The sequence below is a fragment of the Triticum urartu genome, chromosome 6, assembly GCF_003073215.2.
Source record: "Triticum urartu cultivar G1812 chromosome 6, Tu2.1, whole genome shotgun sequence".
Classification (NCBI taxonomy): domain Eukaryota; kingdom Viridiplantae; phylum Streptophyta; class Magnoliopsida; order Poales; family Poaceae; genus Triticum; species Triticum urartu.
In genome coordinates, this window is record NC_053027.1 from 287939330 (window position 1) to 288011418 (window position 72089).

The window sequence follows — 72089 nt, forward strand, 5'->3', positions numbered from 1 at the left end:
CGGAAGCAGCAAATGAAGGAGTCTGGATAAAGGATTACATATCCGATCTAGGTGTCATACCTAGTGCATCAGATCCAATGAAAAATCTTTTGTGACAATACTGGTGCAATTGCCTTGGCAAAGGAATCCAAATTTCACAAGAGAACCAAACACATCAAGAGACGGTTCAATTCGATGCGCGATCAAGTCCAGGTGGGAGACATAGAGATTTGCAAGATACATACGGATCTGAATTTTGTAGACCCGTTGACTAAGCCTCTCTCACGAGCAAAACATGATCATCACCAAGGCTCTATGGGTGTTAGAATCATTACTGTGTAATCTAGATTATTGACTCTAGTGCAAGTGGGAGAGTGAAGGAATTATGCCCTAGAGGCAATAATAAAGTTATTAATTATTTCCTTATTTCAGGATAAATGTTTATTATTCATGCTAGAATTGTATTAATCGGAAACATAATATATGTGTGAATACATAGACAAAGAGAGTGTCACTAGTATGCCTCTACTTGACTAGCTCATTGATCAAAGATGGTTATGTTTCCTAACCATAGACATTAGTTGTCATTTGATAAACGGGATCACATCATTAGGAGAATGATGTGATTGACTTGACCCATTCTGTTAGCCTAGCACTTGATCATTTTAGTTTACTGCTATTGCTTTCTTCATGACTTATACATGTTCCTATGACTATGAGATTATGCAACTCCCGATTACCGGAGGAACACTTTGTGTGCTACCAAACGTCACAACGTAACTAGGTGATTATAAAGGTGCTCTACAGGTGTCTCCGATGGTACTTGTTGAGTTGGCATAGATCGAGATTAGGATTTGTCACTCTGATTGTTGGAGAGGTATCTCTGGGCCCTCTCGGCAATGCACATCACTATAAGCCTTGCAAGCAATGCAACTAATGAGTTAGTTGCGGGATGATGCATTACGGAAATGAGTAAAGAGACTTGCCAGTAATGAGATTGAACTAGGTATTGAGATACCGACGATCGAATCTCGGGCAAGTAACATACCGATGACAAAGGGAACAACGTATGCTGTTATGTGGTTTGACCGATAAAGATCTTCGTAGAATATGTAGGAGCCAATATGAATATCCAGGTTCCGCTATTGGTTATTGACCGGAGACGTGTCTCGGTCATGTCTACATAGTTCTCGAACCCGTAGGGTCCGCACGCTTAATGTTTGATGATGATCGGTATTATGAGTTTATGTGATTTGATGTACCGAAGGCAGTTCAGAGTCCCGGATGAGATCGGGGACATGACGAGGAGTCTCGAAATGGTCGAGACGTAAAGATCTATATATTTAACGACTATATTCGGACATCAGAAAGGTTCCGAGTGATTCGGGTATTTTTCGGAGTACCGGGGAGTTACGGGAATACGAGGAAGAAGTATTGGGCCCCATGGGCCAAGTGGTGCAAGTGAGGAGGCAGGGCAGGCAGCCCCCCTAGCCCAAACCGAATTGGACTAGGGGGCTGGGCCCCTCACCTCCTTTCCTCCCTCTCCTTCCTTCTCCCTCTCCTCCTTCCTTTCCTCCTCCTAGTAGTAGTAGGAAAGGGGAGTCCTACTCCTACTAGGAGGAGGACTCCTCCTCCTGGCGTGCCCTGCAAGGGCCGGCCATCCTTCCCCCTTGCTCCTTTATATACGGGGGCAGGGGGGCACCCTAGAACACACATGTTGATTGTTCCAAGCCGTGTGCAGTGCCCCCTCCACTATAATCCACCTCGATCATATCATAGCGGTGCTTAAGTGAAGCCCTGCGTCGGTAGCAACATCATCACCGTCGTCACACCGTCGTGCTAACGGAACTCTCCCGTGAAGCTCTGCTGGATCGGAGTTTGTGGTACGTCATCGAGCTAAATGTGTGCTAAACTTGGAGGTGCTGTGCGTTCGGTACTTGGACCGGTCGGATCGTGAAGATGTTTGACTACATCAACCGCGTTCTCATAACGCTTCCGCTTATGGTCTACGAGGCTACATGGACGATACTCTCCCCTCTTGTTGCTATGCATCACCATGATCTTGCATGTGCGTAGGAAAATTTTGAAATTATTGCGTTCCCCAACAGCACCTTGCCTCCTCCTCCCATCCTCTTTGGCTTCTCCTCTCTCTAATCCCTCTCTCTCCCAGATACTCCGTCGCCATGGATGACCACCGCTGCTTCATCCTGGAATGGATCCTCGTCGACCCGAGCCCGCGCATGCTGTCGAGCCCCACCGCCGTCGGGAACGGGCTCCCCGCGCCCTGGATCTGGTCGATCCGAGCTTCCCCATGCCCAGGACCTCGCCGCCCATTCGCCCCGCTCGCCGGAGCTTTGCTCCCGGTCACCGGCGCCCTGCTCGCCTCCTCTGCTTCGCCGCTGCGCAAGGAGGACGACCCCAGCGCCAAGTCCTGCTTCGCCGTTGACTGCACCCCCTTCCACCTCCTCGTCCGATTCAGCCAGGGCCAGCGCGCCAGCCTCCCTTGCAATCTCACCGACTTGGGCCTCAGCCCATGGTGAGCAACCCAGCCAATCCAAATTTTGGCCCTATACATGTTTTTCCCACAGGGCGAATTATCCATTTATCCGGAGAATTACTGATTTACATAAAAACCCTGCAAGTTCATGCATATCATATCTCACAAACCGTGCATCGGATTAAAATGATTTAAACATGTAAAATGCTTAGAATTTCATGTACTTTCATATTCTCCAACTTTCATCCATGTTTAAAATGTTTAAATTGTTGTTTGATTAAATTTTCTCATATGACATGTTAAAATGATTTATTTCATAGCTAATTAATCGTAGCTCCGAATTAAATAAAATTTATATGTAAATGAGGTAGAAAAATGCATAGATTATCTTGGTGCACTTTGTTTTACTGTTTAACAACATTAAAATATGTTTTAGGGAAGAACGGTAGCAATTCCAAAATATGCATATGAGGATTTTCTAGAATTGTTGTTTGTTGTTTTTGGCCTCATTTAAACTTGCCTAAATAGTTTGTTTACTTATGTTTCACCTCTTGCCATGGTTAAAAACATTTAATATTGTTGGGTACATAAACAGGACAAAACTAAATAAACGAATGTGGTGTTTCATCAATCTGCAACTCGTTTCATATTGAGCTCCACTTAATTTGTAGAATTGTTTGTTGCACTTTGCCATGCCATGACTTATTAAACCGGACATGCATCATACTTGATTGTGCATCATGTAATGTTTATTTGATGGTTGTTTACTTTGTTGTTTGCTTCTTTCCGGTTGTGCTCCTTCTCAATAGTTCCGGTTACGTTGCGATTGTGAGCATCCATTCAACTATGTTGGTTCATCTTCTTCTTCATGGATTCAGGCTTCTTCCTAGAGGGATTTTAGGCAAGTTGACCGTCACCTTGGATATCACTACTATCTTTGCCATGTTAGTTGTCTCGATGTTATCGCTATGTTGCGCTACCTTCCACTTGTTTATCAAGCCTCCCAAATTGCCATGATAGCCTCTAACCTTTTCCACCATCCCAGCAAACCGTTGTTTGGCTATGTTACCGCTTTGCTCAGCCCCTCTTATAGCATTGCTACTTGCAGGTGCAGTTGCAGGTTGTTCCATGTTGGGACATGGGTTTCGTGGATATCGTGGGATATCACAATATCTCTTATTTAATTAATGCACATATATACTTGGCAATGGGTGGAAGACTCGGCTTTTTGCCTGGTATTTTGTTCCACTCATGCCGCCCTAGTTTCCGTCATACCGGTGTTATGTTCCTTGATTTTGCATTCCTAACACGGTTGGGGTTTATGGGCCCCCCTCGATAGTTCGCTTTGAATAAAACTCTTCCAGCAAGGCCCAACATTGGTTTTAACATTTTCCCCACATAATAAACCTAATAATTAATTAACTAGCATAGGGGGTCGCATCCCAGAGGATTCTTTTAAAACAATACAGGGGGCCAGTGCTGATGGTGTTGGTCCCAAACGGGTAGACTATGGGGCCACCACGAGGCAACCAGAGGATCGGGTTTTACTCGTAGGATGTCCCATCCGGTTGTGTCCTGAGACGAGATACGCGCGGCTACTATCAGGGTGTCGGCACGCCGGGAGGTCTTGCTGGACTTGTTTTACCATTGCCGAAATGTCTTGTAAACCGGGATTCCAAGTTTGATCGGGTTGTTCTGGGAGGAGGATTTTCCTCCGTTGATCGTGAGAGCTTGTCATGGGCTAAGTTGGGACACCCCTTCAGGGTTTAAACTTTCGAGAGCCTTGCCCACGGTTATGTGGCAGATGGGAATTTTTAATGTTCGGTTGTAGAGAACTTGACACCAGATTTGAATTAAAATACACCAACCGCGTGCGTAACCGTGACCGTCTCTTTTCAAGTGAGTTCGAGAAGAGAACACGGTGGGGTTATCTTTGACTCGTAAGCAGTTCAGGATCACCTTTTGATCATTATTAGTTTGCGACCGTTGTGTAGTTTCTCATCTTATTCTTGTACTCGTAAGTTAGACAACATACAAATGCTTAGTACTTGTTGCAACCTCACCACTATCCATTCCATACCCATTAAGCTTTGCTAGTCTTGATACCCATGGTAATGGGATCGCTGAGTCCTCGTGGCTCACAGATTACTACAAGAACATTTGCAGGTACAGGTAATGCGATGATCTTACGTGAGAGTGATGCTTGATTGCTTTTGGAGTTCTTATTCTTCGGTCAAGCAATAGGTTCCGGGTCGGGGAGCCTCGGACTAGCAGGGTGGATGTCGTTCTTCTTTCTCATTTGATTTCATCCATAGTCGGATCCTACTTTTCTGTATGATGATTGCTATGTATTGATAAATTGTTGTATTCATGATGTAGATTATGGCGAGTGTAAGCCTTTATCTTGTATTCTCATCTATTCAGTACATGGTCTATTGTAATGATATCAAACTTGCTATGCACTCGAAATGCGGTAGTGCCCCAATCATGAATTCATCACGTGATTGGGATAGAATCGCATCTTGGGCGCTACAGCGCGAGACTCCCCCAACTGGGAGGTCTCACTACTTCAGGATGCTGCTAACGCGACACTACGTTCAGAGACACTTCGACGAAACTGTTTGTGATGCAATAATCGCAAACGATGGTGTAAAAGAACCGTCAAAAAAGGTGCAAAAGTTTGCGATGGCGGAGCCATCAAACACGGTTCAGATTTAAGTTGTGTGTGTGATCCTAGGCATATGGTTCAGTGCAATGAACTATTTGCGATGAGGCAAAACAAAAGAAATGTGCAACCCGTTGAAGGCGTGTGCGATATAGAGCATACGGTTCACTCGGATGAACTATTTGCGATTAGGAAACACAAAAGAAACGGTCAGCCAGATCAAGGTGTGTGTGTGATTGAGGGCATACGCTTCAGAAGGATTAATTGTTTGTGATTAGGCAACAGAACAGAAACGGGTCAGCCAAATCAAAGTGTCTGCGATTGATGGCATATACTTCACATGGATGAACTATTTGCGATTAGCCACAACAAACTGAAACCGTTAGATAGATCAACGTGTGTGCGCTAGACGGGCACACACATTCTAATTAAAAGAAGCGTGCGCGATGGTAATAACGAGCGCACACGGTTGTTGGAACAACATGTGTGCTGACATTGCCTATTGTGGTGCACCGTATGGTGCACACGCCACGTACGCGGCCGAGAAGGCGTACGTGCCCATGTTACGCCTTCCGGGAATAGTGCTGCACTTATAACCACCTGCAAATTTTGAGCATGCGTCCCGTCACATTCCAAATTGCAAACCTGTTCACACCGATCAAAACCTAAATGGTTTCCCAGTTAGGACTGTATTACTACTCGGTTATAAATACTACTACTCCAAGATGACTGCACATTCCTCCTCAACTCCTCATCCACAAAAAGAAACAAGTCATTCATCATCGTTCCCTTGCGTCTGCCATGGCCAGCGTGAGTTCTGGGTCGAGAGATTGCCACCAGGGAGAGGCGAGCCTATAAGCGGAAGCACGAGAGATGTCCCGCCTCGCCGCGAAAGCAGCCAACATGTCCCGTCGCACGGTCGTAGCGGCAGAGAGGTCCTGCCGCGCCGCCGAAGCAGCACGGAGGTCCCGCCGCACCGTCGATGCAGCAGACTGGTCCGGCCACGCCACGGAAGCAGAAGAGATGTCCCGCCGTGCCGCGAATGCAGCAGAGATGTCCTCCCGTGCCGCGGCGGCCTGGGAAAATGTCTCGCGGGCAGGCGAGGACTCTTACAGGCACATTCATGCCCTTGTCCTTAGGCAGATGGATCAGATCTCTGGGTGGGAGAGGTTGCAGGATGACCTGAAAGCCTCCTTTGAATAGTCTACCGACTTCATCTGGCAACTAAATGAGAGCAATGCGAAGCTCCGGGCCGAGCGCGACCTGCTGAGGGCGAAGATCGTCGGAAGTGCGGAGCAGCAGGAGCAGACCACTGCCTTGTTGAAGAGGATCGGCGTCATCGTCGAGAAACTTATGGACAAGAATGCCATGCTACGCATCGAGCGCAGAAAGCTGGTGGTGGAATCCGTGGATGCTCTCAAGCAGCATCTTGAGGACAAGAAAGAGCTCATCGCTGCTCGCCGCGGAGACTAGTTCCCGCGGCCTGCAGCAACGCATCAACAAAGTAGAGATCATCGAGACAGATCATTGTCTTCCTTCTTCTTTTGCCCTTGTGTATTTCGGGCATTGCCGCATGTGGCTTATTCTAATTATGTTCCTAAATATGTAAGACAATTATTATCCACTGTCATTGTCCATATATTCATCATGCTTGCTATAATTCGCAGTCGGTGCTATATAGGTCCGTCAGATAATACATCAAGATCCGAAAACTTTCTTTTCAGATTTTCATTTTCCTCTTTTAAATCTCAGTCCAGTGAGACATATAGCCATGTCGTAGAATAGGTGCTCGGGCGCCATTAATGGGGACGTTGGGAGGGAGGTGCGCGATGGGTAGCGGTCAAAGGGTGCTCCTCTCGATGAGCACGCGCAAGGGTCTGATTGCACGCCTCCCGTACTCAAATAGCTACCCCGCACGGCACCTCCTAGCCAATAAAAAAGGGGACGGGTGGCATCACGTAATTGGTAAGTAGAACGCCCACGGTTTCAATAATACTTGTGTTTCCGATTTGTAATGTGACAACACTTGTTCCGAAATGACTTTGTTGATTGTTAATGTGTGCGCCTTGGCAAATTGGATAGAAAAATTACCACAACATGTTGGTGCCATGTCATGACACCATGCCAAGTTGCTCCTTTATATACGGGGGCAGGGGGCACCCTAGAACACACAAGTTGATTGTACCAAGTCGTGTGCGGTGCCCCCCTCCACTATAATCCACCTCGATCATATCATAGCGGTGCTTAGGCGAAGCCCTGCGTCGGTAGAAACATCATCACCGTCATCATGCCGTCGTGCTGACGGAACTCTCCCGTGAAGCTCTGCTGGATCGGAGTTCGTGGGACGTCATCGAGCTGAATGTGTGTTGAACTCAGAGGTGTTGTGCGTTCGGTACTTGGATTGGTCGGATCGTGAAGACGTTCGACTACATCAACCGCGTTCTCATAACGCTTCCGCTTACGGTCTACGAGGCTACATAGACGATACTCTCCCCTCTTGTTGCTATGCATCACCATGATCTTGCGTGTGCGTAGGAAAATTTTGAAATCACTGCGTTCCCCAACAGTACCTTGCCTCCTCCTCCCATCCTCTTCGGCTTCTCCTCTCTCTAATCCCTCTCTCTCTCCCAGATACTCCGTCGCCATGGATGCCCGCCGCTGCTTCGTCCTGGAATGGATCCTCATCGCCCCGAGCCCGCGCAAGCTGCCGAGCCCCACCGCCGCTGGGAACGGGCTCCCCGCGCCCTGGATCCGGTCGATCCGAGCTTCCCCATGCCCAAGACCCCGCCGCCCATTCGCCCTGCTCGCCGAAGCTCTGCTCCCGGTCACCGGCGCCCTGCTCGCCTCCTCTGCGTCACCGCTGCGCGAGGAGGACGACCCCAGCGCCAAGTCCCGCTTCGCCGTTGACTGCACCCCCTTCCACCTCCTCGTTCGATTCAGCCAGGCCCAGCGCGGCAGCCTCCCCTGCAATCTCACCAACCTGGGCCTCAGCCCGTGGTGAGCAACCCAGTCAATCCAAATTTTGGCCCATACTTGTTTTTCCCATAGGACGAATTATCCATTTATCCAGAGAATTACTGTTTTACATAAAAACCCTGCAAGTTCATGCATATCATATCTCACAAACCGTGCATCAGTTTAAAATGATTTAAACATGTAAAATGCTTAGAATTTAATGTACTTTCATATTCTGCAACTTTCATCCATGTTTAAAATGTTTAACTTGTTGTTTGATTAAATTTTCTGATATGACATGTTAAAATAATTTATTTCATAGCTAATTAACTGTAGCTCCTAATTAAATAAAATTTATATGTAAATGGGGTAGAAAAATGCATAGATTAGCTTGGTGCACTTTGTTTTACTGTTTAACAACATTAAAATATGTTTTATTGCAGAACAGTACCAATTCCAAAATATGCATATGAGGATTTTCCAGAATTGTTGTTTGTTGTTTCCGGCCTCATTTAAACTTGCCTAAATAGTTAGTTTACTTATGTTTCACCTCTTGCCATGGTTAAGAACATTTAATATTGTTGGGTACATAAACAGGACAAAACTAAATAAATGAATGTGGTGTTTCATCAATGTGCAACTCGTTTCATATTGAGCTCCACTTAATTTGTAGAATTGTTTGCTGCACTTTGCCATGCCATGACTTATTAAACCGGAAATGCATCATACTTGATTGTGCATCATGCAATGTTTATGTGATGGTTGTTTACGTTGTTGTTTGCTTCTTTCCGGTTGTGCTCCTTCTCGATAGTTTCGGTTACGATGCGATTGTGAGGATCCGTTCGACTATGTTGGTTCATCTTCTTGTTCATGGATACACTCTTCTTCCTAGCGGGGTTTCAGGCAAGATGACCGTCACCTTGGATCTCACTACTATCTTTGCCATGTTAGTTGTCTCGATGCTATCGCTATGTCGCGCTACCTTCCACTTGTTTATCAAGCCTCCCAAATTGCCATGATAGCCTCTAACCTTTTCCACCATCCCAGCAAACCGTTGTTTGGCTATGTTACCACTTTGCTCAGCCCCTCTTATAGCGTTGCTAGTTGCAGGTTGTTCCATGTTGGGACATGGGTTTCATGGATATCGTGGGATATCATAATATCTCTTATTTAATTAATGCATATATATACTTGGCAATGGGTGAAAGGCTCGTCCTTTTGCCTGGTGTTTTGTTCCACTCATGCCACCCTAGTTTCCATCATACCGGTGTTATGTTCCTTGATTTTGCATTCCTAACATGGTTGGGGTTTATGGCCCCCCCTCGACAGTTCGCTTTGAATAAAACTCTTCCAGCAAGGCCCAACATTGGTTTTAATATTTCCCCAACATAATAAACCTGATAATTAATTAACTGGCATAGGGGGTCGCATCCCTGAGGATTCTTTTAAAATAATACAGGGGGCCAGTGCTGATGGTGTTGGTCCCAAACGGGTAGACTGCGGGGCCACCACGGGGCAACCCGAGGATCTGGTTTTACTCGTAGGATGTCCCATCCGGTTGTGGCCTAAGATGAGATATGCGCGGCTACTATGAGGGTGTTGGCACGCCGGGAGGTCTTGCTGGACTTGTTTTACCATTGTCGAAATGTCTTGTGAACTGGGATTCCAAGTTTGATCAGGTTGTTCCGGGAGGAGGATTTTCCTCCGTTGATCGTGGGTGCTTGTCATGCGCTAAGTTGGGACACCCCTGCAGGGTTTAAACTTTCGAGAGCCATGCCCATGGTTATGTGGCAGATGGGAATTTTTAATGTCCGGTTGTAGAAAACTTGACACCAGATTCTAATTAAAATACACCAACCGCATGCGTAACCGTGACCGTGTCTTTTCAAGTGAGTTTGAGAAGAGAACATGGTGGGGTTTTGACTCATAAGTAGTTCAGGATCACTTTTTGATCATTATTAGTTTGCGACCGTTGCGTAGTTTCTCATCTTATTCTTGTACTCGTAAGTTAGACACCATACAAATGCTTAGTACTTGCTGCAACCTCACCACTATCCATTCCATACCCATTAAGCTTTGCTAGACTTGATACCCATGGTAATGGGATTGCTGAGTCCTCGTGGCTCATAGATTACTACAACAACATTTGTAGGTACATGTAATGCGATGATCTTATGTGAGAGCGATGCTTGATTGCTTTTGGAGTTCTTCTTATTCCTCGATCAAGGGATAGGTTCCGGGGCGGGGAGCCTGGGATTAGTAGGGTGGATGTCGTTCTTCTTTCTCACTTGATTTCATCCGTAGTCGGATCCTGCTTTTCTGTATGATGATTTCTATGTATTGATAAATTGTTGTATTCATGATGTAGATTATGGCGAGTGTAAGCCTTTATCCTGTATTCTCATCTATTCAGTACATGGTATGTTGTAATGATACCAAACTTGCGATGCGCTCGAAATGCGGTTGTGCCCCAATCATGAATTCATCATGTGATTGGGATAGAATCGCATCTTGGGAGCTACAACGCGATACTCCCCCAACTGGGAGGTCTCACTACTGCAGGATGCTGCTAACGCGACACTACGATCAGAGACCCTTTGACGAAACTGTGTGCAATGCAATAATCGCAAACGATGGTGTAAAAGAACCGTCAAAAAAGGTGCAAAACGTTTGCAATGGCGGAGCCATCAAACATGGTTCAGATTTAAGTTGTGTGTGTGATCCAGGGCATATGTTTCAGTCCAATGAACTATTTACGATGAGGCGAAACAAAAGAAATGGGCAGCCAAATGAAGGCGTGTGTGATATAGAGCATACGGTTCACTCGGATGAACTGTTTGTGATTAGGCAACACAAAAGGAACGGTCAGCCAGATCAGGGTGTGTGTGATTGAGGGCATACACTTCAGAAGGATTAATTGTTTGCGATTAGGCAACAGAACAGAAACGGGTCAGCCAGATCAAAGTGTCTGCGATTGATGGCATACACTTGACATGGATGAACTATTTGCGATTAGCCACAACAAACTGAAACAGTTAGATAGATCAACGTGTGTGTGCTAGACAGGCACACACATTCTAATTAAAAGAAGCTTGTGCGATGGTAATAACGAGCGCGCACGGTTATTGGAACAAGACGTGTGCTGACATTGCCTCTTGCGGTGCACCGTATGGTGCACACGCCACGTACGCGGCCGAGAAGGCGTACGTGCCCACGTTACGCCTTCCAGGAATAGTGCCGCACTTATAATCGTCAGTAAATTTTGAGCATGCATCCCGTCACATTCCAAATTGCAAACCTGTTCACACCGATCAAAACCTAAACGGTTTCCCACTTAGAAGCGTATTACTACTCGGTTATAAATACTACTACTCGAAGATGACTGCACATTCCTCCTCAACTCCTCATCCACAAAAACAAACAAGTCATTCATCATCGTTCCCTTGCGTCCGCCATGGCCAGCGTGAGTTCTGGGTCGAGAGATTGCCACCAGGGAGTTGCGAGCTTAGAAGCGGAAGCACGAGAGATGTCCCGCCTCGCCGCGAAAGCAACCAACATGTCCCGCTGCACAGTCGTAGCAGCAGAGAGGTCCCGCCGCGCTGCCGAAGCGGCATGGAGGTCCCGCAGCACCGCCGATGTAGCAGACTGGTCCGGCCGTGCCACGAAAGCAGAAGAGATGTCCCGCCGCGCCGAGAATGCAACACAGATGTCCTCCCGCACTGCGGCGGCCTAGGAAAATGTCTTGTGGGCAGGCAAGGACTCTTACAGGCACATGCGTGCCCTTGTCCTTAGGCAGATGGATCAGATCTCCAGGTGGGCGAGGTTGCAGGATGACCTCAAAGCCTCGTTTGAATAGTCTACCGACGTCATCTGGAAACTAAATGAGAGCAATGCGAAGCTCCGGGCCGAGCGCGACCTGCTAAGGGCGAAGATCTTCGGAAGTGCGGAGCAGCAGGAGCAGACCACAGCCTTGTTGAAAAGGACCGACGTCATCATCGAGAAACTTATGGACAAGAATGCCATGCTGCACATCGAGCGCAGAAAGCTGGTGGTGGAATTAGTGGATGTTCTCAAGCAGCATCTTGAGGACAAGAAAGAGCTCATCGCTTCTCGCCGCAGAGACTAGTTCCCACGGCCTGCAGCAACGCATCAACAAAGTAGAGATCAACGAGCCAAATCGTTGTCTTCCTTCATCTCTTGCCCTTGTGTATTTCGGGCGTTGCCGCATGTGGCTTATTTTAATTATGTTCCTAAATATGTAAGACAATTATTATCCATTGTCATCTTCCATATATTCATCATGCTTGCTATAAGTCGTAGTCAATGCTATATAGGTTCGACGGATATTACATCAAGATCCGTGCAAAACTTTCTTTTCAGATTTTCATTTTTCTCTCTTAAATCTCAGTCTAGTGAGACATATAGCCATGCCGTAGAACAGGTTCTCAGGCGCCATTAATGGGGACGTTGGGAGGGAGGTGCGCGGCGGGTAGCAGTTAAAGGGCCTCCTCCCAATGAGCACGCGCAGGGGTCTGATCGCATGCCTCCCGTACTCAAATAGCTACCCCGCACGGCACCTCCTAGCCAATAAAAAAGGGGACGGGTGGCAGCACGTAATTGGTAAGTAGAACGACCACGGTTTCAATAATTCTTGTGTTTCCGATTTGTAATGTAACAACACTTGTTCCAAAATGACTTTGTTGATTGTTAATGTGTGCGCCTGGCAAATCAGACAGAAAAATTACCACATCATGTTGGTGCCATGTCATGACAACATGCCAGAAAAAATAAAAAACCAAGTTTCTCAACCTTTCCAGCCGAGCCACGACGCCTAGTGTTTGAATTTCATTCCCATCTCTTGCATAGGACCTAGAAATTCACCCAAGGACACATGTGGTTTTTCAAACAACTTTGGTGTACTGGAGCCTGTGCTTGTAGTTCAAATTTGAATTATGCACATTAAATGTGCAGAAACTCAATTAATGTATAAAAAGGCCAAATGAACCCGAAATAATTCCAAAATTTAGCATGCCACTTCTATTTGGTCTAATCTGCCTGTGTAAAAAAATTAAGGTGGGAGAAAGCAGTGTACGTATGTTGTTTCGCACACAGAGGTGGTATGTTCCCTCTCGGAACCACGAGCCTTCTTGACGGAAGCTCCGGTTTGCAAGAAGCTTACACCAAAGCTTGTCCCAATTCGGCCAAAAAAATTACCGCAGCATGTTGGTGCCATGTCATGACACCATGCCAAGTTTCATGATTTTCAGGCGTGTTTTGGATTTACAGGAATGAAAAGACCAAGTTTTCCGACCGAGCCATGACGCCCAGATGTAGGGATGGAAAAAAAGCTCGAAGCTCGTGAGCTAAACGAGTAGGTCGTGACTCTGCTCGAATCGACTCAAACTTGAAGAATAATGAGTCGAGCCGGGCTTTAGTTTAAGATCGTTTATAGACCAAGTTAAATGAGCCAATCTCACGAGTACTCGTGTAACTCGTTAGGCTCGGTACAAAAGATCAGCCACTCCCAATATAAAAAAGATCAGCCACTCAGCACCCTATGCCGCAGGCGCACAACACAAGGCCTAGCCGTTGAAGGCCCAACCTCCTAGGAGACTCATGCGTTACAAGGAAATTACTATTGTTTAGTGATATATATGTTTGATATATACATAATAATTTTTATAATGTTTGAGGGTTTTATGTTTATATCTTTAACGAGCTTAACAAGCTAAACGAGCCAGCTCGCGAGTTATACGAGTCGACCAATCTTGGATTTGAGCTCGTTAATAATAACGAGTTGAATCGAGCTAACTCATTAACGAAACAAGCTCTAGCGAGTTGAGCCGAGCTGGCTCGACTCGGCTCGAATTCCAGCCCTACCCAGATGTTTGAATTTCATTCCCATCTCTTCCATAGGACCTAGAAATTCACCCAAGGACACACATGTGGTTTTTCAAACAACTTTGGTGCACCGGAGCATGTGCTTGTAGTTCAAATTTGAATTATGCACATTAAATGCGCAGAAACTCAATTAATGTATAAAAAAGGCCAAAAGAACCCAGAATAATTCCAAAATTTAGCACGATACTTCTACTTCATCTAATCTGCCTATGTAAAAAATAAGGCGGGAGATGGCGGCGTACGTATGTCGTTTCGCACACGGAGGTGGCGCGTTCCCTCTCGGAACCACGAGCCTTCTTGACGGAAGCTCCTGCTTGCAAGAAGCTTACACCAAAGGTTGTCCCAATTCGGCCAAGAAATTTACCGCAGCATGTTGGTGCCATGTCATGACACCATGCCAAGTTTCATGATTTCACGCGTGTTTTGGATTTACATGAATTAAAAAACCAAGTTTCTCAATCTTTCTGGCCGAGCCATGACGCCCGGATGTTTGAATTTCATTCCCATCTCTTGCATGGGACCTAGAAATTCACCCAAGGACACACATGTGGTTTTTGAAACAACTTTGGTGCACTGGAGCCTGTGCTTGTAGTTCAAATTTGAATTATGCACATTAAATGCGCAGAAACGCAATAATGTATAAAAAAGGCCAAATGAAACCGGAATAATTCCTAAATTTAGCACGATACTTCTATTTGGTCTAATCTACCTGTGTAAAAAATTAAGGCGGGAGAAGACAATGTACATATGTTGTTTCGCACACGGAGGTGGCACGTTCCCTCTTGGAACCACAATCCTTCTTGACGGAAGCTCCGGTTTGCAAGAAGCTTATACCAAAGCTTGTGTCGGCCAAAAAAATACGGGAGCATGTTGGTGCCATGTCATGACACTATGCCAAGTTTCATGATTTTCAGGCGTGTTTTGGATTTACAGGAATTAAAAAACCAAGCTTCTCAATCTTTTCGGGCGAGCCACGACGCCCAGATGTTTGAATTTCATTCTCATCTCTTGCATGGGACCTATAAATTCACCCAAGGACACACATGTGATTTTTCAAACAACTTTGGCACTGGAGCATGTTCTTGTAGTTCAAATTTGAATTATGCAAATTAAATGCCCAGAAACTCAATTAATGCATAAAAATGCCAAACGAACCCGGAATAATTCCAAAATTTAGCACGATACTTCTATTTGGTCTAATCTTCCTGTGTAAAAAAATTAAGGCGGGAAAAGGCAGTATATGTATCTTGTTTCACACACGGAGGTGACACGTTCCCTCTCGGAACCACGAGCCTTCTTGAGGGAAGCTCCGGTTTGCAAGAAGCTTACGCTAAAGCTTGTCCCAATTCGGCCAAAAAAATTACCGCAACATGTTGGTGCCATGTCATGACACCATGCCAAGTTTCATGATTTTCAGGCGTGTTTTGGATTTACAGGAATTTAAAACCAAGTTTCTCAATCTTTTCGGCCGAGCCACGACGCCCAGATGTTTGAATTTCATTCTCATTTCTTGCATGGGACCTATAAATTCATCCAAAGACACACATGTGATTTTTCAACCAACTTTGGTGCACTGGAGCATGTGCTTGTAGTTCAAATTTGAATTATGCACATTAAATGCCTAGAAACTCAATTAATGTATAAAAAAGGCCAAACAAACCCGGAATAATTCCAAAATCTAGCACAATACTTCTATTTCGTCTAATCTGCCTGTGTAAAAAAATTAAGGCGGGTGAAGGCAGTGTACGTATGTTGTTTCGCACACGGAGGTGACATGTTCCCTCTCGGAACCAAGAGCCTTCTTGAGGGAAGCTCTAGTTTGCAAGAAGCTTACACCAAAGCTTGTCCCAATTCGGCCAAAAAATTTACTCAAACATGTTGGTGCGATGTCATGACACCATGCCAAGTTTCATGATTTTCAGCCATCTTTTGGATTTACAGGAATTAAAAAACCAAGTCTCTCAATCATTCCGGCCGAGCCACGACGCCCAGATGTTTGAATTTCATTCCCATTTCTTGCATGAGACCTATAAATTCACCTAAAGACACACATGTGATTTTTCAACAAACTTTGGTGCATTGGAGCATGTGCTTGTAGTTCAAATTTGAATTATGCACATTGAATGCCAGGAACTCAATTAATGCATAAAAATGCCAAACGAACCTAGAATAATTCCAAATTTAAACACGACACTCATGTACTAGTTGCATGTTCACTGTTCGTAAATGTTCTAGCAATTCAAACACCATCCTTTCCCTCCGTAACACCATTTTGTCTTTCAAAACATAATGAAAAAAATCAGGTATACCACAAAAAGATTGCTAGAAAGAATCGTGTGGGATGCGATATAAAATATCTTGGCGCACCATCTTGTCTGGCTTACGCAGGAAGCTTCGTCGTCTACAATCCACCGCCCCCGCTTGTACCACACTTGCGCGCCATTTTCTCATGGTACCGAGCGAATTTTTTTGCCACCGTGGAAATATCTATCTCCCCACCCCCTTCTTCCTACCAAAAGCCACATTTCCACTGTTCCTCCTTGCTTTCCAAGTTCAAACCTTCACTACTCCTTACTGGCAGATCAGCCTCCTCGCTGGCGACCCTTCTTATTAAAGCACCGCCTGCTCGCCAGCTACCCTTCTTCTTGCGGCGCCGCCTCCTCGCCGGCGACCCTTCTTCTTGCGGCGCCGCCTCCTCGTCGGCGACCCTTCTTCTTGCTGTGCGGCCTCCTTGTCGCTGACCTGTCTTCTTGCTGCGCGGCCTCGTCGATATGGTCAGGTAATCCACACCCCACCCACACCATACTCATCATTTCCCGTCCCACATGCTCCGACCGACGGAGCGACACCTTCCACCGAAATCACTGCCCACCTCCTCCAATTAAGCGCCACCCACAACCATTTTGCACACAGTATAACATGGAGCTTAGTAGCATGCAGCCGCACGTGCAAACGAGGTTGCTAGGGCTGCCATGCGTGTCGACCGCCAGATCTTGGAGGAGCACCTCGTCTTCGAGGCCACCGTCGACACCGCCACGCGGTTGTCAACTTTAAAATACAGTTTGTGATGTTTTCTCGAGGCCACCGCCAGTGCCTTCTAGTGATTTGTCCTCTGTAATGTTAATATGCAATATGATGTTTAGTTAACAGTTTGGTCCTCTGAAATGTAATGTTCAGTTAACACTTTGGTCCAACAATTGCTACATTTCGTAGTACTGTTCTCAAGCATTCTTTGTTTTGTTAACTGTCTTATGTTCTAGTACATGTTTCTACTCTGCAATGTCATGCTCAGTTAACTATTTTGGTTCATTTGGTCTGCTGTCCATTTAACTGTTTGGTTCAGTTCTGCAATTTGATTTTCATTTGCCGTGGGTACAATTTTGTATTATTATGCATGTGACACCAATCGAATTTGTTTGTACTCAATACATATTCTACTGATAGTATGGCAACTCTCAGTTAACCTGATCAAGATCTTCCTTATGTGTGTTGCAGGGAAACAATGGGAGACACTGCGGTTTATCATTGAGGTTTGTTCAAGCAGGGTCCTTTGGCTAATAGCACATTATTGTGCAGTTGCAGGAATCATTCTAATATTTAGGTTTCTTACAATTTGGTCTTGAACATGTAGGTCCTGCTGTCAGAGGGTTAGACCCATTATTCGACCCATTTTGCATATGGGGAAATGAGATGTCCATGAATATCAGTCAAGTCAAGAAACTCAGAAAGAATTTTAGGATGAAGAAACTTGCGACGGATAACAACAAGATATTTGTTTGCACAATGAAGAAGACATCAGTCAACTATAGGATGGTACCAACTCTTTTACATTATTTTTACCCCCTGCGCTATTTCAAAATTTACAACAGCGATTTATGCATAGCTTTGTTTTCAGTACTTTTCAAAGCAGTTCATCGATGATTACCTCTCAAACCACCTGCATGGTCAAGAGGCGAGGAAGGTATTCATTCAACACCCACGGTACAATATTGAAGTCTTGCCGAAGAGGACGAAAGTTGGGCGGGCAATTATCCATAGCCACCGGCCTAAAGTTGCAAGGACATTCAACATCACTGAAGGCTCAATATTTGCCTTCCGCTTCTGCAGTTTCCCAGATGAGATTAATCTGTCTATTTACCGTGTATGATGCTACTTTCCAAAGGTTTTTGATGTTGCATGTGAAACTTGGTGCTGTTATGTAATGGCGTAACTGAGTGCTGAAGCTATCTGATGTAATTTGATTATGAAATCCTGGTTGCTTTTATACGGATATGAAATATCTGGCGTGTTTGATTAGTACATGAATTATCAAATAGGCTAATTACCCAGCTTATTGGGGTTTTCTATTGCAAATGGTTACTCAGACAGCACCATGGGCGATGAACTCAAACAACCCGCACGGGTTCTAGAAAGTAGGCGTGTTCGATCAACTAACAATCACACATGGCTTCCGGCAGCGAACTATTTGCGTTAGGCCACCTTGCACAAACGTTTCCACACATAGAACTGTGTGTGATATACATACCTACGGAAATATTTTTCTAGGATTCACCGTGTGGGATGTACATACCTACGAAAATGATTTTCTGGGATTCACCGTGTGGGATGTACATACCTACGCAAATGATTTTCTGGGATTCACCATGTGGGATGTACATACCTACGGAAATGATTTTCTGGGATTCACCGTGTGAGATGTACATACCTATGGAAATGATTGGGTTTTGATGCCTCACCCGATCGCACACGGCCCCAGCCTGGGTCCCAGGAGGGACTATCCCTGACGATTTTTGGGTCGTGTGGGAAGGACACTCTATCGCACACACTCACTTGGCGACAGTTCCAAATGCCGTCGTGGAAAGGGGTTAAAAATCATTTGTTTAGCATGTCGTTGTACCAGTGTCTGGTTCGCGACGAAGCACGACATGGCCTGCCGTGGTGGCATACAGATCGACCCCCGCTTCGTGTCACCACCCCCGAGGTGCGCCAGAGGAAGAGGAGGCGGACTATTAGGCTGCTTTGGAGGCCGCGCTCCAGCGCGCCCTTGAGGAGAGACAACGCGAGTAGGACGCGTGGTGGGATGGCTTGGAGGAGGCCCTCGCGCTGTTGGCCGCGGGGGACTACGTCTACCCCCCGCCCGTCGTCGCTGCTGCCCGAGCCCACGCCCACGCCGCCCACGGAGCTCATGCTGGAGATGTACGCGTGGACCGACATCCTCCACGAGTGGGTGAGCGCGCCGACTATCGCGTTGGGGGCATCGCCGGAGCAAGAGGCCACCTACCTGGAGCACTAGTGGCAGTGCCACCAGGCGGAGGAGCACAACGATGGCGAGCGCCAGATGTAGGCAGAGGGCTATGAGGAGGAGCGTCGTGCCCGCTGGGCATGGGAGGAAGCGGAAGAGCACCGGGAGCTTGATACGTCCATTTTGCATCATGTTTTCCTACTGTTATTTATAATGTTTTTGGTTATTATTTCACTTTATGACACAATTCTATTGTATTTTCTCTCTTAACTTGCAAGATCTACATGAAGAGGAAGATTACCGGCAACTAGAAGTCTGGACCTAAAAGAGTTAGAGCAGAGATAGCTATTCTACGGGGCTCCAAATGACCTGAAAATTCACATAATTTTTTTGAATATATAAACAATACTGGAACAAAAATCACCAGAGGGGGATTGTCGGTGTCAAAACCTACAGATCTCGGGTAGGAGGCCCGGGTTGTGGATTTTGGACCGATGGGTAACAGGGAACATAGAGACAACATTTACCCAGGTTAGCGCCCTCTCAAGGAGGTAATACCCTATGTCCTTCTTGGTTGTATTGATGTGTTTGTATGACAAGTACATAGTTGATCTACCACGTGATTGGATGAACCTAATGATACACCTCCGTCGTATCTATAATTTTTTGATTGTTTCATGCCAATATTCTAAATCTTTTATATACGTTTGGCAATATTTTATATTATTTTTAGGACTAACATATTGATTCAGTGCTCGATGCCAGTTCCTGTTTGCTGCTTGTTTTTTGTTTCGCAAAATATCCATATCAAACAAAGTCCAAACGCATTAAAAATTTATGAAGATTTATTTTGGAATATATGTGATTTTTGGGAGGTGGAATCAACGCAAACGGAGGCCGATAGAACTTGAAGGGAATATAAACCCTACATTTAGCTCCTCGTTTGGTTCGACACTCTCATTTATTGAAAAAGCTTCAATTGATCCCCTATACTTGTGGGTTATCAAGACTTTTTTCTGGCGCCGTTACCGGGGAGCAATAGCATGGGGGTGAATATTCTCATTTGTGCTTGTTTGCTTTATCACTAAGTATATTTTAATTTTATTTTATGTTCTAAGTTGTTCTCTATCACTAGATGATGCCCTGCGTGTTGCTGCAGGAATTTGTAGTCTATAAACATGATGGTAGATAAATTGAACGAATTTTGGCATAGTGTATTTACACATACTTAAGATAAGAAAATTGCAATGGACACAATACTTGGTATAAATAGAAATATCGGAAAACATGAATTTTGAGATTATTTTTGTACTAAATATAGTACATAAGTAATTTCATACGACTTACATGAATATTAATGTATATATTATTTTAACTATTATCATAAATAAATCTTCATATTTGCATGTTTAAGATCTACAGAAAAAATGATAACTGAACACAAATATTGACATCAATTCTAGTTACTTGCATGACTGGCAGTGAGTGATGGAGCTCCAATATCAACAACAACAAAATTCATTTTCTCTTTTTGCCAAAGTGAGTACAAATTCTCTTGTCTCAAAACATTTGTCTGAAAGGGGCATGATTACTTATCATAGGCATCGAGATCCAAATTAGTGCATTGAAGTATGAATTTGTTCACAACAAAAAGATACTATGCATGAAAACTTGTGAGCTAGACTCCTCGGCACCCATGATACACCCAAATAGTACAAAATGCATGAGATCCTTCTTTGTTGTCTTCCCATGCAAGTCCATCCTTAGCTGCGAACAACACGTAATGATAAAATTACCTTTAGTCACAGAGATACCAGTAGCTAGCTGCTCATTTTGGTGAACATAATGGAGAACAGTTTATTTGTACCAAGTAAAAGACTGACATCCGACTGGATTTGATTGATGGTTGTGAAATGAAAACATGATGATGCAGTATAGCGATGAATACACTTCTTAGGTTGTATGTGTATAAGTCGGAGTGACACTTCACTACAAATATACTATCCCGAATGGATAATAGCGGCAATAAAAAATACTCCAGCTAAATCGTAGATGCATCCACAAAATAGATAACAACGACAATCAATAATACTTAGCTAAATTGTAGACTCATCCACAAAAATAATAATAGCAGATTGAAATAATGGAAGAAGAATCCACAAATCATTAATGCATCCACCAGCAAAAAGAAAGGAGGAGGAAGAAAAGGGAGTTGTGGATACAACATGTACATGTGTCTGAGGCTCTAAGCAGATCGTCCTTGGTGTGGGATTCCCGACGGCATGAAAGAGCAGATCAGTCTCAATCGTGGTGGAGATGACGCGATGATGAGCAACCCCTCATCCTCACGCCAGCCTGCGGAGTTAATCTTGCGGGGTTCTCCGACGTGCAGGGGCGGATCAACCTCCTTAGTGGATATGAGGCGACAACGAGCAGTCCCTGGTCCTCGCGCCGTCTGCCTATGGATCAGGAAAGGAGGCATCACCATGATGGGGGTAGGAGGGGGCCAAAGTTCTCCACCTTGCAGGGGTTAGATCGAGAGGAGAGGGGATGCATCTAGGAAGTGGATGAAGGGGCTAGATATAGGACATGTGATGGATCGGGGTATCAATGATAGGGAGGTGTGAGGTAGGCGGCGACGGCTCTTGGCGCTTCCAGCAGGAACCAATTGGTATCTATATATATGATCGATAGATGGATTTTCAGTTACAGAAGACAAACAAGAACTAATGCGTAGAGAAATCATACAGTTGGTTGAAAAAGAGAAGAAAAGGATGCCATTATTTAGTGGAGAAGATGAATAGGATCTAGAGATAGAAATTAATGGATGGGCAGTTAATTGGCTAGGATTCCTACAACCCATGCGTGCCGGAGGTGGCAGGAAAAGGTATGATATGATTGGTTTAGCATGAAAAAGGGGATGATGTGGTGCATGGACCTCTAACAAAAAGCATTAGGTGTGCTGATGTCGCTGCATGGCTGAGCTGGATAGCATGCATGTGGAGATAAATTAGATAGTGGGGATGAATCTCTTAGGTATATAGGATTAGTTATGGATATGGAATATGAAACACCAAAAAGATTAGTTGCTTGCTACTCATGAAGATGGGAAACATCCTTAAACCCTCGATGCTCGTTATGTGAAAAACATTAAACATTACTTTGATAATCCTGAGAAAACTCCATTCAACTTGATAATGGGAGACACGTTGGATCAACGTGACTACTTTAGAGATTATCGCTTGACTCAAAAAGGGAAACTCTTATGGGATCAAATTAATTATTTGCAATGGTATGCTTGGGATATATGCTTGAGATATGATTATACTTGTTGCTCTAGGATGAAGGCTCCACACCTTCCCTTTTCATGTGAATTTGATGATAAAGAAACTTTGGCTTCTTAAGCTAATGGTATATATGATTACTATGATGTAGAATGAATAGAAGAGTTTGTTGCTTTTAAGGGTGCTTATGAAATTGAATCTCTGTCTGAAAAGTATGAAGATTATGGTGATGTTGTTTATAGACTTGAAATTTTTGCTATACTTAATAATTGCTATGAGAATTATAAATACAATGTCGATATTGATGAATTTATTGAGAAAGTCTCTGCTTCCCAAGAAGAGGCTAATATTTTGCCGGAACCTATGGAAAAAGAAATTGATGAAACTCTGAGCTCATTGGATGAAAAAGATAAGAATAGAGCGGAGAACAAAAGGAGGAAGAGCGGATTGATCACCCGTGCCCGCCTTCTAATGAGAGTAAATTTTTATCCCATACATTGTTTAATTTCCCTTCGTTCTTACCGAAGGATGAATGCTATGATCCCTTGGATTCATTTGAAATGTCCCTTTTTGATGAAATTGATGCTTGTTATGCTTGTGGCCATGATGCCAATATGAGTGATGCTTATGGAGATGAACTTGCTATAGTTCCTTATGTTAATAATGAAACTATTGCTATTGCACCCACGCATGATAGTCCTATTATCTTTTTGAATTCTCCTAACTACACTATATCAGAGAAGTTTGCACTTATTAAGGATTATATTTATGGGTTGCATTTTACTGTTACACATGATGATTTTGATGAATATGATATGCATGTTCTTGCTCCTCCTAATTGTAATTATTGTGAGAGAGGAACTACATCTCCACCTCTCTATGTTTCCAACACAATAAAGTTGCAAGAAAATGTTTATGCTATGTATCAACCTTTACTTTGTGTGCATGAGTTGTTCTTTTGTGACATGCTGATGCATAGGAAGAGAGCTAGACTTCGTCATTGCATGATATATATTGCTTTGTGCTCACTACTAAATTATAAATCATTATTAATTAAAATTGGCTTTGATATACCTTGGGATCCGGGTGGATCAATTACCTGAGCACTATATGCCTAGCTTAATGCCTTTAAAGAAAGCGCTACCAGGGAGACAACCTAGAAGTTTTAGAGAGTCATTTTATTCTGTTGCGTGCTTTTATAAAGTTTAAAAACAAAATATATAGAGGGGAACCTAAAATTGTACAACAGGAGACGTGAAAGTAAGAAATATGAACACCGTTGAAGTGTGGGAGCTCCTTGAACTTTGTTCATGCCCATGGAAACTTTGCAAATCTTGACTTACAGAAACTTTTCAATAAAAATAATTATCCCCTTGTACAAATCCATTGTATTATAAAAATTATGTGCCAAGATTGCCTTTAGCATGTTTAAATTGCTTGTCTGGTACGTGCAGTGCAAAAACAGAAACTTTTGATGTAGTGCGTGAATTTACATTTTTTTTACTGGAATATGCAAAAATTCTGAATTTTTTACATGATACTGCTATGCAATATTGTGCCAATTTTTTTACACAATTCTGAATTTTTTATTTATTGAAAAAGCTAGAATTGATCCCCTATACTTGTGGGTTATCGTCTAACCCTAGGTGGGGGTGGTGATAATGGTGTTCCCCCTCTACGGGCCAAACCCTCTGGTTTATATAGACACCAATGGTACCTAGGGTTACATATGGTCAGTCACCATGAGGGGATAAACATGCCGGTTTAGCTCACCAGACTTGGAGGATACGCCAAGTCTTTGGAGGTTTCCTTCCAAAGCACGGGGTCGCCTATAGTCTGGCCTTCCATTGGTGAACCAAGAGCATCCCACCAGTCGGGCCCATGAGAGATAGGCCAGCAGCCTGAGGACCCCTTAGTCCGGGACACCCTCAGTAGCCCCCAAACTAGTCTTCGAAGCCGAGGTATGTGCGGACATTATCGGCTTTGTGGACAATTTCCTTCCTTTCTATGGTTACTTTAATCATTTATGGCCATATATCCCCTGAGCCACGTCATAGCTTCCGAAGTGCATAAGTAACTTAGCCTCAAAGGCCAGTCGCTGAAGCGTGAACAGTGCCCCCATCTGACAACTTTTGCTGAAGGTCACGACCTGTCATAACCATAAGTGATATGTCTCCAACGTATCTATAATTTATGAAGTATTCATGCCATGTTTACAACAATTTTATATGGTTTCGGTATGATTTGCATGGAACTAACCCGGCCTGACGCTGTTTTCAGGAGAACTACCATGGTGTTGTTTTTGTGCAGAAATAAAAGTTCTCGGAATTGGACGAAACTTTTAGACAATTTTTTCGGAACAAAAGAGACCCCCGAAGCTTTGTGGGAGGGCCAGAAGAGCCACGAGGAGGGCACAACCCACTAGGGCGCACCTGGTGGGCCGTCCGTGCACCTGTGGGTTGTGCTCACCTCAAGGCCCATCTCAGCGTGAAACCAATGCCAAAAAATCCTATAAATAGAGAAACCATCAGGGGTTAACCGAGATCAGAAGTTCCGCCGCCGCAGGGCTCCGTAGCCACTGAAAACCAATCTAGACCCGTTCCGGCACCCTGCCGGAGGGAGAATCATCTCCGGTGGCCATCTTCATTATCCCGCCGGCCACCATGATGAGGAGGGGGTAATCCACCCTCGGGGCTGAGGGTATGTACCAGTAGCTATGTCTTTAATCTCTCTCTCATGTTCTTGAGATCTCACGATCTTGATGTATCACGGGCTTTGTTAATATAGTCAGATCATATGGTGTTTCCCCTCTCTATCTTGTGATGAATTGAGTTTTGCCTTTGAGATTTCGTGGTTATCGGATTGAATACTTTTATGGATTTGAGAACACTTGATATATGTCTTGCAATTGAATACTCAAGGTGACAATGGGGTATCGTATTGATTCACTTGATATATGTTTTGGCACTCAACTTGCGGATTCCCGCGGTGACATTGGGGTAATCTATGCATAGGGGTTGATGCATATTCTTGTCCTTGTTTATCTGGTAGAAATCTTGGGGCACTCTTGTAGTTCTTTGTGTGGATTGAGTATTAAGAATATGAATATGCTTTGGTGTTATTCTAGTACGAACTCTAGGATAGATCAAACGGAAAAAATTGATTTGTGTTATTTTAGTACGAACTCTTGAATAGATCAAATGGAAAGAATAGCTTTGAGGTGGTTTAGTACCCTACAAACAATTCCTATCTTTTGTTCTCCGCTATTAGGAACTCGGGAGTGATTCTTCATTACACTTTGAGGGCTAATCATATGATCCAACTATGTTAGCATGGTCGAGAGATTGCACTAGCGAAAGTACGGACCCTAAGCCTTGTTGTTAAGCATTGCAATACCGTTTTTGTGCCCGTTTACTATTTGCTACCTTGTTGTTTTTATTTATTCAGATTATAAAAATATATTTCTACCATCAATATTACACTTTTATCACCATCTCTTCGCCGAACTAGTGTACCTATACAATTTGCCATTGTATTGGGTGTGTTGGGGACATAAGAAATTGCTTGTATTTGGTTGCAGGGTCGTTTGAGAGAGACCATCTTCATCCTACACCTCTCACGGATTGATAAACCTTAGGTCATCCACTTGAGAGAAAATTGCTACTGTCCTACAAAACTCTGCGCTTGGAGGCCCAACACGTGTCTACAAGAATAAAGTTGCGTAGTAGACATCAAGCTCTTTTCTGGCGCCATTGCCAGGGAGGTGAGTGCATGAAGGTATATCTTTAGATCTTGCAATCGAATCTTATAGTTTCTTGTTTTTATCACTAGTTTGGTTTATAAAAACAAAACTAGAAAAAATGGAATTGAGGTTGCATCATATTATTGATCATCTTTATAATATCTTTCTTGAAAATGACAGTTCGGAAAATTGTGCTCAATTGTTAGAAGAAGAAGTGAATGAAATGTTTGGCACAAAATATTTGAATGATGAGCATGATTGCAATGTTCTTAGTATGAATTCTTTGAATATACATGATGCTAATGATATGCAAAGCCATAATCTTGGAGATGCTATGTTTGACGAAGATGATATTTTTAGTCCCCCAAGATTTGATGTGCAAATTTGTTATAATGATTGCATGCCTCCTACTCCCTCCGTTCCAAAATAGATGACCAAACTTTGTACTAACTTTGTACTAAAGTTAGCACAAAGTTGAGTCATCTAATTTTGAATGGAGGGAGTATTTGCGATGATTATAATGATGAAAGTGGATTTGGAGAGGTCATGACTTTATTTAGTGATGAATCCACAATTTTGGATGAGGCTTCAATTGACTATGAGGACAAGGTTGCTATCTATGATGATTATGGTGATGACATGTATGCTATATTGATTAATGATAACCGTGAAACTTGTCATCATGATTTCAATTTTCAATCACATGAGAGTTATTTTGTTGAGTTTGCTCCCACAATTATTGATGAGAATAAATTTGCTTATGTGGAGACTAATAAAATTTCTATGCTTGTGAATCATGAAAAGAATGCTTTATGTGATCGATATATTATTGAATTCATTCATGATGCTACTGAAAATTATTATGAGAGAGGAACATATGCTTGTAGGTATTGCAATAATATCAAGTTTCCTCTCTGTGTGTTGAAAATCGTGAAGTTTTGCTTGTTTTGCCTTCCTATGCTAGTTGATTCTTGTTCCCATAAATTGTTTTCTCACAAAATCCCTATGCATAGGAAGTGGGTTAGACATAAATGTGCTTGTCATGTGCTTCATGATGCTCTATTTATGTTTCAATTCATATCTTTTATGCGAGCATCATTGAAATCATCATGCCTAGCTAAAAGGCATTAAAGAAAAGTGCTTGTTTGGAGACAACCCAACACTTTTACCTACTGTTTTTATGTGTTTACATGATTAGGCTACTATAGTAATCATGTTTTATTGCTTTTGTTTCAATAAAGTGCCAAGTAAGACCTTTGGGATGGCTTAGGGTGATAGTTGATTTGATCTTGCTGAAAAACAGAAACTTTTGTGCTCAGAAACATTTCTCATTTTTAACAAAAGCGTGATAAAATGCTGATTATTTTTTCAGAAGATCAATAGACAAATTTCTCAGGTTGTCCTAATTTTTCAGAATTTCTGGAGTAACAGAAGTATGGTTTGAGTACAGATTACTACAGACTGTTCTGTTTTTGACAGATTCTGTTTTCAATGCATAGTTTGCTTGTTTTCTAGTTTGTATGGATTATATTGCTCAATATAAATTGTAGAAATGATATGATACAGTAGGAATTGTGTGGAAACAATTATGAATCTTGTCTGTGACAGTACCAAAAGTGGAGTGGTTTGCTTTTTATCATACTAACCTATCTCACAAAGTTCCGTTTAGTTTTGTGTGATTGAAGTTTTCAAGTTTTGGGTGAGATGTCGATGTGAGGAGAATCAGGAGTGACAAGACTGTAACATCCCAAATTTTCAATTTGGAATGTTATACATAGATCATTCTTGCATATCATATTTTATTGCATTTCGTCTCGCGATCCTCGAAATCCTAAGCAACTCAAGGACCCTCGGAGAGAGTTGGGGATTTCCCCGGTTTTCAAATTTGATTTCTATCAAATTTCGGTACGAGGATTTTTGGTTTTAATTATTTTTCTCTCCGAAAATATTCCATATTAAAATATATGAGAGGAGATAATATGACTTCTCCAAAATAAATGAAATATGGGAGGAATAATATTAAAAATCAAATATTTGTTTTTATTTGGATTTTATTGCAATTTTGTTTGCATTAGAAAAATTGCACGTTTTCAAAGTTGCATTTTAGGGCCAAGCAAATGTTCATCTCGTTCTAAATATTTTATTTAGACGGTGAAAATTTGTTTTGGCATTTATAGATTTTTATTTTATTTTCTAGGAATTTTTTTATGTTCGGCGGAATTGTTTAAAAAAAAGTTGCGCAGTGGCTTACTGGGCCGAAGCCCAGCCGCCGGCCCGCCTCCCCCGCGACGCCATCTCCCTCCAGGAGACCGACGACATCGCGCCGCCTCGGACCGGGAGTCCGGCCAGGACTCCGCCTCCGCCGCCCTTGCCCCCTCCCCAAGCCACCCCTCCCCCACTTAAATACCCAGCCCCCCACCGCCACCACCACCCGCCACCGCCGTCGCAGCCCCGCCGCAGCCGCGCCCCGCCCGCTGCCGCGCCCCGCCTCGCCGCCGCCTCGCCCCGCTGACGCCGCCGTGTCTTGCTGGACCGACGAGGTAGCCGTTGCCGTCGTTTTTTAAAGCAAAACCGATCCGTTTTTTTAAGAAAACCCTAGTTCATTTTTTTCGGTTCACCGGTTTTTTTCGGTTCTTCTCTTTAACGGACGTTCGTCCGTACGTTAGTTTTAGCGAACGGTTTTCGCCCGTTAGTTACAGACAATGAACGCTCGTTCGTTAGCCTGTTCGTCAGTTTTCTTTTATCAGATTTTTCCATGATTATTTCTGATCGCGATTTCTGATCCGATCTTCGTTCTAGTTTACCATTTCGCTCATTTGTCGGAATCAGGCGATTCAAGCGCCTAGATCTTCGTCTTGAGACCCTCTTTCTGCTTAACCAACTTGAACAAGCTTTTGTTATTGTAAAATTTGACCTATGTCCAGATTAGTAAACGGATCTTGTTTCTTTCGCCATTTGAGTTCCGTTGCTCCGTTTGATTTGATTCTTTTTGCTAACTAGAGTTCTTAAGTTGAACTTTCTGGTAGATCTTCTTATTCGAGATTTACCCGTACTTCTGTGCTTGATTGCTTTTCTATGCTATTGTTTGTTTGCGATAGAATTCCCGGAGTGCGAAGCGTGTTATTTGGAGTCCCTAGGTTTCGCGGATCATCAGGAAGGCAAGTAACACTTTGATCATATCCCTTTATCACCCAGTTTTTATGCATTAGTTCCAATCCTCAAACATTGCATGGTTAGGATGTCATTAACTTGTGGGTTGGGAAGTAGTTGATGAGTTAGGACCTATTGCCCTGTTATATTCAAACCTTGGGAGTTACTTATACGAATTGCTTATATTGCTATGCTATGCTATGCTCGTAGACGTGGTTTGGGTGAGTGAAATCCATGACAGACGTGAGATTGTTAAATAATGGTTTAACTTAAGGTGGCAACTTGAATACACATCTGGGTGGATTGAGGCACCTGGAGTACCCAGTGTTGCTTGTATTTTTGGAAATCCCGGGGTTCCGTGTGATTTTCCTATGGACCGCCACCCACGCTCAAAGGGAACTGAGATGATTCATGCTAGAAACTTCCGTGTGCAGCCACAAGCTTTTATGGGCTCTAGCATAGTTGAGTAAGTTACGTGAAGCTCTTGAAGAGGTGGATCAGCAGGTAGTGGGTTGTAGGTTTGGTATGGTCTGCCCAGAGTAGAGAGTTAATGTTCCTGAAAGACTGTGTCTCGGTCATCCGTTTCTCAAACATCATGTAGTGCGAGAAATTCAATGGAGGCGATCGAGTCTTGTGGGGAAAAGTGCGCAAACCTCTGCAGAGTGTACAAACTAATCATGGTTAGCCGTGTCCCCGGTTATGGACAATCTTGAGTATCTAGTACTTGGAGTATCTTAAGTATCCCATCACTTTTAACTTAACATTGTTGGGTTGATAATTACTTTAATTTGGGACTGAGTTGGAGTAACCTTCTCAATGATGTTTCAACTACCATGATAGTTAATTAAAAACTATTCCTTTGTTGTAGGAAAAAATGGCTTTTCGCAAAAACTGGAACCATAGAGCTTTCCACCAGCCAAATATGCATGTAGTGATAGCATTATTCTTTCTTGCTCTACTGTGTTACTTTGGCAGCATATTCCATGTGCTGACCCGTTTTCGGGCTGCAACGTATTATGTTACAGACTTTTCAGACGAGGAGTAAGGTTCGTTAGGTCGTTGTCGTGCAGCTCAGCTATGCCGTTGGAATTGATGGACTCACTTTATCTTCCAAGCCTTCTGCTGTTATCGTATTAGATGGCCTTAAGCCATATTTATTGTAATAATTTCTCTTTGGAGACATTCGATGTAATAAGTGTGTGATTGCTACTCTGTTATAAATCCTCGAGTACTGTGTGTGTCAGCATTACCGATCCAGGGATGACACTGAAGCACAGAGACTTGACCGTTTGAGGTCGGGTCGCTACAAGATGGTATGAGAGCACACGCTGAGTGTAGGACACGACCACTAAGCTAAAACCATAGATCACTATTCTCTTCTCATTTCTGACACCTCTCCATTTTCCACTCTTTAGGATGGCGGATGCAAGGAACAAGTTTGCACAACCGGATGAAGAAGCACCTTTTGGACGACACTTGAAGGAAGTCACTAGGTACCTGAACATAGGAATACCAAGCTTCACCAGGACTTACAACGCCACTTTACCAGAAGAGGAGCGATGGATGATTCAAGTTCAAGTTCCAGGAAGGACCTTCACGCCAGTCACTAAACCCATAGAGTTTTCCTTTGATGCACCAACCTGGAGTCTAGGAAAGAGTATGGCAGCTCACATCACTATGGGACGCATTGGAGAAGTTTACCTAAAGGAGCTTAAGGATACTATCTATCAGATTTGTGGGTGCCGAGACGAGCAAGGGGAGATGATCAACACCAGGAAGGATAGATCAGTTGCAGCTTTCATCCAGGAACTAAACCAGCACATTCGACGCCAGGAGAATCAGATGTGCGCAAGTATGATATATCTGAAGAAGGCAATGACTAGGATCACGGAACTGGAGGAAGAACTCAAGGCCACACGTGAAGATTATGAGGAAGAAATCGTCATACTAGTGGAGAAGAATGACGATCTGGAAAGGAAGCTAGGAGTATTCCTGGGAGACCCCGCACCAGGAGGAGAAGACGAAGAACCCAAGGAGATTCGCCCAGAGGACTACATCATCATCGACGACACCGACTCCGACCTTAGAGATGATGACTATGAAGACGAAGCTGGAGCAGACATCATGGAGTCTTCAACCGAGGAATATTTTTAGTAGACCACCACATCAGTAGTAGTATTCCACCATGTAAATACTATAGTCCGAGCACTTTTGCGATAGTTCTAGACCGATTGTATGCCTTGCTTGATTGATTGAGTGAAATGTTTGTGTTTGTCTCATGTGCATATGGGTAGTGCTTTCTCATTAGACCTCATTCTATTCTAATCTCTCCCCTCTAAACCCATCAGATGCCTCCGAGATGTGACCCCGGATTTACCTTCCCACCGGAGCTCACTTAGTTGATCCAGCAACAGAATACCCTGATGCAATTGTTAGTCTAGAACCAAGGCAACAACAACAGCAACAACAATCCACGACCACCACCACCAGTTGACAACTTAGCCCATTTTCTGAGGTTGCAGCCGCCGGTGTTCTCCAGTAGCACCGAGCCTATAGTAGCAGATGATTGGCTCCGCAAGATTGGAAGAGAGTTAACCACTACAAGATGTACCGATGCTGACAAGGTGCGTTTTGCTGCACATCAGTTGGATGGACCAGCAGCCTCGTGGTGGGAGAATTACATTGTCACCTACCCTATAGCCACGGTGACATGGGACCAGTTTCAGCAAGCCTTCCGTACAGCCCATGTCTCAACTAGAGCTATGAGTATAAAGAAGCGGGAGTTTCACAACTGACGCCATGGGAACCGTACTGTAGCTCAGTACGTGGATGAGTTTAGCAAGTTATCTCGCTATGCCCCTGATGATGTGGCCATAGATGCGGCGAAGCAGGAGAAGTTTATGGAAGGGCTGAATGATGAGATGAGCATGCAGTTGATGGTGGCAACATTGAACAACTACCATGAGTTGGTAGATAAGGCTCTTATGATTGAAGGGAAGCAGCAGCAGATTGAGAACCGTAAGAGGAAGTATGGCCAAGGGAGGTATAACTCAGGAGCTCAGCAGAAGCCTCGCCTAACCCCGAACTCGGGAGGACTTGTTCATAACCATGGAGGCCACACCCACAATGGAGGAAGTAACCATAACCATACTGGCCCAAGGAATGGGAATGGGAATGGAGCAAACAATAATCAGAACCGCCCTAATCCAGCCACACCTACCAAAAGAGATCTAAGTCATGTTACTTGCTATAAGTGCGGGAAGACTGGACACTATGCTACGGAGTGCCCTGAAGGGAAGAATGGAAATGGAAATGGGAGCGCTGGGAAGAAGCTCAATCCATTCAACAAAGGACAAGTGAATCACGTTAACATGGAGGAGGTTGATGAGCAGCCAGACGCGGTTATAGGTAAGTTTTTGGTGAATTCATTTACCGCTCTTGTTCTTTTTGATACTGGTGCATCACATTCATACATTTCAAGGGGATTCGTGGATAAGTTTAGGCTACCGACCCAAACCCTTAGGACCCCACTGTTAGTAAGTTCACCTGGAGCAGAGTATATGGCTAGTCGATGGTGCGACCAGATACCCTTAACCATTGGCAACCATGTTTTTCTGTCCGACCTAATTATCTTGGAGTCACAAGGATTGGATGTGATATTAGGAATGGACTGGATGTCAAAGTACGGAGGAAGCATTGACTGTGTTAGCAGGTCAATTTGTCTCACCACCCCGGAGGGAAAAAGGATCAAGTATGTATCTAGGCATGCGCCAAGAAGTAGCCAAGTAAACACCCTCATGGGAGTTGTTCAGGAGGAAGTGCCTGTAGTAAAGGATTACCCAGATGTTTTCCCAGAAGAATTACCATGCATGCCACCGGATCGAGACATCGAGTTTTTGATAGAGCTATTGCCAGGCACAGGGCCAATATCCAAGAGACCCTACGGATGCCCGCGAATGATCTAGAGGAGATTAAGAAACAAATCAAGGAATTATTGGAGAAAGGTTACATTCGACGGAGCTCATCACCATGGGGAGCCCCACTGCTTTTGGTTGAGAAGAAAGATAAGTCTTTAAGAATGGTTGTTGATTATCGGGCCTTGAATGAAGTGACGATCAAGAACAAGTACCCATTGTCGATGATCAATGATCTGTTTGACTTGCTGCAAGGAGCCAAGGTTTTTTCGAAAATCGATCTGCGATCAGGATACCATCATTTGAAGATACGAGAGAAGGATATACCAAAGACAGCATTCACCACACGGTACGGGTTATACAAATATACGGTCATGTCGTTTGGACTGACTAACGCCCCTGCCTATTTCATGAGTATGATGACAAAGAATTCATGGAATATTTGGATAAGTTTGTCGTGGTGTTCATTGATGATATAATGGTATATTCAAAGAACGAGGAGGAGCACAAGGAGCATTTGCGTTTAGTTCTCAAGAAACTCAGGGAACATCAGTTGTATGCCAAGTTCAACAAATGTGAATTTTGGTTGAAGGAAGTCGGATTCCTTGGACATGTTATATCAGGAGAAGGTATAGCAGTAGACCCCACCAAGGTTCAGTCAGTCACTCAATGGTTGGCACCCACTTCAAGCGAGATCCGCAGTTTTCTTGGACTCGCAGGATACTATTGTAGATTCATTAAGAATTTTTCCAAGATTGCAAAGCCAATGATGGAGTTATTGAAGAAGGATACCAAGTTTAAATGGATGGAAAATTGCGAGGCAAGTTTCAGGAGCTGAAGAAACGTTTGACTACAGGCCCAGTGCTGACACTGCCAGATATACGTAAGGATTTCCATGTGTATTGCGACGCCTCTCGCCTAGGACTTGGAAGTGTGCTTATGCATGACGGAAGAGTTGTCTCGTATGCCTCACGACAACTAAAACCACACGAGTTGAATTACGCTACGCATGATTTGGAGCTAGCAGCCGTAGTTGAAGACCTGGAGGCATTACCTTATTGGTAACCATTGTGACGTGTACACGGATCATAAGAGTTTGAAGTACATTTTCACACAGAAGGAACTGAACCTTAGGCAGAGGAGATGGTTGGAGCTCATAAAGGATTATGACATGAAGCTTCACTATCATCCAAGAAAGGCCAATGTCGTAGCAGACGCTTTGAGCCGGAAGAGTTATGCTAATACCCTAGAAAGCACGGGATTGCCGAAGGAGTTAGCAGAGGATCTCTGGGAACTTTGATTGGAGATTGTTCCTAGAGATTTTGTTGCAACAATGGAGGTTCAGCCTACATTGTTGGGAAAGATTCGAGAAGCTCAGAAGGATGACAAAGAGATTGCCGAGATAAAAGAGAGAATGAGCAAAGGAAAGGCCAAAGGTTTTCGTGAGGATGAGCATGACACCTTATGGCTTGAGGACCGTGTTTATGTGCCCAATAACACAGAAATCATAAAGTTAATACTTCAGGAGGCTCATGACTCACCATATTCGATACACCCCGGAAACACCAAGATGTATTTGGATTTGAAGGAACGTTGCTCGTGGACAGGGATGAAGAAGGATATCGCCGAGTATGTCGCCGTATGTGATGTATGCCAGAGAGTGAAGGCAGAGCATCAAAAGCCAGAGGATTGTTACAGCCTATGCCGATACATGAATGGAAGTGGGATAAACTTGGCATGGACTTTATCACCGGATTACCCAGGACCAAATCAGGATATGATTCTATATGGGTAGTAGTTGACCGCTTGACCAAAGTGGCACACTTTATTCCAGTGAAAACAACTTATACCAGTGCCAAGTTGGCCAAGATATATATGACCAGGATCGTATGTCTTCATGGAGTTCCGAGGACCATCGTATCAGATAGAGGGACACAGTTTACCTCAAAGTTTTGGCATCAGCTACACCAGACTTTGGGAACAAGGTTGGAGTTCAGTACAGCATTCCACCCGCAGACCGATGGACAGACCGAGAGAGTCGACCAGATTCTGGAGGATATGTTGAGAGCATGTGCGCTAGATAATGGGTCTAGTTGGAATGACAGTCTGCCTTACGTAGAGTTCTCATACAACAATAGCTACCAAGCTAGTTTGAAGATGTCACCGTTCGAAGCCCTATATGGACAAAGGTGCAGAACACCGTTGATATGGGATGGAGTAGGAGACCGACAGTTGTTTGGACCAGACTTGATCAAAGAGTCTGAGGAGAAAGTTAAACTGATTCGAGATAGACTGAAGATAGCTCAGTCCAGACAGAAGAGTTATACAGATTCGAAGCTCAAGGAGGTAACCTATGAAATTGGAGACAGAGCATATCTCCGAGTATCACCTTGCGAGGAGTGAAACATTTTGGATTTAAGGGAAAGATAGCCCCGAGATTTGTAGGACCGTATCGTGTTTTGGAACGGATGGGAGAAGTTGCCTACAAGTTGGAGTTACCTGAAGGACTATCAGGAGTTCACGATGTGTTTCAGGTTTCCCAGTTGAAGAAGTGCCATGCTGAGATGGCCGATATACCGCTAAGAGATACCGTACCCTTGGAGGCGATTCAGTTGGACAATGATTTGACTTATGAGGAGAAGCCAGTCAAGATTTTGGAGTTTGCTAGTCGAGTCACCCGCAACAATGTTATCAAGTTTCGCAAAGTTTAGTGGAGCCACCATACCGAGGATGAAGCCACCTGGGAACGAGAGGATGATCTTCGCAAAGACCACCCACACCTATTTTCTAGCCAACCCGAATCTCGAGGGCGAGATTCATCTTAAGGGGGGTAGGTTTGTAACATCCCAAATTTTCAATTTGGAATGTTATACATAGATCATTCTTGCATATCATATTTTATTGCATTTCATCTCGCGATCCTCGAAATCCTAAGCAACTCAAGGACCCTCGGTGAGAGTTGGGGATTTCCCCGGTTTTCAAATTTGATTTATATCAAATTTTGGAACGAGGATTTTTGGTTTTAATTATTTTTCTCTCCGAAAATATTCCATATTAAAATATATGAGAGGAGATAATATGACTTCTCCAAAATAAATGAAATATGGGAGGAAAAATATTAAAAATCAAATATTTGTTTTTATTTGGATTTTATTGCAATTTTGTTTGCATTAGAAAAATTGCACGTTTTCAAAGTTGCATTTTAGGGCCAAGCAAATGTTCATCTCGTTCTAAATATTTTATTTAGACGGTAAAAATTTGTTTTGGCATTTATAGATTTTTATTTTATTTTCTAGGAATTTTTTTATGTTCGGCGGAATTGTTTAAAAAAAAGTTGCGCAGTGGCTTACTGGGCCGAAGCCCAGCCGCCGCCCCGCCTCCCCCGCGACGCCGTCTCCCTCCAGGAGACCGACGCCGCCGTGCCGCCTCGGACCGGGAGTCCGGCCAGGACTCCGCCTCCGCCGCCCTTGCCCCCTCCCCAAGCCACCCCTCCCCCACTTAAATACCCAGCCCCCCACCGCCACCACCACCCGCCACCACCGTCGCAGCCCCGCCGCAGCCACGCCCCGCCCGCGCCACGCCTCGCCGCCCGCTGCCGCGCCCCGCCTCGCCGCCGCCTCGCCCCGCCATCGCCGCCGCGTCTCGCCGGACCGACGAGGTAGCCGTTGCCGCCGTTTTTTTAAAGCAAAACCGATCCGGTTTTTTTAAGAAAACCCTAGTTCATTTTTTTTGGTTCACCGGTTTTTTTTCGGTTCTTCTCTTTAACGGACGTTCGTCCGTACGTTAGTTTTAACGAAGGGTTTTCACCCGTTAGTTACAGACAACGAACGCTCGTTCGTTAGCCTGTTCGTCAGTTTTCTTTTATCGGATTTTTTCGTGATTATTTCTGATCGCGATTTCTGATCCGATCTTCGTTCTAGTTTAACTTTTCGCTCCTTTGTCGGAATCAGGCGATTCAAGCGCCTAGATCTTCATCTCGAGACCCTCTTTCTGCTTAACCAACTTGAACAAGCTTTTGTTATTGTAAAATTTGACCTAGGTCCAGATAAGTAAACGGATCTTGTTTCTTTCGCCATTTGAGTTTCGTTGCTCCGTTTGATTTGATTCTTTTTGCTAACCAGAGTTCTTAAGTTGAACTTTCTGGTAGATCTTCTTATTCGAGATTTACCCATACTTCTGTGCTTGGTTGCTTATGTATGCTATTGTTTGTTTGCGATAGAATTCTCGGAGTGCGAAGCGTGTTATTTGGAGTCCCTAGGTTTCGCGGATCATCAGGAAGGCAAGTAACACTTTGATCATATCCCTTTATCACCCAGTTTTTATGCATTAGTTCCAATCCTCAAACATTGCATGGTTAGGATGTCATTAACTTGTGGGTTGGGAAGTAGTTGATGAGGTAGGACCTATTGCCCTGTTATATTCAAACCTTGGGAGTTACTTATACGAATTGCTTATATTGCTATGCTATGCTCATAGACGTGGTTTGGGTGAGTGAAATCCATGACAGAAATGAGATTGTTAAATAATGGTTTAACTTAAGGTGGCAACTTGAATACACATCTGGGTGGATTGAGGCACCTGGAGTACCTAGTGTTGCTTGTATTTTTGGAAATCCCGGGGTTCCGTGTGATTTTCATATGGACCGCCACCCAGGCTCAAAAGGAACTGAGATGATTCATGCTAGAAACTTCCGTGTGCAGCCACAAGCTATTATGGGCTCTAGCATAGTTGAGTAAGTTACGTGAAGCTCTTGAAGAGGTGGATCCGAGGGTAGTGGGTTGTAGGTTTGGTATGGTCTGCCCGGAGTAGAGAGTTAATGTTCCTGAAAGACTGTGTCTCGGTCATCCGTTTCTCAAACATCATGTAGTGCGAGAAATTCAATGGAGGCGATCGAGTCTTGTGGGGAAAAGTGCGCAAACCTCTGCAGAGTGTACAAACTAATCATGGTTAGCTGTGTCCCCGGTTATGGAGAATCTTGAGTATGTAGTACTTGGAGTATCTTAAGTATCCCATCACTTTTAACTTAACATTGTTGGGTTGCTAATTACTTTAATTTGGGATTGAGTTGGAGTAACATTCTCAATGATGTTTCAACTACCATGATAGTTAAATTAAAATATATTCCTTTGTTGTAGGGAAAAATTGGCTTTTCACAGAAACTGTAAACATAGAGCTTTCCACCAGGCAAATATGCATGTAGTGATAGCATTATTCTTTCTTGCTCTACTGTGTTACTTTGCCAACATATTCCATGTGCTGACCCGTTTTCGGGCTGCAACGTATTATGTTGCAGACTTTTCAGTCGAGGAGTAAGGTTCGTTAGGTCGTTGCCCTACAGCTGAGATATGCCGTTGGAGTTGATGGACTCACTTTATCTTCCAAGCCTTCCGCTGTTATCGTATTAGATGGCCTTAAGCCATATTTATTGTAATAAGTTCTCTTTGGAGTCATTCGATGTAATAAGTGTGTGATTGCTACTCTATTATAAATCCTCGAGTACTGTGTGTGTCAGCATTACCGATCTAGGGATGACAGTGAAGCACAAAGACTTGACCGTTTGAGGTCGGGTCGCTACAAAGACCCTAAGCTTGGGGATGCCCAAGGCACCCCAAGTTAATATTCAAGAAATATCCAAGCAACTAAGCTTGGGCATGCCCCGGAAGGCACCCCCTCTTTCGTCTCCAACATTATTGGTAACCTCACTTGGAGCTATGTTTTCATTCATCACACGATATGTGTTTTTCTTGGAGTGTCAATTTATTTTGTTAGGATTTGCTTTCTGTTATTTAGAATAATGTCTTGCATCTTTTATTTCAATAAAAGTGGCATTGATATCCTTTGCCATGCTTATTTTGCAAGTATACAAGTTGCTGTTTGAAAACAGAAAGTCTACTGCTATTGCAAAAATTCCCTAGAAAAGTCAGAATGTGATAAAATGTTGATTTTTTTGCAAAATGAGCTCTGATAAATTTTCTACAGTGTGGTAAATTTTCATAATGTTTGGATTTGAATAAGTATTGATATTCTTGCATTCTTTACAAACTGTACTATTTTGGCAGATTGCTGTTATGTTTGCATTGTTTGCATATGTTTGCGTGTTTAATGATTCTATTTGCGGATATGAGTATTAAATATTCAGAGGCATTTAGTATGCAATGTTGAATAATAATTATAGTGATTTTCTACAGTAGAGAATGATAAGGTTTTTGCATTGGTTTATACTAACTTATCTCACGAGTTCTTGTTGAGTTTTGTGTGGATGAAGCTTTTGAGATTTAGGAAAACAGTGATATGAGAGGAATTAAGGAGACACATAAGATCAAGCTTGGGGATGCCCAAGTCACCCCAAGATAATATTTCAAGAAGTCTCAAGCATCTAAGCTTGGGGATGCCCCGGTAGGCATCCCACCTTTCTTCTTCAACAATTATCGGTTAGTATCAGTTGAGCCTAAGTTTTAGCTTCTTCACATGATGTGTGCTATTCTTGGAATGTCATTTTATTTTGTTTTGCTTGATGTTTTAATAAAATTCTTAGATCTTAAATTTTTTGAATAAGAGAGAGTCCTCAAATAGCTACATATTTACTTAACTACTCATTTGATCTTCACTTATATCTTTTTGGAGTAGCTTGTCATTTACTCTCGTGCTTCACTTATATCCTATGAGTAAATTGTTGAATAAATTGTATGTCATGAAGTTGAAATCATATCATGCCTAGTGGTAGCTTCACATTGGGTTTAGAAAGTGAAATCTTTTGAGGTTTGACAATCACAATATTGGTCATACAAGCAATTCACGAATAATTAGTATAAGTAAGAGAACTTTCACATATAAATACACTATCATGGAAATCTTTTGTGATTGTGAGCCCCCATCAAAATATTATATGCCAAAATTGTTGACGTTGGACAAGGAAGACAACGTAATGGTTTATGTTTGTTCATATTCACACATAAGTTATATTGTCATAGATCCTTCAACATGTGGTGCTTGCCCCCCATCTTTGCTAGCCAAAAATTCCGCACCAAGTAGAGATACTACTTGTGCATCCAAAAACCCTTAAACCCAAATCTTATTTTCAACATTCCACTATATCTACCTATATGCGGTATTCTTTTGCCATTCTAAGCAAATTTGTATGTGCCATCTCTAATATTTAAAATAAATTTCTCTTTTGTGTGCTCGTACCGCTCGCGAGGCGGTGAGGGGTGGCCAATACCTTCCATGCTAGATGTGTTATTCTCACGATGAGTGTTTATTCACTTGTCATTGCACGAGAGTAAGGCAAATGTATTAGGGATGCCCAGTCCCGAAATGAAAAATGAATTTTCTTTATGTTGTCAAATAATAAATTCCTTGGAAAGTGTTTGTATGGAGGGCACCCGTGGATACGGTTAGCCATGGAAAGTGAAAGTATGGGGGAAAAGGAATAAACTTTATTTTCTGTTTGAGAACCGCCTATGATATATCTAGCATGGAAAGTGTTGGGAGATCTAAGTCGTTTTCGTTGGTGGGAAAAGTATGCGTCTCAAAATATTTTTTGTCTCTCAATTTTCGCTTTGAGCTCTGGCACCTCTACAGATCCCTACTTCCCTGTATGAAGGGCCTATCTTTTAATTTTATGTATTTACTTTTATGTAAAGAGTCAAAGTTCTTCCCTCTATTCCTTTTTATTTTTCTCTTTTGCAAGCATCATGTGGTGAGGAAAGATCTAGGCACATATATCCAGTTGAATATGGGTAGCATGAGTCATTATTGTTGACATCACCCTTGAGGTGAATACGTTGGGAGGCAAAACAATAACCCCCAATCTTTCTATGTGTCTGGTTGAAACGTTTTGCTCATGTGTATGCGGTGAGTGTTAACAATCATAGAAGACTATATGATGGTTGATTATGTGGAGCTCTTACTTAAACTCCGTTGAACAAGTTGAATTGCAATTGCTTGGTGACTAAGAACATAGGTTGTTGGGTTTCAAGAGAATTCATTGTTTGAACCTTAACATGTGAATTGGTTGCTACTATAACATGAGAAGTTTTATAAGAAAGAATTGCTGTTATGAAGCTAGGAAAGTGATTGAAATTGTCATTGATCAAACTTGTGCACTTTGCTAGCATTCACACTTCATAAATTATTTCTTTTATCATTTACCTACTCGAGGACAAGTAGGAATTAAGCTTGGGGATGCCGATACATCTCCAAAGTATCTATAATTTATGAAGTATTCATGCCATGTTTACAACAATTTTATATGGTTTTGGTATGATTTGCATGGAACTAACCCGGACTGACGTTGTTTTCAGCAGAACTACCGTGGTGTTGTTTTTTGTGCAAAAATAGAAGTTCTCAGAATTGGACAAAACTTTTTGATGATTTTTTTTGGAAATAAGAGACCCCCGAAGCTTTGTGGGAGGGACAGAAGAGCCACGAGGAGGGCACAACCCACCAGGGCGCGCCTGGTGGGCTGTCTGTGCGCCGGTGGGTTGTGCTCACCTCGAGGCCCATCTTACGTGAAACCAATGCCAAAAAATCCAATAAATAGAGAAACCATCAGGGGTTAACCTAGATCATAAGTTCCGCCGCCGCAGGGCTCAGTAGCCACCAAAAACCAATCTAGACCCGTTTCGGCACCCTGCCAGAGGGGGAATCATCTCCCGTGGCCATCTTCATCATCCCGGCGGCCACCACGATGAGTAGGGAGTAGTCCACCCTCGGGGCCTAGGGTTTGTACTGGTATCTATTTATTTAATCTCTCTCTCTCTCGTGCTCTTGAAATGTCACGATCTTGATGTATCTCGGGCTTTGTTAATATAGTCGGATCATATGGTGTTTTCCCCTCTCTATCTTGTGATGAATTGAGTTTTCCCTTTTTGATTTCATGGTTATCAGATTGAATACTTTTATGGATTTGAGAACACTTGATATATGTCTTGCAATTGAATACTCGTGGTGACAATGGGGTATCATATTGATTCACTTCATATATGTTTTGGCACTCAACTTGCGGATTCCCGCGGTGAGATTGGGGTAATCTATGCATAGGGGTTGATGCACGTTCTTGTCCTTGTTTCTTCGATAGAAATCTTGGGGCACTCTTGTAGTTCTTTGTGTGGATTAAGTATTATGGATATGAATATGCTTTGGTGTTATTCTAGTACGAACTCTAGGATAGATCGAACGGAAAAAAATAGCTTTGTGTTATTTTAGTACGAACTCTTGAATAGATCGAACGGAAAGAATAGCTTTGAGGTGGTTTAGTACCCTACAAACAATCCTATCTTTTGTTCTCTGCTAATAGGAACTCGGGAGTGATTCTTCGTTACACTTCGAGGGATAATCATATGATCCAACTATGTTAGCATTGTTGAGAGATTGCACTAGTGAAAGTACGGACCCTAGGCCTTGTTTTTAAGCATTGCAATACCATTTTTGTGCCCATTTACTATTTGCTACCTTGCTGCTTTTATTTATTCGGATTATAAAAATATATTTCTACCATCTATATTACACTTTTATCACCATCTATTCGCCGAACTAGTGTACCTATACAATTTGCCATTGTATTGGGTGTGTTGGGGACACAAGAGATTGCTTGTATTTGGGTGCAAGGTCGTTTGAGAGAGACCATCTTCATCCTACACCTCTCACAGACTGATAAACATTAGGTCATCCACTTGAGGGAAAATTGCTACTGTCCTACAGAACTCTACACTTGGAGGCCGTGTCTACAAGAATAAAGTTGTGTAGTAGACATCAACAAGCTAGTTATGAAAACTTGATTTGCAGTTCAAGGTGGTTTCTCCATTGGCATGTTCCATCAACATGGAGATCATGACCTGTTTTAAGGGATATGATCAATGATTTGTGCTATCCTATGCGCGCATAACGACATAATTATATCGGGAAGCGGCAAGGTCTGCGGCACAGTAAAGGACTCTTGGCCTTTCAGTAGCCCATAAAAGGGGAGCGACCACCATTTCCTTAGCATGCTCTCACTCCCCCCTACGCCATGGCTTTCCCAATCTCCTGAGCTCCAGTGCCTAGATCTATTCCCCCTCCAAAAACCTCTCCGACCATTTTCTCAATCTGGCCATGGCCGGCTCTGGGTCTAAGGGCAAGTGGGATGCCTCCATCATCACCGAGGGTGCCATTCAGGAGTTGAAGAACACATGCTATCTGCCCGCCGATGCCGCTCACTGCGCTCGGGAGGCGGGTCAGGTCATCCCAATGCCGATGCCAGGCAGAGGGTGGTGTTCCTCCGGCACTTCATCCGGGGACTGGGGTTCCCCTCCACTCCTTCGCCAGGGGCCTAATGTTTTTTCTACGGGTTAGATTTCCACAACCTTGCATCCAACTCTTTTCTACATATCTCGGCCTTCATCATCATTTGTGAGGCCTCGACTGGGGGTCAACCAAGCTGGTGGCATCGCTGCAGAGCCAGATATCTAATATGTCTCCAATGTATCTATATTTTTTGATTGTTCCATGCTATTATATTATCATTCTTGGATGTTTTATATTGATTTTATAGCAACTTTATGTCGTTTTTTGGGACTAACCTATTGACACAGTGCCCAGTGCCAGTTGCTATTTTTTGCTTGTTTTTTTTACTTTGTATGACATCCATATCAAACGGAGTCCAAACGCAACGAAACATTTTGGAGATTTTTTTCTGCCCAGAAGACAACTTGGGAGGAAGGAAGTGCACGAGGGAAGGCCCATGGGGCCCACCACCCACATGGGCACGCTAGAGGCCCCTGGCGCGCCCTGATGGGTGGTAGGGCCCATGGAGGTGCTTTCCACTGCCTCTCAGCTCTATAAATACCCAAATATTCCAGAAACCCTAGGGGAGTCAACGAAACACAATTCCAGCCGCTGCAAGTTCCAGAACCACAATATCCAATCTAGAGGCCCTTTCCAGCACCTTGTCGGAGGGGAACACGATCATGGACGGGTTCATCATCCTCATTGGTGCTCCTTCGATGATGCGTGAGTAGTTTACCATAGACCTACGGGTCCGTAGGCAATAGCTAGATGGCTTCTTCTCTCTTTTTGATTCTCAATACACTACTGCATGATGCTGCTAACGCGACACTACGATGAAAGACCCTTTGATGAAACTGTGTGTGATGCATTAATCACAAGTGCTGATGTAAAAAACCCATCAAAAAATATGCAAAACATTTGCAATGCCAGAGACATCAAACATGGTTCAGATTTTAGTTGCGTGTGCAATGCAGGACATATAGTTGATCCGTACGGAATGTTTGCGATGAGACGGAACAATAGAAACGGGCAGTCATATCAAGCTGTCTGTGATATACGGCATACAGTTCGCTCAGATGAACTGTTTGCTATTAGGGAATGCAACAAAAACGGTTAGCCAGATCAAGGTGTGTGTGATATACGACATACGGTTCACTCGGACGAACTGTTTTCGATTAGGAAACACAACAGAAATGGTTCAACTTAACAAGATGTGTGTGATATGTGGCATACAATTCACATAGATGAACTATTTGTGATGAGCCAAAAAAACACAAACGATTCGTGTAAACAAGATGTTTGTGATACGCGGCGAACAACCCACTCAGATGAACTGTTTGTGATGAGAAAATATAACACAGACGGTTACTAGAGTTAATTCGTGTGCAATTCTGTGTGTACTAAAAACTTTGAAAAATGCATAGTAGTTGCTTGCGATGGCTAGGAGTATCGCACACGATGCGTGTGCGAGTACTCATGTGCGATGATTTGTAAGTTACACATACATTTCCTTATGTTATCACGTGTGTGGTAACACATGACACCGCATATGGTTGTCGGGTTGTGTGCTCAAGTCTTCCTGCGCTCCAGTGAAGGCTTCCCGTGCTCCATAGGGGTGAACTGTAAAATCCCCAATCCCCAAGCCAACTCCTAGCTATAAATAACCACAACAATGGCCGCCGGCATCGACTCACTACTGATCCACTTGCTAGCTACTTACCCAACGGCCGACGACAGGATGAAGTTGCGCGACGGGAACGAGCGCCGGAGATCATAGTTTAGGTTAATTAATTATACCTCTAGAGCCGGATGATTCCGGCTCTGGAGGTATACTTAGTTAACATAATCTAAGATCAAACAACTAAAGCTTCCCCAACGTGATCGTGCGCCGGCCTCAACCGCTAGCAGAGCGCGCTCGGAGGGACGGGACCCGAGTGAGACTTGGCGCCTAAACGGCGAGCAGAGCGCACCGAGGGACGCGGCCCAAAGGCTCCTAAACGGTGAGTAAAGCACGCAGAGGCACGCGAGTAGAGCGCCGCGGCCGCCTAAATGGCGAGCAAGCACATGCATAATTATTTCATATAGCAGATGAACATAGCCAGGCATATTCGTCCAACAATATTATTTTTGATGACATGCATTAATATATTCTTAGTTAAATCTAAGGTCAAAGTTTGGTACTACAAAATACGAAGGGGGCCAATAAAGAATAAACCACGACAGAGGTAGTACCTATACGAACACAGACGCCCAGTATGAAAGAAAATATGGGTCAAACCCTAGTTAAAAAGGGCAACAATGTCTAACTCCAGCTTACAAAGAGTACAAAAGCACGAGGATTAATTGTTCATCAGGTTTACACATAACCCGGATTGAACAGGGCAATAACATTTAACTCAACCAAAGTTTTTGGCAGTCACAATCAAATGGATCGGTCCTATCCATAAAATCAAGATCCTGGTACAAAAGATCTACTGGTCCATGATGACTACAAGTTGCTGTAAATATAAGCCGAGCACGATCAGAAGCCCTTAGGTCCGCTTGAAACTTCTTTTTATGTTGTTCCACATACAATTCCGTGAGAAATTTCTTGTTGAAAAACTTAATCCTCGCAGACAATTGTGCGCTCGCATTCAACATGAAGAATGTGACAAAGCTAGTGTTTGCACTATTGGATGCATATCCTTCCAGCGTTACTCAAATGAATGTCATGAGATATGAGAAAATCCTGGTGCTTCTTGAACCATCGATTGGTCATACCTTTTTCTCCATGTGTTATTGCCCAAATAGAGATGAAGATTGAAAAAAGCTAATTTCTAAAAAAGATTATGTTGAAAGAGCGATAGTTGAACGATTAATTATAGTACATTATATATGGGCTTTCAATGTGCGTGAAATCGTCACCTTTATATACAAATTCTCCATACATGGAAAGCATTGCAGCAAGGCAATAATGATGTTGAGATAAAAACACCACATACTAATATATAAGGTCTTTACAGAATCCACCACCACTGATAGGATGGACAAGCTCTTCATTGCGCATAGAACATAATATTAGCACTGAAAATGTACTCCAAGATGATACTTAACTTATGCGCATAAACGAAAAATGAAAATTACAAAAGTGTACATGAATAATATACAGTACCTCAATAGGTGTGGATGAAAACACCATCTCGAACCATTTAAATGGATCACTAATTGCACCCAAGGTCTCCAGTTTAGGCGAAGAGACCATCATTATTTGTGAAGGTTTATAACAACAATCAAGGAGCAACCTTTGAAGTGAAGGGGCATCTTCGATGATGAGCTCCTGTCCTTCAAAACGAATTCCAATGCTTACAAGGTGAGGCAACTTTATTTTGTGACAAGGGATATGGATCCCATTTCCAAAAACAAGCACCAAACCCTCCAGGGCAGGGCAGCTGGAGTGGATGATGCTGTGCAGTGAGGCATCTGACAAATGAACCAACACAAGTGCAAGTTTTTTCAGCAGTGGGAGTCAAAGCATTTGTACTAGATTGTCTGCTAGATGGCACCGGGTCAAGGTGGCGGTGTGGAGAGAGAGAGGAGGAAAACCATGAGATGGGCATTGGTGGTGAGGGCACAGATGCAGCTCTTGGTGGTAACCTATAGTTGTAGTAATGGTAGAACTCAAGCGGCCACCGTGCAGGGTATGTCCAGCAGGTAGCATGCCGGGATGCGGATGCATTGAACGGAGCCCTGGTGGGAGGAGATGATGGCTCCGGGGAGTTCAGAATCATCATTGACAGATAGCTGATGACAGTCGAGATTACGAGGCTCGGTGCACAAGAGTGCACCATCGAGATGCGAGGACTTGTGTGCGGCAGCCATCCTTGGTGGGGAGAAGGGAGATAATCTCCCCAAGGATACCGTCCGGGAGATCGCTGATGCGGTCCGCCGGGGATTCTACTGGTTCCTGAGGTCCAGGGGGCGTGGCCGCTTCTGGCCGCACAGTCGGTTCCAAGATCTACATTCGACAATGGCGCTGGCCGGAGCATCATCTGTGTACATACCAATCTGAAAGAAAAAAGGTAGAAACATATATGTAGGAAATTCAAGATCAATTCTCAAGATCTGGAAGAAAAAAAGGCACACACATATATGTAGGACATTCAAAATCAATTCCCAAGATCTGGCCACGAATTATTAGCATGCACGCTAACCCTAGTAGGATTATTAGCAAAAATCATTTGTAAAGAACAAACAATTAATCACTAACATTATACGGATAACATTCAAACAATCAATACACTGCGTGCATCTAACAGATCTTAATTACTCTGATTTCATGGACTGATAGAACATAACCATAGGATTTGTATTCCAAAAAATATTTAGAGAGGGGGGAGTAAGCAGAGAAAACACATGATATGTTTGCCGCACAAATGGGTATATAGATGACTAACCAGTTTTCCGTCGGAGTTGCAGTCGTTGCCATAGTTGTTGTTGACCTCCAGCTCCGGCTGGGGGGGCACGACGGTGCCGACAAAGTCAAGGTCTTGCTGCTGCCCGTGCGAGACCTTGTCGGCGGCGACGACAACCCCTATGCCCAGCTTCACGCATTGCGCGGGTGCTTCACCAGCCCCGGCGTCGCCACTCCCTCCGATGGTGCACTTTGGTGGCATCCTCATATACTCAAGAGTCCAGACGTTGGTGACAACTTTGGACCGGGGGTGCGGCTGCCTATTATGGCCGGCGGCTCGGGTGCGCAATTAATACAGACCAGTGGGAGCGAGGAGGGCGGCTGTCAAAGGCTGTCTCGCCTCCCGGTGAGCCTGCACGGCGGACTTCTGCCATTCCTACCATCATTTCACACAGCTACTCGCACGCCTCCTGATGACACCGCGCAACAAAAACGCCTCCGGTCAATTCACACACATGCACACACGCCTCCCGGTCTGCCTATGCGGCAGACTGCTCGCATGCGTCCCGTCAACTCACCCCTGCTCGCACGACACACGGGGTGTGGCAACATGTATTTTTTTTTGTTTTTTGACGATTCATTCTGCCGCTTTACTACTTAACCGAAGTATGGCATGGTCTAACGCACATGGTTCGACTAAATAATCCGTATGGCATATTGGTTGCCAGTTATTAACAATCTCCCATTTGTAAGAAGATTATATCAAAATGTGTCTCAAATGTGACGAAAAATAGAATATCATAGTCTAGGAGTGTCCATATATGACACCACGATAAGTTTCATGAATTTCAACTAAGTTTTGGATGTACTGAATTTTAAAAATCTATATTTTCAATGTTTTGAAATCTCTTGCATGGGGAAACATGCACCCAGGGACACACATATGATTTTGCAATCCATTTTGGTGCACATGTAGCACAGATTTGATTTTTGCACATTAAATCCCTAGGAAATCTATCTATGTATAAAAGCGGTCGAATGATGTCTGTTTTAAAAAAATTAACATGACACTCCTTTGGTCACATGTTCACTACAGAAAAAGTTTGACATGCCTCAGAGTGGCCGTTGGTGGTGCGGGATGTGTGTATCTGTATGTGTGGGGTGGCAGGGGGGAGCGATCCGACATTACACTACGAGTCGTGAGCCTCCGTGTGGGATTATTGATCATTTTGTGAGTCATATATGGAACATGAAAGTCGTGAATTGGTTATTTAAAGCATTACACAACCCTGTCATACATACATGTCTGGGCCACATGCATGCATTGGTGGTCCTTTAGGACACTCCCACTTGTGCGGTTACGAGCGACGTGCCCATTCGTTAGCCCACAAAGGTTTTCAGTTTCCACCAACAACGAGAGGCATTTGACCAAAAGGTGGATTCATATTGGGATGTATGTGGTGTGGATCATGGTCAGACTCCATATCAAAGTTCGCGCACGTGCGTACACATGAGTCCCTCCCACCGGCTTGAAGTGAGGGTGCTAGGCACGTGGTGTAGTGCGTTTCCGATTTGCGAAGCATGTTACACGCCAAAGTTGTGCATTGGGTATTCAAACATCACATAACACACGGGCACATGCACGCGATGGTTTTGTCCTATGACACTCACTTGCGTGTGACTCTCTCTATGGCCCCATGAGGTCATCGTCAATTAGTTGAACGTACAACGACAGAGAGGTTAATTTGACCAACAAGGATGGTACTTTTTGGGTTTGTGTTACGTATATGCACGGTAGGAGTATGTACATGTCAAAGAGGGGGCAACATGAATACTCTCTATATATGCGTACGCCATAACCTCGCTCCATATGGGGACTTTTCGGTTCCCGAGGTAGGTGCCACAGCAAAGTTGTACATTGGTATTCAAACATCACGCAGTACCATGATGGCGGTGGTTGCCCTATAGGAACTCACTCGAGTGTGGCGCTTCCATCTGTGGGCATGCGAGGTTGTCTTCCATCACTTTGACCCAAATAGAGAGAGGTTAATTTGACCATCAATGAATGATTCTTTTTCGGTTTGTGCTATACAGTAGAAGTACATATATACCACGCGTCGAATGGGGGCGTACATATAGTACATACCACACATCATGAACCTCGCTCTCTATGGGGATTTTTTGGTTTCCTATATATGTGGTGGCACATCAAAGTTGTGCATTGCGTATTCAAACATCACACAAACACCTCTTTGGGCCAGATGCAGACGATGGTACATAGTCCTATATAGGATGCTCACTCGCGTGCGACGTATGCTTCGCTTTCTATGGGCCCGCGAGTTCGTCGTCCATCACTTTGACCCACCGAGATATAGGTATGTTTGACGAACAAGGAGGATTAATTCTTTTAGGGCTATGTACTAGGTGTATAGTACGTATCGAAGGAGGGGGGTGACCAGCATATATATACTAGGTGTCACATGAACCTCACTCTGTGTGGGGATTTTGCGGTTTTTGAGGCAAATGCCACATCAAAGTTGTGCATTAGGTATTCAAAACATCACAACCACACACCTCTCCATATATATGTTCTGGCACACATCAAGCGATGGTTGTTGTCGTATGGCACTCACTCACGCGGTTACCGGCGATGCTTCCATCTGTCGGCCCTCTTGGTCCATCGTGTTTACCGACAGCGAGAGATGTTAATTAATTTGACTTAGGAGGGGGGTTAATTTTTGTCTCGTGATATAGATCATGATGTGAGATTACATATATATATATAGGGTGGGTCTATTCTAATAACACCTCTTAAGACCTTATTCTGATAACACTTTTCTTATTTTGCTAACACCCCGAAATGATCTGGACACAACAAAGACAAGAGAACACCCCACCCCACCCATGCAGCCCACTACCCATCTTCCCCACCCCCGCACCATGACCCTCCTCCCACTTCCTCCCGCTGTCGGCGCGCCCCACTACAAAAAAAGACACATCCGTGACATTTTGGGCCAAACGATTTTTTTTCTGTCATACATATGACACTTCTATGACGATAATTGTGACAAAACCCGGTATCATCATAGATGTGGTGGGCTCCTACTTCTATGACAAAAAATCATGACAGAAAATGGGCTTTTCGTCCTGGGCGGGCCGGAGACGCAGCTGCATGACATTCTTTGGGCCGTCCATGGCAGAAAAAACCGTGGTAGAAGCGAGGGGGAGGAAAATTTCGGGGAGTTCCCGGTTATGGTGGGAGGTCGGGGGCCGAGCGATGCGCGTTTCTCTCGTACACGTACGTGCGTGTGTGCGAGGCGTTGGCTCTAACTGAACCCGAGCGAGGCGTTGGGCTCTAACTGAACCCGAGCGATTGCACTGCAGGCTACGCGTTACTGAACCCAAGCGATCGATCGATGGCTGTTAACTGAACCCGATCGAGCGATTCCTTGGCTACTGCTGCTAACTGAAGCCGGTCGATGGGATGAACAGTGAGCGTTGCGGGGGGGTGGATGAACAGTGAGCGGTGGCGTTGCCTCTGGATGAACAGGACCCTGTGGTGTGGTGGAGGGCTGGATGAACAGTAGACGATGGAGGGGTGCCCGTGGAGGGGTGGATGAATAGGACCCCGTGGTGTGGAGGGCAGGATGAACAGTAGACGGTGGAGGGGTGCCCGTGGAGGCGTGGTTGAACAGGACCCCGTGGTGTGGAGGGCTGGATGAACAGTAAACGGTGGAGGGGTGGTTGAACAGTAGCCGGTGGAGTAGCGCGCGGTGGAGGCTGGATGAACAGGAGCCCGTGGAGGCTGCAGGAGGTCGACGGTGGATGAACAGTAGCTCGTGGAAGCTGGAGGGGGTCGACGGTGGAGATGAACAGTATCCCGTGGAGTCCCATTTTGCGGTACGCCACACCCCTCCCGATGAACAGGACCCCCGTTTCGACCGTAGCGCTCCAACACAAGTCCGTTTCCTCCGTTTTGCGGTACGCCACACCCCTCCCGATCAACAGGACCCCCGTTTAGACCGTAGGAGGTCTGTTTCCTCCGTTTTGCGGTACTCCACACCCCTCCCGATCAACAAGACCCCCGTTTCAACCGTAGGAGGTCTGTTTCCTCCGTTGTGCGATGCGCCAGGCCTCGTTTCCATCGCCTCTTCCGTCCAAGCCCTCCCGATGAACACGACCACGCATTCTGTTCCGACCCATGAACACGACGACGATGTTGTTTCTCCGTTCCGACCCAGCCATGTACATGAGCCCTCGTCGTACGTATGCGCGAGTAGGCGTTCGAGACCCCGCCCATATGTACACATACATGTCCGTATTTTCTTTCTTGCACCCTGGCCGCTGTACGTACATGTACATGCTACGTGCGCGCCTCTACTACGACACGTGCGCGCCTCTACATCCACCAGTATATATGTACGTACACGTTCGTGACCAGAATGACAACGCTACGTACGCTTCGACCAGGTGGGTCCCGACTGTCAGGCACTTCCTTGCGTGCGAAGGTGTAGCTGGTGGGTCCCAGCAGTCAGGGGGGAAACGTTTTTTTCGCGAAATACGGTGGCCCGTCCGGTGGGTCCCTGCTGTCAGGTGGAGGAAACATTATTTTCCACGTAATATTAAGGAGGCACTTCCTTGCTGCGGCCATGGACCCAGCTGTCAGCCTCTCCACGTAAAGTCCACGTCCGATGGAAGTCATTCCTTGACCATGTTAACCACGCCGCGCCGAGAGCACCAGGGCAGTGGATGACGACGAGGCCTAGGAAGGGGACGACGCGGAGCCGGGGAAGACGCAGCAGTGGAAGCCCGCGCGGAGAGGAGTACGAGGGTTCACTGGTTCGGCTGCGGTGTGAGGCTACCGTCGCCGCAGAATAACAGGGGGTGTGGGTGAGTAGAGGGATGGCCTGGCCAGCGGTGAGGCCTCCGCGGCATCACAGCCGGCCACGGGAGGCAGGAGGATGCGGCATGACCGGCGCTGCTTTGGGCGGCTGGAGCAAGAAGACCAGAGGTTGAAGAAGCACTACGGCCGATGGATGCACATCATACGGTCACTGGAGCTAGAATCGTTCATATTGACTAAAGTTGACAAAGGCCCCCGTCCTAGTCAACTTAGTAGGCCCACAAGTCACCCTCCCACCATGGTGGGTCCCAGCTAGCAGGGGGGTATTCATTTTTTTGTGCGTAATAAGGAGGCACTTCCGGTGGGTCTGAGCTGGCAGCGGGGGGAACGTTTTTTTCGCGAAATACGCTGGCCCGTCCGGTGGGTCCGAGCAGTCAGGGGGGCAATGTTTTTTTCGCGAAATAAGGTGGCCCGTCCGGTGGGTCCCTGCTGTAAGGTGGAGGAATAATTATTTTGCGCGTAATAAGGAGGCACTTCCTTGCGGCCACCTGGACCCAGCTGTCAGCCTCTCCGCGTACAGTACTCTTCCGATGGAAGTCCTTCATTGACCACGTTGACCACGCCGCACCGAGAGCACCAGGGCGGTGGTCTGGACGACGGCGAGGCCTAGGAAGGGGACGATGCAGAGTCGGGGAAGACGCAGCAGTGGAAGCCCGCGTGGAGAGGAGTATGAGGGTTCACTGGTTCGGCTGCGGTGTGAGGCTGCCGTCGCCGCAGAATAACATGGGGTGTGGGTGAGTGGAGGGATGGCCTGGCCAGCGGCGGGAGTAGTATGGGGGCGGTGAGGCCTCCGCGGCAGCACAGCTGGCCACGGGAGGCAGGAGCAGGCGGCACGACCGGCGCTGCTTTGGGCGGCTGGACCAAGAAGACCAGAGGTTGAGGAAGCACTACAACCGTTGGATGGACATTGTACGGTCACTGAAGCTAGAAACGTTTATTATTGACTAAGTTGAGAAAGCCCTTGGTACGCTCCAACTTAGTTAGGCCCACAGGTCAGCCTCCGAAATGGTGCGCCCAGATGTCAGGGGGAGGAATCATTTTTTGGGCGGCCGAAGCTAAGAATATCCAAAACTGAAGAAGAAGCACGACATCCGTTGGATAGACATCCAACGGCCACTGCTGCTAGAACCGTGTGTTGACTATAATAAGTTAACAAAGCCTTGCATACGTGTCAACTTATGTTTTTAGGGGACGCGTCACTTAGTAGGCCCACAAGTGTGTGGCAGAGAACTTATAGCCCATTTACATTTTGTAAGAATGTACAACCCATTTTGGAATTCTAATGGAATTTACAACAGCCCATTTACAGTTTGTTAAAAGTACAAACCATTTTCTAGCTAGGACAATGATTAATAATTTCAACCAACCGTTGAAGATGGAATTCAATAAAATTTCCCACATTTTGATGGGCTCCGAAATATTTTTATCCCGAAATTTCTAGTTAGATTAAATATAAATTTGTATTACGTAAAAATCTAACGAAACATTGCGCGCGCAACAATGAAAATTTAAGATTTTCAAAATCCATAAATAATATTTTATAAACTAATTTCGTGTTTGGTGCATTTTTTTATAGTTACTGCCCACTTTTTATAATTACATCCCATTTATTATTTTTTAAAGCCCATTTTCCTGTTAAGCCTAATGCATCCCTCCTAGGAAAGATTTGCAACCCAGCGGGTATTCCTCAAAAATACGTATAGCTGGGCTAGCCATTTTCATCTTGAAAAAATTAGTATCTGGGCTGGATATCTGGCCTGGGCTAGACGGGCCACAACCCGCCCAGTTAATACCCTGCTCTCCTCAATACTGCTCGAGCTGCTTGGTCCCAGATGTCGGCCGCACCTTGTGCAATTCTCTCGTTTATATTGACTACATAGGTTGACAATGGTGTGGGACCGTGATGTCAGGAAACCAGGAGAAAGCAAAAAAAAATAGTTGTACATAATAAGGAGGCACTTGCGTATGTACGGCTATGGCCCTAGTGGGTCCCTAGTGTCATCCAGTCAAAATAAAGTCATCTCCTGCATCCTCATGTTCGTTGAAGATGTTAACAATGCTCGGCGCCACGGCGAGCGCAACAACTCGATGGACAACGGAGAGGGCCTCGCGGGCCCTACGGATGGTCTGATACAGCGCCTGCTACTCATTCAGGAAGCCAGGATCATCGGACACCTATGAGCACCTTCGAGAAACTGAGACGGCATGAAACGGTAAGGCCGCACTTGGGAGCTCTGGTTTATTTCAAACCTGTATTAACATACAAGTGTAATTTACTCATCATCGAAAACAACGCGTAAAATACAGGCGTAATGAAACCGAGGGCCCAAGGTCTGTAAGTAAAACCGGCGGGTTACACGTGTAATTTGAGAGACCAGTGTATAATTTACGAGCACTGCTATATGGACGACATTACCAGATGATACATGCACGACGTGCGTATCATGCCATCCATGGGCAAGGCTTAAACAACAGCTAACGGCTGGATTAGCAATCGTCCGAGTGTCGTTCAGTGTTTTTATCGTGTGTCAAGTACTTCCGATATTTTACTAGTCGAAATCGACCAACCAAGTGCCTTCGCCCGAGACCATCTGCTTTAATTTACAAGCGTCAGTTTTACAAGCGGTTTTGGTTGGAAAATGACGATCCAATCACGGCCTAATATCATGAGTTGGTCGGAAGATCATATGATTTCACGTCTAACCAACCCGACTTGTCGCATAGGCTATGAATGAAACATCAGATGATGAACTTCTTAAGCACGGAAACAACAGAAGAGGATGATCTTCTTAACAATCAAATCACTGGCATTAGATCGACATGCAAAACAATACAAAGCATTATTCTCAGGAGGCACAGTGAATAGCTCGTGATGCCGCATGCCACAACATTCCAAGCTCAACTTTGCAATCAAACACAAGGCCTGGCATTACATAGACAATATTCAGAACAAACTCTTAACACAGGAATATCTCAGCAGAGTAACTATCTACTTCTAAACTGAACACAGGAATAGGAAAAAACACTCGACGCTTCTGGCTAACATCAATGAGCAAATTTTGACAAGGTTTTCCAATTCCAATATATTAAACTAACGTCTTCTTGCTAACATCAATGATTAAACTTTGACAAGCTTTTCCCATTCAAAATATGTAATGCCTATCATCATGGAGTCCTGTCGCTTCTTGCTAACATCAATGATTAAACTTTGACAAGCTTTTCCCATTCAAAATATGTAATACCTATGATCGTGGAGTCCTGTCACTTCTTGCTAACATCAATGATTAAACTTTGACAAGCTTTTCCCATTCAAAATATGTAATGCCTATGATCGTGGAGGCACTCCACGTGTTGTTAAATTGCCAATGGTCTTTGCATACTAGTCATGTCACTGGTATCTAATAATACTCTGTAAAGCTTCTCGGTCATTCCTTCTGTAATGTAGCGCAAACAGTGACTGCTTCTTTCTGCAAAGCGGAATGACCAACTGGACCCAGTAATGTAGCAGTTTGCCTTGGACACATTGGCTCCTTTTGTGCAGTTGAACTAAAATCGAAGTCGGAATAAAACCGAGCTTTAATTTTGATATCCCTGTAAGCAACAAAAGGTATAAGGAAAACAATTACTGAGAAATAACGGTTGATGACTTGTACTCCCAGAAGAAAAACATCTACTAATCTACCTTATCTTAATGGGAAACAAAGCAGGAGAGTAGCAATTCTCAATCAGTGTGATTCATTCATATTAACTGAGACATTATCTTAACAATGCCTTGTTTCAAGATGTATAAAGAATGAAAAAGCAAAAAAGTATCATTCCTAAAACAATGCGACTGATTCATTTTAACAAAGACATTATCTTAACAATACCTTGGTTAAACATGTAGAAAGAACTACAAAGCATGATAGTACCATTTGTAAAACACTGTAAGTCTGTAACTGATATATAATAACAGAGACATTATCTGAACAATACATTTCTTAAACATGTACTCCGGCCGATCCCTAACAGAAATGGTACTCCTGCCGATCCCTAACAAGTGTTTGCAGTTTTGAACTAAGATTCAGTAGTTAATTCGGAGGAAGGTCGGTACTGACCATTCAAGACCAAGATTTGAAACAACTCGTGAGGAAGATCTCACAGAGATCTCAACACATATATGGAAATCCGGTCTCATTTTGTGCAGTTCCACCAAAATTAAGTGAAGCAAAATGTCGCAATAGCAACAAGTTGAAAAGATATCCCTGTTTTAACAGAGACAAAAAGGGAATCAATTACTGGCCAATAAAGGAGGATGAAACATGCGGCCACAAAAATGGTAATCCAACCAATCCCTAACAAGTGTTGCAGTTTTGAAATAAGATTCAGTAGTTAATTCCGAGAGTGGCATCAATTACTGGCTTATAAAGGGGGTGATGCTGAATTTGTTGTAACAAAGCAACAAGCATCATGTCTGGGTTGGTCCCATTTTTGTTCACTACTTAATGGGAAAAGACAGCAATACAATAGCTTCAATTCAACATTTATTTAAAACAGTACCAATACAAGTAGCACAACATCTCAAAGCACACTGCACAATCATGTGGATGAAGGCCTGTACTGACCTTTCATGAGACCAACAACAATAAAATATGAATCTGCCAACACGAATAGGAAATCCAATCTCGTTTTGTGCAGTTGCACTGAAATCAAGCAAAGTGTTTCACGTAGCGAAGCAAAATGTCGCAATAGCAACAAGTTGAATAGATATCCCTGTTTAAATAGAGGCAAAAAAGGAATCAATTACTGGCTAATAAAGGAGGATGAAACATGCGGCCACAAAAATGGTAATCCCGCCAATCCCTAACAAGTGTTGCAGTTTTGAAATAAGATTCAGTATTTAATTCTGAGAGTGGCATCAATTACTTGCTTATAAAGGGGGTGATGCTGAATTTGTTGTAACAAAGCAACAAGCATCATGTCTGGGTTGGTCCCATTTTTGTTCACTACTTAATGGGAAAAGACAGCAATACAATAGCTTCAATTCATCATTTATTTAAAACAGTACCAATACAAGTAGCACAGCATCTCAAAGCACACTGCACAATCATGTGGATGAAGGCCTGTACTGACCTTCCATGAGACAACCAAGATAAAATACAAATCTACCAACATGAATAGGAAATCCAATCAAGTTTTGTGCAGTTGCACTGAAATCAAGCAAAGTTGCCAGTGTGACATTTAAGTTTTATATAGCAACAAGTTGAATAGATATCCCTGTTTTAAGAGGCAAAAAGAAAACAATTACTGGCCAATAAAGGAGGATGAAACATGCGGCCACAAAAAGAAGCATCTACCTTATCTTGATGGAAAAAAAAGTATAGGACAGTAGCATTTCTAAAACGGTTGCATTGATTCATATTAACAGAGAAATTCTCTTAAAACAGATCAGTAGTTAATTCTGAGAGTGGCATCAATTACTGGCTTATAAAGGGGGTGATGCTGAATTTGTTATAACAAAGCAACAAGCATCATGTATGGGTTGGTCCCATTTTTGTTCACTACTTAATGGGAAAAGACAGCAATACAATAGCTTCAATTCATCATTTATTTAAAACGGTTGCGTTGATTCATATTAACAGAGACATTCTCTTGAAACAACATTCATTAAAAAAATGTAATTTACTTTTAACAATGGCATTGCTTCAATTTTCCAGCGGCATTCTTAGATTAACAATAGCAAAATAGCTGCATGGGACATGCCAGCACCATGTGCGTCCACACGTATAAATGGGTGATGCAGAGTATGTAGCCAAGCAGCATATATGCGCTGGTCCCATATTTGTTCTCTTTGAACCTTCTTCCTATGTGAGGGCAGCAAATCTAGTCATGCACAAACTACCCGACCCCCAGTTTCTTTCCCTTTTCAACAAAGAGATCGGTTCCTTACAGATGTGTGTACTGGGTTACCCCCCTTTTCCCTTTTCGACCTAAAAAGCAGTTGGCTAGCCAGTCTATACTACTTTCCGCCCCTCCTTTCCTCATTGAACCACGTCCTAGATTGTTGCTCCAGCCCACCGCACCCTTCTTTCCTCTTTGAACCAAGACCTAGATTCGACTGCAAATCGAAAAAGATCCACATGCAGCTAGAGCAATGACGGTTTCAAAGAAACTTATACCTTAGGGTCGTCGGGATGTGGCAAGGCGTCCGGAGGGAGGCCGGATCTGCCCACACTACGTACCATAGCGAGGAAGAAGGGGTCGGTGGCCCTCCTGCACAGGCGCTGGGTGAAAGAGAATAACGCAGCCGGCAGTGGATTGCCTCCCTCGCTGAAGGCGATAGAGTGAACGCTGCACCTCCTCCCCTTCCCGGTGCGACGGGATACGGACGCCTCCTTCACCAGCTGTGAGGGGGGGAGAGAGACAAGAGGCCAACGCAGTCTTGTTTAGATCTGGTGAAGAGAGGGTGAGAGACTGTGAATATAGCAAACCCTAGCAAATGAACGCTGAGCCTCCAGCGTGTAACATAGATGTAGTGCGGCGAGCGTGTGGAGAGTGCAAACCCTAGCAAACAAGCGTTGAGGCTCCCGCTTATATATCTCCATCTCCAATCATATTTGTCCAACTGGCACATTATTTACGTTGTTAATTATATATGCAGCAATATTAACGTACAACATCTCTTGCTTACGCACGTCTGGACCGCTGCCACGGCCGGTCCTGACCAACCCGAACCCTCTTCATCACCCGCGTGTGCTTCCCGCCTGAAACGGTTAGTGCCGCATTCATGCCCGGACAGAGCGGACGCGACCTCTCACTGGCGCCGGCATGGAAGCGACGCGCCGGTCGAGAGAGCGTCGCCCGCGCTGCTTTCGGGTGCACGCGGCTGCTCCGCGTTCAAAGGTCGCAATAGCCGGCTACAACATGCATGTAAAAAGTTCTTGGGAGTCCGTGCTACAGCTAGCTGTCCTCCCCCAACTTGTCAATCTCTTCCAGTAGTGCTAGTACTCCATGGCGCGATCCACCGACAAGCAGGCGGGAAAGTTATGGTATACTACTCGGTTTGCGGTGAGTGGCATGTCGAGCGACCGTGTGAGACACGAACACGACAGACGTGATTTAAACGTTGGTTTTGCTCGATGGCGCGATCCAACAAAATGGAACGTTGGTTTCTCTTCGTTTACATTTTTTCTCTGGAAAAACAGAAACTTTTCCACTCCATTTTCATTCTGATTCCAAGGTTGCCCCGTTACAACATTCCATCAAATACAAAGGAAAACTAACACGCATCCTGATGCATCTCAATGATTCACAGATCATAGCCAATATTTACTTCACAACTAAAGAAAAAAGTTGTAAGAGCGTGTATGAAAGAAAAACTACTGATGGGGTCACTACGACTTAAACCCTAAACCCTAAACATGATTTAATTTCCTGGCCAAGTAGAACCTGTCGAAGGAAAGACGGCTGGCACCCTCGGATCATACGATGCTTTTGTGCAGTTCCACTAAAATCGACCCGAGCATCCCTGATGGCAAAGATATTGAAGGTGATTAGAATAATAGTACTGGCACTAGTTCATGAGACATAAACTCATCATAGGTAGAAGCCGGTAGAAGTAGAGAAAGATCGACATGGAGATGGAGCTACGGCAGTGGAGCAAGCCGGCTCCAAAAGGAAGATGGACTACCTGGGATGTCAGGCTGTAGCTAGAAGGGCGGTTGGGACGCGGCATCGGCCCATACCGCGGTGACCCCCGATTTGGACGCACCGACTGTGGGTTTTCTCCCTCGCCGATGTCGACCGCGTCTACGCAGAACATTGTTCCCTTCCCCCAGCCGCGGGATCAGGCACGTCGTTCTATGCTTGTGAAGAGAGCAACCTAAGCAAGCAGGCTTGTATCTTAGGCTCCTGCTAGTGTATATATAGTGGTTTTCTTTTTCTCTCCATATCAACCATTTTATATTGCGTACGTGTCATTCAAGAGTGAAATGATGGTTGCTTATTCCGACTAAATACTGTGTGATTTGACTGCTCCTTAGTGGCCCCTACACGTACTCCCCCTACGTGTATGCAACAGTCACACGTACACATGGACGCAAAAACGCGCGCGACGCCCTAATGCATGCATGTCCGAGCACACGACGGAACACACACGGTGATGCTCAAGTGCTCAACCTACACGTGCATGCACACACATACTCAGTCAGGGTGAGCTAGTGACCGTATGAACACAGGAAAATATATATATTGAGCGCAATGAGCGTATTATGAAGTCCACTGACCGTATTTTTACAAATATACAGTGACAGACAGTGTATTTATATCGTTTGAAATTAAGCCATGTTAACCGGAGAGGAGGCAGCATGGACTAGCATTACTTTGTTGTGTCCCGTCAACTTGCCGAACGAGGAGAAGGTTGCAGGACGGGAGAAGCTTGTGCGCGGTGTCTCGCAGGACAAGGAGAAACTTTTGACTAATGCAAGCTCTCCCTCGCTCAGGCGATGGACGTGCAACAGTTAATTTGGTGTCAGATTGCCAGAAGCATACTACACTATACTACTAGGAACCGGACGGAGGAGCGTCTGCACTCTTATTATAATTTTAAAATGTGATAAAGAAATCTTCAACACATTTGGTTCTCTTCGAGGGTTCTCGCATGTGATAATGGAAGTTGATTGCATGGAACACTCGCCACAATTCTCGCTTAATTCTGGCTCATATCCTGTTACAAATAGTAGCGCTCAGTAATATTTCCTCTTTTTTGTTATTTAGCATGTAAACAGGTCAGCAAACCTTGCGGCGCATCTTCATGCGAACTGTGCTTGCTGCACTTTGAATGTGGCCGAGAGCTGGCTTGATGAAACACCTCGCTTCCTACTTCTTTTTTTGGCTTCCTAGTGACCAGTGTCTTGGCTGATCGTCCTAAGAATGCTTATATATGAATAAAGCTCTCTCATTTACCCACAAAAAAGATTAAGCCATATTAACCGGAAAGGAGGGAGTACGGACTAGCACTACTTTTTGGTGTGTCCCGTCAACTCGCAGAACGAGGAGAAGCTTGCAGGACAAGGTGAAGCTCGCTTACGCCTTTTGACTAATGCAACCTACCCTCGGTGGACATGCATCAGTCCATTCGGTGTCACATTGTCAGAGGCATACACTGTAGTACCCAACATGCGGAGTACCATCATTGTTCGACTTCACGAAGGGGCGAAGAGCCAAGCGCAGTACTAGTACGCGTACTTGGTTTTGCACCTTCATACTACTCCACCCTCCGTCATAGTTTACAGGGCACGCTTCATTATGATGCAAATCTCTCAATGCATTTCCACCACCAGAGAGACTTTAGACGCGTTTGGTTTAATGCTCAATTAATTAGGGCATGGTAACCACAATCAAGTCCACAATTTTCTCTCCATGTACTGTACTACTACGGAGTGCATGCATGTGTGTACCCGGGGTGGAAGCACTGCATGCATGTGTGTACGCATTATTCCCTCTAGTAATAGACGTCGTGCTATAACTACCAATGCTATTTTTCAGGCCGATCGCTAGTCGCCTTGGTCCCACAGATTTTTTTTTCTTTTTTCTGAAGCACGCTGTATAAACAGTGACAGATGGAGTAGTATGAGCGGATTTAAAGAAGAGCGTATTGATGGTTGCTTCTTCAGAGCAACTTACAGTGGGAAAGGTGGGGCTTATGATTTGACTTCTCATTACTCACTATTAATGCGGCGCAACGACCGGGCTGAGTCTCCCATGCGGTTGTGCACTACCCCCTCGGTTCTTAAATATACTCCGGAGTATTTGTCTTTCTAAAATATGTTGAAATCTCTGTTAAGACGAATAGAATATTTAGGAATGGAGGGAGTACACATATGAAGCAAAATGAGTGAATCTACACTCTAAAATATGCTCGTTTGAAATTTGTAAAAAGACAAATATTTAGGAACGAAGGAATATAATTTCGTGCATGGCACATGGACCCGGATGATGAAGAGGCTTCTGGCAATGCTATCAAGCTTCCATCATTTGTTTACATAATTGACGTACTATACAAATAATTTTCCAACGACATGAAATTGTACAATGGTGTGAGCTTTCAGCTTTTGTTTCGCGTGTCTTGCCATCGATGCTCTTTCGGAAACAATAAAAAACTAACTTCCTTGCTAATGCATGTCAATTATTAGCAGATCAGAGCTAATAATTACATCACAACTGAAGACAAAGTTGTGAGAAGGTGTTAAATTAAAATTGATCCATGCTTTCATTGGCAGCAACGTCCCCCCAGCTCTGTCTAAATCAAGAAGGCATGTTGGGAAAAAAAGTAGCTGTCTGGAGCATGCAACATTCCGATCATTTTGTGCAGTTCCACTAAAATAGAACTGAGCGTCCCTGTTCCAAAGATATCAAGTGTGATTACGATAATAGAGGACTACTGATGAAACAATAAACACACAAATAGAAGCCGGTCACCTTTGCGGTCTCTCTTAAGACTAACTAGTTGGAGAAGATTAGGCTTGGAGTTGGATGAGGAGGATAGAGCAAAACCAATCTCCCTTTGTGAAGTCGCACTGAAATGTAGAGATGTTGCCCGTGTGACATTTTAGTACAACTGCACAAAACACTCTTAAGAAAAAAGTGATTTGTGCAGTTCACCAAAAGGTCGCGATAGCAACAAGGTGAAATGGATAGCCATGTTTGCAAAAAAGAGGTAGAAAGGAAACAATTACTGGCCAATAACAGTTGATGACACATGCGATGACAAAAAAGAAGCATATTCCTTGTCCTAAGGGAAGATAACAACACAGTTGTGTTTGTCTAAAACGGTGTGAGGACGAGAATGCAATATGGAAAGTACGCCGGACGAGCTACGTTTTGGGCAAAGAACTATGGAAGATCCACATGCAGCGACGTGGGAAAACGGGCAGTGAAGCAAGGCCGGAGGGGATACCTGGAGGTCGTCGGGATGTAACTAGGTGAGCGGCGGCGGGCGGAATCTGCGAGCAGGTGGCGTAGGCCCTGCCGCGCCGGAGCTTGGTCAGAGAGAACGGCGTGTACCGTAGATCGGGACGTGCTGCCTCGGCGCCGCCGAGTGGAGAAACTATGCACTTCCTTCCTTTCCCCCGGCGGACGGGATGCGGCCGAATCAGTGACCAACGGTGAGAGAGAGAGGCCACCGCACTCCCTTTCCCCCGGCGGATGGGATGCAGCCGGATCAGTGACCAACGATGAGAGAGAGAAGCCACCGCACTCCCTTTCCCCCGGCGGACGGGATGCGGCCGGATTAGTGACCAACGGTGAGAGAGAGAGAGTGAGAGGCCACCGGAGCCTTGTGTGAGATACTCTGGAGAGCGGACTACCTTTTCCTCCATAAAAATCGTTTTATATTCTGTGTATGTGCCATTGAGCGCTATAACTTTATTTAAAAATAACGCGACAACGCGTCAAGTCGAACTTTGTTTCGTGCACGCGTGGTACACGACCTCCCTAGGTAAACAACCGCTACAAGCGTTCAAATTAGCACGCGGGCTGCCATTTCGTAAAGAAATGAGCTCCACCATGTACCCGCGCGGGTGTGGCTGGGCACGAAGCGTGAGTACATGCACGGTGCACCTATTCTCTTCTTGTATACGTACACCACCTACGTGGGGTTGTGTGAGAGAGATACAAACCTAGAGAGATATAGTGTGTGGGTTCTTGAGAGTTTTTTTTGGGGGGCAATCAAAAAATTTAACATATGCAATGTGTGTGAAATAGAGTCCTGGATATAACATATATATAGAGGGGGCGATCCATGAGAAGAGAGTGGAGGTATCATCGGCTTGAGGTTTCTATAGAATCGAAGAGAGGGATGATGTGTGTGTGTGTGCGCGCGCACGCGATCGATAAAGAGTGCCATCGAATTTGTGTGTGCCCACGTCAAAGATATAGAGTGGCTGGCCTACTGGAATGTGAGATGGGACATGTGCAGTTTGTCTCTATGGCATGGATACCTACCTGCAGTGCTCGACTATCGGTGTGTGGTGGGGGAAGAGGGAGGCCCAATTAACTATAGAGGTACAATGGCTGGTATATGTGTGGAGGAGGAGAGAGGCCTACCTCATGTATTAAGGAGATCGGTCTGCCTCATGTATTAAGGGAGATCGATCGGCATCCATGCATATGTGCAGGAGATGAATAAGGTTGGGAGAGAGACAGAGCTAGAGTGTTGGAGGGGGTGGTAGTGGAGTTGCTTCTAACAAATGGTAGGATAGGCTTGCTAGACAAACGAAGGGCACGCCCACAATATCAATAAGAGAGGAGATGGCTGCTTGTTGTCTGTGCACGTGCGTGTGAGAGACGGGTCAGGAGGCATGCACGAATGATGAGGGGGGACGATGTGGCTGTGGTAAGCAGCGGTAACTACATAGGAAGATCAATCGCCCTTTGTAAGAGAAAGGAGAGACATAACTTGTGAGGTACGTCGATCGATGGGGGGTAGTTAAAGTCGATCTAGGTATATGTTGGGAGATCGATCGGTATACATGCATGTGTGTGTTAGAAGCAAATGAGGCACGAGGAGAAGGATAGATAGAGAGGGATGCATGTAGGAGGTGGTACGAGAGGCATAATATATCGAGGGGGAGGAGTGTGCGAGTACGAGAACGATGAAAAGAGTGTTGGGAGTGAGGCATGGACGGTGACAAGAGAAGAGGGGAAGCTTGTGTTTGTGCTAGGCACACCTGGCTAGAGGGGCATATCGATCGATGTGTGCCATAAAGAAGGAGCTGGGGGGCCTACACACACCGTGGGTGAACGACCTAAAGTGAAAACGCGAATTTGCGTGATGGAGCTAGAGAATGCTGAGGGAGGGTGCATGCACAAGAGAAAGTTAGCGCTAGCTATAAAGATAAGAGGGTTGTGTGGGTGTAAAAGACTAATAGAGATCATATATAATTCATTATAAAAAGCGAATTCAGATATTTGAAGAATTTATCATAGTGTTTAAAACCGACGGATGTGTGAATATATATAACGGTGATAAACATGGTGTGGTTATGAACATGGTATACTACATTTAATATATTTTATCTCTACTCTTATAAAAAACGGAGTTGTTGATGATGGTGTGCCTGCCATCCTGCATTATAGGCCGTCTGATTTATATCTGGCGGATAGCAAGGAAACTTTGATGGTTGAAGTTGGCAACAATCATGATTGTAGATTCTTATTGAAATAGAGTAACGAATTCAAATTTAGTTCGAATTGCAACGGTAGTATAGACATTTGGAATGCACTAAAATGTTGGTACGAGTAGGTTACATGCATTATACAGCAAGCGAAAAAATTTAATCGGACATAACATGGATTCGTACTCCCTCCTTCCATCTACATAGGACGTAATGAGATTTTTAAGACCGCCTTTGACTATTGACAATATTAATAGTACATGACATGCACAATGTGAAAATTATATCATTGAAAGAACCTTTCACAGACGAATTTAACGGTGTGCTTTGTGTAAGTTGCATGTCATATATCATTGCTCTAATATTTGGTCAAAGTTAGCATCGAAAAACGCATTAGGCCCTATATAGATGGAAGGGGGAGTAGCTTTGAATAGCATTTGTATAGTAAAACGGGGCAAGACTCTCTCTTTGTGTGGTGTGATTAGTTTTATTTTTTTCGTTTTCTTTTTGGTTGAGGGAAGTGCGAATTGATTTGGTATGTACAAGTACAATATTACGACACGTTAGGCTTGTCCCTGAAATTCAACCCGCGTCTTGTTATATCCTGAAAATTCAGATATCGTGCTCCCAAAACTGGCGCCCTCACAACCCGCGCCTTGCTATCCCGAAATTACAACGCGCGCGAAAACTCCCTCCAGCTGCCAAATCCTGACACGCGAAATCCCCCTTCTAACCCTGAGCCGAAAGCGCCACTAGTTCAAATCGGTGGGGGGTACTTTTGTAACACACCCTACATTTTGGACAAGCGCGTTCCTAAGTCATGCTTCACCCCCTCCCATCACCCCCTTTTCGCCATTCGAAATCCCAGGCCGCCATAACCTCTCCGCTCCAGCCGCGAAACCCCACCCTCCTCCATCTGCCACATCACCGCTGCCCAGCCGGAGCCTCTTCCCCGACGACGTCGTCCACCGCAACAGCTCGACGTCCCTCGTCCACCTCCCCGGATGAGGATCCGTCGTCCATCTCGTCGTCCCGCCGGTTCAGCCGCCCCATCCGCCACCTCCAAGGAGCTGCTCCGACGATCGCCTCGTCTATCGCGGCTGCTCCATGCCCACAGCGCCGCCTTAACCCGCTCCACCGGAACCGCAGCATCCTCACCGACTCCTCGGACGAAGCCGAGGCCTACTCGGCGCCACTAAAGAGGTTGTACACTCATCGCATCGCACCTTCTCCTTAACTCGACCTCCCGGCACCGATGGTGCTCCATCCCGCACCCCCATGGAGCGGCTACCTTGAAGCCGGCGCTGCGGGCGACATCTCCACGACGGCTCTCCCCAGTGTGAGGCCCCTTCGGCGGCGGCGTCCATACCAGCTGGATCTGCTGCTGCTGCTCTGGCTCTCGCTCGATCGCTCGCTCGCCTAGCTGCTGCTGCTGCTCTCCCCCTCGCTCGTGCTGCTGCTCTACTCCGATTAAGCCACACTTCAGTCGACTGAATCGACTTTTGGGTCAGTCGATTTTCAGGGGTTGGGGGGCTCGCCGGAGTTAAGGAAGAACCACCCGCAGCGGGGACGGGGGCTCGCCGGAGAGGCACCCCACTATCTATCTTAGGGTTCAGGGTGGGGGCGGGGGCCTAGAGGGCTGTCCGGGGCGGCGGTGGCGAGTTGTTTCGGGGCGGCGAGGCGGCGCTGGGGCTGGCGGTTCGGCCGGTGGTGGCTGGCGGCTCAGGGGGGTGCAGGTTGAAGATGAACTGCAGGCCCTCCCTAAACTACATGTCAAGTGCCTCTCTGCTACCATTGCGTTCAGTTTCGACAGTAGCATTCAGATTCCATAGTAAATTTCAGTTTCGACAGTTAAGTTCAGAGTCAATAGTTTCTACCTCATCTGTTGTAGTCAGGTGGTTTTTGGTGATGTTAATTTTACATCCATTTTACATCATCTATTGGAAATGCTATTAGAATCCCACTTGAGATTGACGATGTCTGTCTTGTGCTACTTCAGCCTTGACGTCTTACGGCTCATCGGAGCTGCTCCAATGACAGAACGATCCATCACAATAGAGCAGTGCCCTGGACGCCATCTACAGATTCCTCAGATCTTCCTCCACACCTCCGACAGCCACCTCTGCCTCAACTGCTTCAGCGACCAACCCAATGATGCTGAGGTCGACATGGCTACGGCAAAGAGGTTGTACACTTGTTGCATCACTTATTACTATACATTCACGTCGATCCATTAGGGCTATTTTGGTTCAATAGAAAAACATCAATCCACTGGTTGTTACCATCACTCTAAATTTCTGCATGCTCTCCTTACATAATCCCACCATATTTTTTTCGTATGCATGTCAGATATTGTACACAGTCATGCTGAACATGTAGAGAAAAAGAGAAGAGTTTTGCGCGGCAATACAATGTCATGCAGACATTGCTCCATGGTGGGTTCAATGGCAAACCCTCCCCACCCCTCTCCAGATTGTAATCCAGAGGAAGATATCTGTTCTGAGGCAGATTCGGACGCCGCTGACCACTCCTATTTACCCCCAAGGTGTTTTCTCTACCTTGGCATGATGATGTTAGTCATATCATGCATATGTTGCCTTGCAGTGCCTACTTTTGACATCATATATGTCATCTGCTTAGTTTAGACATGTTCTGTAATGCCACCTATTTAGTTTCTATATCATATATGGGAATTATGCAGTCTCATGTCTTTTAGCCAGCCATAATATATGTGAAATGTGCAATGCCATCCTGTTTAACCAGGCATCATATATTTGAATGATATCTTGCCCTTCCTTTTCTTCATTACATTTCCATTTGTCGATGATGTTTGTACATTAAACTACTCTTCCTGTGAATCAGCCATTTGGGTGGGAGATGGAAAAATCTGGAGTGAAAACAAGGCCTTCGGAGCAGACAGTGCTACCCGTCGAAGAAGATCTCTTGTTGGGTCCCGATAGCTCCTCAGAGATGGACTCAGAGACAGATGACCAGTCCGATTCCCCCACTGAGGTGTATGCTCTAACTTGGCATGGTTATACTGTTCATATCATGCATACAGTGTCTTGCATTGCTTAGTTTAGACATCATATACACAATATTCAACACCATGTTCTTAGTTCAGACATCACATCGAATGCCCTCTGTTTAGCATATAAATCACATATGTGAATTAAGTGATGCGATCCTGGTTACTTAGATAACATGTAGGTGAATTATGTCGTGCGATCCTGTTTAGTTATTCATCATATCTTTGAATTATGTTACGCTATGCTATCCAGTTTAGATAGACATCATATATGTGAAATTATGTCATGCTATCTGTTTTAGTTAAACAATATACATGTCAACTATTTCATGCGCTCTTTTTTCCACACCATCTATTGCATCTGTCTCTCATACAATGTCTGTACATTCAACTATGTTTCCTGTTTATCAGCCATGTGAATTGGAGCGGGTGATGCCAGTATCTAGCGGACTAAAAACACGGTCTTCAAATAAAACAGTGCTACCTCTTGGTGGAGATAGCACCCCGGTTGTACATGCACAAGAACCAGCCCTACCACACATAACCCAAACTCTCGCGGATTGTACCCCGACTACGATGGACAGAGAACCAGCTTAACCCAATCTAATCCCAACCCCAGCCGATAGTAACCCCGTTCCTGTTGACACAGCACCATCTCCACCACAGAGCTCCTAAACAAGAGCAGTTAGTAAGGCAGCTCCAGTGCCCAAAGGGCCAGTACTATCACGGCGAACCCCAACTCCACCAGTTAGTACGCCTATTCCTGTGGAGGAAGCACAACCAGCTAGTCGTAGTTTAGCATCTATCGCATTTGATGTTGTTAAACCGTATGTGCGTATCTTCCCATCTTGGAAATACTGAAGATGAAGGAAAATGCCAGTTGCAGCTATTTGTCCAGGAGTTATGTGTAAGTAATGTTATTCATGGCAATTACTTTGCTTCGTCCCATACATCCTACCTCCATGATGGTTATAATATAGCAAATTTTCCCATTTTTCTCTATAGAGAAGGACCGATTTGGAAACTCAGGATGAGGTAACCTGTGCTAATACCTCTACTATCTTCAAGAATGCTTGGTGGCAGTATCGGAATTACCTGAAGAAAACGTACTTCACCGGCAAAGAAACTCATCAAATTCCCTTACGTTCTCCTGAGACACATTTATTGGACGATGACTAGGAACGCCTTGTTCTGTACTGGTCCCGAACCAAGAATGTGGTAAGGTCTATGAGCTCGTTTTCTATTTTTAAGTATTATATTCTTACGTTTTACTGTACTCTATTCATGTAGAACAAGTGCCTAAACCTGAAGAACAACTGTTCTAATTTAAGATTCCATTGCTAGACATAGATATATGTTTGTTTGATGCTTTTATTATGTACTAGTACTTGGCAATAGAAGACTTGGTAGTTTAATCCTGTCCACCTTACTAATGAACTGGTTCACCGAAATAAGTTTCATATAGTAGTACATGCTAAACTTGTTATGTGTCTGCTTGTTTCTTCTTTTAGAATGCTGACAGAATATTGGGGAAGAGTGCCTTATTAAGAAACGGTAAAGGAAGTAATGCAGATAAGGTTCAGGATAGTGACACATCCTGTCTTGGTTTATTGTTGGAGTTACTGGCCACTACCGCTTGCACAAGCTATTCAAACACACTGTCTGAATCAATTCGGTTTCTTGAGTCTCAACTACAAGCTGAAAGACATCGATCAGCTGTGCTGCGACAAGAAGCGGAAGGACTGCGGAAGTCCCTGGAGCATTCAGATGCATACTTTCTGGTGCAACACCAAGTGTTGGAGGATTTTAGCGCCAAACAGGACAAAGCTAATCAGCTTGCTAAGCTTATTGCCAGCAGGGTGGATACCCAGGATAACGTTTCTTGAGCTCTTCTGAAGTTGTTTCAGTTATGCTCTTGTTTTGCTACCGTGTTTATTTGCACTGGTGGCCAATTTTGACGGCCAATGTATATGATATGTTGCTTTATTCCCTATATTTGCACTAGTGGCGAACTTTGATGCCCAGTGGATGTAATATGTGTAATAGCCATGATAGCCTAGCGTTAGTTGCTTGCTTATTTATTTCCTTGTTGTCTTGTTTATTTGTTTGCTTGTAGTCATTGCAGTTCTTTTTCCACGGTTAACTAGTGGCTGCAATAACCTATTTTTAAAACTAGGCCACAATAACCATGGGCTAATATTTACTGTAGTGACACTGGGCCTCCTACGGGCCGTAGAAACAGTGGGCCTTTTATGGGCCATAGAAACAGTAGGCCTTCTACGGGCCGTATCATCAATGGGCCTTATATGGGCCGTATGATCGATTGGCCAAACATGGGCCAATAACAAGCCGCATTATGGCCGTAAACAGTCTAGAGTTGGAATCGTTCGTTCATGGGCTGACCGTAACGGGCCATCATTAATAGGCCGTATTTGATGACGCTATGGAAACGGCCCAACGTATTAACGGACCACAAACGGGCCGACTGTAACCACGGGCTGAATTTGGCCCACAAGTAGAAAATGACAGTAATGGGCCGTAAGTAAACAAATGCTGGAAATGAGCCCAAGAATAAATGGGCTCTGAGAAGGCCGAAAGATAACATGGGCTGGAAATGGCCCAACGGAATAACGGGCCATTAATGGGTATAAAGTGATACACTATTCATTACGGGCCAGTTTCACCATGGGCCGTTAATGGGTGTAAAGTGATACACTGTTCATTACAGGCCAGTTTCACCACGGGCCGTTAATAGGCCAAGAGTTACATAGGGCCTCATATGGGCCGAAAGACGTCATGGGCCATACATGGGCCAGAAGTGAAAACGGGATGGAATCATATTGGATGGCCTAGATGACGCTACCGGGCCTAATTCGGATAGGGCGTAACGGGCCTTGGGTTAGCGAGCTATAAATGGGCTATATGCAAACAGGCCGTTAACATGCTTTCCATGGGCCGGCCCGCCAGCTTTTGACCAAGTCAAACGGGCCGGCCTTTTCACAGGAATGGGCCTTTGTTG